The sequence below is a fragment of the Protopterus annectens genome, chromosome 1.part0, assembly GCF_019279795.1.
Source record: "Protopterus annectens isolate FY-2018-M chromosome 1.part0, PAN1.0, whole genome shotgun sequence".
Taxonomy (NCBI): domain Eukaryota; kingdom Metazoa; phylum Chordata; order Ceratodontiformes; family Protopteridae; genus Protopterus; species Protopterus annectens.
Window position 1 is genome coordinate 1,744,938,946 of NC_056725.1, and position 72,089 is coordinate 1,745,011,034.

At 38.4% G+C, this 72,089-nt stretch overlaps 1 protein-coding gene across 1 annotated transcript; it reads right to left on the minus strand.

The window, feature by feature from the left end:
* Positions 1-11,128: 11,128 nt before the first annotated feature.
* TTLL2 (tubulin tyrosine ligase like 2) lies at positions 11,129-57,854 on the minus strand. Its single transcript, XM_044074791.1, has 2 exons — positions 57,750-57,854; positions 11,129-13,211 (listed from the first exon to the last, which is right to left on the minus strand). Exon 2 carries the CDS (start codon positions 13,195-13,197, stop codon positions 11,383-11,385), a length of 1,815 nt encoding a protein of 604 aa, XP_043930726.1. The 5' UTR covers positions 13,198-13,211; positions 57,750-57,854; the 3' UTR covers positions 11,129-11,382.
* Between the last annotated feature and the right edge of the window lie 14,235 nt (positions 57,855-72,089).

Below are 72,089 nucleotides of genomic sequence, written 5' to 3' on the forward strand. Positions count from 1 at the left end.
GTTCTGTTCATCATTCACCAGGGGTACTTCATGGTGTGGAAGTGCCATCACCTTTTTATGAGTATTCTTTAGCCTCCTTGGGAACAGCTTCCCTTTTTCCCAGAAGTTCATCAAGACCTTTTGACACAGGGTACTATTCAAAAAGTACCTGTGTCCCAAAGGGGGAGGGGCTTTTACTTCAGAATGTTTCTGGTGCCCAGGAAAGAGGGTTCTTGGAGACCTATTCTAGAACTCTCTCATGTAAACAACTTTCTGAAGTTGCCCACCTTTCAAATATTGTCCCTTCAGACTCTGTTTCCTCTTTAATTCCCCTCAGGCCCTTATGATATCTCTGAATCTCAAGGATGCTTATCTTCATATTCCAATCCATCTTCCTTTCAGAAAGTTTTCACATTTCACTGTTGCTTCCTAGCATTTTCAGTTCTCTGCTTTGCCCTTTGGCCTTTCTACTGCCCCGAGGGTATTCACCAAATGCCTTGCTCCTGTCATTCCTTATTACAGGCTTCAAGTGATTCAAGTATTTCCTTACTTGGACAAACTTTTGATTCAGGCCTCCTCTCCAGACATCTTGTTGCTAAATCTTTAGTTTGTAATTTCTCTTCTTCAGTGCTTGGGGTTCACAACAAACTTCACAAAATCTTCTCTGAACCCTTCACAGAATCAAGTCTTTTTTGGTTGTAGGATTCAAGTGGTGCCTTTGGTGGCATCCATGCCTCCTCCAAAGGCCTTAACTCTCATTTCCTTCTTTCAAACTCTGATTCCTCTGGCATCTGTTAGAGCCAGGGATTTTCTTAGAGTTCTGGGTTTCATGGCATCAATCATTTCTATGCTTTCTCTGGTCAAACTCCACATGAGAAAGTTTCAGTGGTATCTGAAGTCAGCTTGGCTTCAACATGCACATCCTCTAGAATTTGTAGTTCCTCGTCTACCTTGTCTAAAAAAGGAACTTCTTTGGTGGATTCAGCAATTGTTTCTAAATCCAGGGTTACCTATTCATCCTCTTATTCCATCTCAGGAACTCTTCACAGATGCCTCAGATGTGGGATGGTGGGCAACTTTTGGTTCCCTAAAGGAAGAGGGTGTATGGTTTCCTCATCAACAGAAGAAGCACATCAGTGTCAAGGAAATGGGAGACTTTCTGCTGGCTCTTCAGACCTTTCATACTCTTTTCTCTCCAGGGCCTGTCTAGGTATTTACAGGCAATACCACAGGCAATACCACAGTGATGTGATATATAAACAAACAGGGAGAGTCAAGATCTTATTTCCTTTGCCAGTTGGCTCTCCTGGTTTGTCATCTATCTGTCCATTACTAAGTGACTCTTCAGGTGGTGTACATCCCTTCTGGTTAGAACATAGTGAAAGACAATCTAAGCAGGTCCTTAACTCAATCCCATGGATGGATGCTTCAGAGGGATGTGTCTCTGGACATTGTCCACCAATGCTATACTCCTCAAGTAGATCTCTGCCTCCCCTCTGAACAGGCAACTTCCTCGGTTTTGTGCCAGAGTCCCTGGTCTTCTAGTGTGGGTGGCGGACGCCCACTCTTTTTCTTGGAAGGAGATGTTTATTTATGCTTTCCCTCCCCTTCCTTTCATTCCAAAATTCTTGTGCAGAATTCAACAGGACACTCTCAAAATCTTGTTGGTGACTTCCTTTTAGCTGTGACAGCATTGCTTCCCTCTTCTACTACAACTAGCCAAGGGCAATCATCACAAGTTACTTCACAGGGTGGACCTACTCATACAAGACAAGGGATCTTTCACCCATTCCCAACTGTCCACTCTTCAAGTGACACTGTGGGTGATAGGGTTTTGATTCCTCATAGACCCCTTTTTTCAGAGGATCTGCTGAGGGTTTTTCAGGGGGCCAGGAAACCCACTACTAGGAAATCCTACTTATCCAAATGGAAGAGTTTTTTTTGTTTGGTGCCTGTTTAGTAGTCTGGACCCACTTACTGTGGATTTTCCTTTGCTTCTCTCTTATTTGTGTGAGTTGCTCAATACTAGTTTGGCCAGTTCTTCTATTAAGGTCCACTAATCAGCTATCACTGCTTGTCTGCTTTTATTTCCTCCTTTTGCCTCTAGAGTTGAGACTAAACAATTTCTAAAAGGTGCCCTTCATATAAGATCTCCTAGTTAGCCTGTTCCTCCTCTCTGGGATATTAATTTTATTTTGGAGAAGTTGACTCTGTCTCCTTTTAAGCCTGCTGCTTCAGCTTCCTTGCAAAATTGTTCTTGGAAAACAGTTCTTTTGTTCGCCATTACTTCTGCCAGATGGGTGTCTGAATGGGAATCCCTTATGGCTTGAGTTCTTTTTTTAATGTTTCATAAGAACAGGGTGTCCTTGCGTACTAATCCTTCTTTTATGCCCAAGTTGGTCAATGAGTCATCACTTAATCTGTTTATTAATTTGGCTGCCTTTTTCTCCCCTCTACAATTTGCCATTGAGAAGATACTACATACTATGGATGTGCATAGACAACTCAGATTTTATTAGGATAAGACTAAGTCTATTAGAAAATCTGATCAGTTGTTTGTTTCCTTTCATCCTAGGTCCCTAGGACTAGCTGTAACTAAGCAAACCATTTCTTCTTGGAGTTCAAAGACTATTTCTTTTTGTTATACTTTTCATTATAAGAGCCTTCCTTCTTCTGTAAAGGCTCATTCTACTAGAGCTGTAGCTTCTCTGGTGCTTTTTTCAAGGGGCTGGATATTACCTCTGCTTTAGAAGCAGCTGTCTTTTTCTTCTGTGCATACCTTTACCAAGAACACCATCAAAGAAACAAAGAAGTAACATAAAAAATGAAGCCACAATAAGGAAGCAGGAAATGGCTGTAAGATTCAAATAAATCCACTTTAATCCACTTTATTTGAATCTTACAGCTGTTTCCTGCTTATTGTTGCTTTGTTTTTTATATACATTTACCAAGCACTATAAGCTGAATGGTATCTCTAGAGCTAGAGCTGGTTTTGCTAGGGCCATTCTTCATGGTTTCACAGAGGGCTCTATTGCTCCTTCTGCCTTGCAAATTTCTTCTTATGCTTTGGCATTCTCCAATACATAACGAATACTGCAACATGTAAGGACATAGTACAGATGTGTAAAATCTTACCATAACAGTGGATGTCCTTGCCTTCACTGTTGCAGTATTCAATCCCTCCCTCCTTCACTCTAGTCCTTTGTCTTCCTGAATGTTCAAGTCACCTCCCGGGGTTCCTTAGCCTGGTTTTCCTACTGGGGTAATCAGTTCTGAGGATGGTATGTCCAGACGTTACTTTTATGCCCTACACAATACAAGGAGAGTATGTGTGAAATCTGACATACCATAAAAACTTAAGTAGGCGTTGCTATACCGGCCGACATCGGGCTTTCACTGCAGGGAAAACCCATATATAAGAAATATTACAGCAGTGAAGACAAGGACATCTACTGTTATGGTACGATTTCACACAGCTGTACTTTCATTTGGTTTACTCTGATGCCTGACCCAGAATAAATGATTCAGTGGAGTGTTATTCCTATTGGTACATTGCCTTTCCTCTGTCTTCAACATAGTGATTTTTGTAAGGAAAAATTTCAAACATTATTTTCAAAACTGTTTTGCATTTAGTTAGCCATAACTGACTATATGTCCATCCCCAGACTTTTACAGTTTGCCTTGAAGGTGTCTGTTTGGTTGACCAGCTACCCATCAGCAAATCAATAAAAAAGAAAGTATCATAGTATGGAAGGTTGCCATTATAATATTTCTACATAATGTTGAGCATGGCTAACTAATCACGTATTTTACTCCTGATCTCCAAGGTAGGGTACGGAACATCTGGCTTGCATGCACCTGAAGAGTAGTTTGTAATCCTACAGTGTTACTGTATAGGCACTGTGGCTTCAGACTGGCATGCACAACTGAATTGTGCTTGTTAGTTTTCTGGATCAATAATTAAAGCCAAAGACAAAAGTCAGCCTTCTAAGTTGTTTACAAAACACATGCGTACACACACATGCACAAAGAGTATTTTAAATTTAAGAACATTGTGTTCTCCTGGAAGAGGTTTACATGCTTCAACTTGACAGCCATCCGTGCATCCACAGGCATCTGAAAGGTAGGTCCCTAGGGGTGCAGTTTGCCTAGTTGTACTAAACCTAACAAAACTACGTCACAAGGCTTGGTACCCTGTTTTTGACATATATAATGCTTGTGAATGACCTGTAACAGCAATGATACAGGACTCAAACCCTGCAGTATAACAGTAATGCACTGATGTTATTACGCAGCAAGTGAATGCTGTATCAGTCAAACCCTGCAGTATAACAGTAACGTACTGATGTTATTATGCAGCTACTGAATGGTACAAGAACAATGTACTGAAGTTATTACACAGCTACTGAATGCTGAATCAGTCAAACCCTGCAGTATAGCAGTAATGTACTGATGTTATGTACTGATGTTATTACTCAGCTATTTAATGCTGAATCAGTCAAACCCTGCAGTATAACACTAATGCACTGATGTTAGTATGCAGCTACTGAATGGTATAAGAACAATATACTGATGTTATTAAACAGCTTCTGAGTGCTGACTCAGTCAAATCCTATAGTATAAGAACAATGCGCTGATGTTATTATGCAGCTACTGAATGCTGAATAGGTCAAAGCCTGCAGAATGAATAATGTACTGATGTTATTATGCAGCACTATATGCTGTAACACAGGCAAATCATGCAGATGAAAAGTAATGTATTGATGTTTTTACGAAGGTACTGAATGCTGCATCAGTCAAACCCTATAGTACGAATAAAGTGCTGATGTTATTATGCAGCTACTGAATGCTGAATCACAGGCAAATCCTGCAGTACAAGAGTAATGTACTGATGTTCATAGGTTCATAGGGCCATAGGTGTTCACTAGGCTAATGACCACAAGGGTCTTTTTAAGCCTAGCCATGCATCCCAAATCTCTGACAAGTTCTGATACCCTTGATAAGTGTAAGCAGGGACTTGGCAGATGAAACATTTACAAGCCAGGAGCTGGGAGATGAACCATTTACAGGTTGACTGTGTCCGTTAGAGACAAAGGTGCCAAACAAGGGATGAATTTCCTGCTCCCCATCCAATTGTCCAGGTTGCACATGAATTGGGTTAGGGAGAGACTCTGCTTCACATGGATGGGGAGCCTGTTCAAGAGATGGGCTAATCTCTGAGATACATACCTGTCTATCCAGCAGGTCCTATTTATATCACAGGCAAGGTTAAAGTCTTTAGATTGGGTAATTCTGGTGCTGTTTGTTTGGTGGGTCTGACAATGCTCTGTATGTCAGGCATAGCTCTCCCCTCAAAATCCTGAAGGAGAAAGAATACAGGGATAGAGCCTTGAGGTGGTCTGCATAGGAAATTTTAGTTAAGCACTGTATTCTTTTAGTGAAGAATCGCTGTGGACATTCCATTTGTTGGATATGCCTGGTTAGGTACACACCAAAGGGGACATTGTACTCAATGATAGATCTGATGAATGCCAAATACAGTAGAACATTGACTTCCTTGGACTTAGATGGCATACCTTTGTTTTTAAGTTGCACAACATAGAATGATTTCCTCACCACTGTAGACTCATGATGGCCAAAGCCTAGATTACTATCTATGCGTATCCCTAAGTCCCTGACTACTGGGTCAGCTCTAAGGGGTGTGTTGTCAATATGATAGTTACCAGGGGTGGATGACTTCGCAGAGGATATTATTATGCATTCCTTGGCATTTAGTTTTAGTCCATGATTCTGACACCAGTTATTTATCTGTGTCAGCCCTCCTAGAGAATATTTGTGTCAGTGCTGGATTCAATGACAGCTCCTAATTTGCTATCATCTGCAAATTTATTCAGCCAGAGACCACTGACATTGGCCTTGACTTCAGAGAAGAAAATGTCAAAAAGGATCGGTTCAAAGACTGACCCCTGAGGGATTCCACTTGTGGCTTGCCTCTTTGTAGAGGTGGACTCCCCAATTCTAACTTCCTTGCCACTTGGCTATCCACTGGGTGACATACAAGTTTGTACCTAACCTCTTGAGTTTGTCAATAATTCCCAAGAAGGGTATTGTGTCAAATGCCTTGGTCAGGTCAAGGTAAGCAGTGCGAACCATTTTGTCCTCATCCATTGCTTTGGTGACCTTCTCAAAGAAGTCCACCAGGTTGAGTAAGCATGATCTGCCCTTGACAAAGCCAAACTAGGTTGGATCCAGTGTCTGGATGTTTACTATATCACTGTTGATCATTTCCACAATAATTCCTTCCATGGCTTTACATATAAGACTAGTGGGACTTATGGGTCTGTAGTTTCCTGGGTCTGTAGATGACCCACCTCTGTGCAGATATTATTACACAGCTACTGAATGCTGATTCAGTTGAAGCATGCTGTATAAGATTAATGTACTGATGTTAGTATGCAGCTACTGAATGGTATAAGAACAATATACTGATGTTATTAAACAGCTTCTGAGTGCTGACTCAGTCAAACCCTGCAGTATAAGAGCAATGCACTGATGTTATTATGCAGCTACTGAATGCTGAATCACAGGCAAATCCTGCAGTATAAGAGTAATATACTGTTGCTATTACATAGCTACTGAATGTTGAATTTGCCAAGCCCTGCAGTATGATTAATGTGCTGATGGTATTACGCAGCTCCTGAATGCAGTAACACAGTCAAACCATGCAGTTCAAAAGTAATGTATTGATGTTGTTACACAGCTACTGAATGGTGAATCAGTTAAACCCTGCAGTCTAACTGTAATGTACTGATGTTATTATGCAGCTACTGAATGCTGTATCAGTCAAACCCTGTGTGAAGATAGGTAAAGGCTGCCAGCCTAGCAAGCCAGAATTTGTAGATAATTCTGTCATTTCTAAATATTAATGTAAGCCACAGGCTTGTTCTCTTAAATGTGAAAAGACTGTATTAAAAATGTAACAGTGCACTCTGCTGTAAGAAAGATGATAAGTCAAGCTTTGTGAAATTCTTTGATCTAAAACTCGGTGCTGAGATATCTAGAGGGAGGCATTCTGCCTGTTGTTTTGAGGTCAGAGTTAATGGCTAGAATTTACATGTATAATTTCTTTTTTTGCTCTGTCTTCCTGACCAGCTGCAAGATCAAAGGGGCTATTAACCTCTGACTTTCTGTTAGCCTGGGAACCAGAAAGAAATGATGTAATCTGAAATGAATCAGTGGTACTGTGTTATCAATTTAAGGTCAGAAAGAATGAGGGCATTTTAGAATTTGTCTTGAGAACATCCAACTCACCAGCACTCTGCCTGTGTTCTTTGTGTAAGATTACTTTAGAACTGTGTTTTCTCTTAGATATAGCTAGGAACTAGGAAGATTGGATAATTTATTTCTGTATCGATGTCAGAACCTTTCTACTGTATTATTTTAAGCATTTCTCTGTGATCTCTGAACTCTTGACTAGCACTGTGTAATAAGAAGCATTGTCTTGTTTTTTTATTATTTATTATTAAATATTTTTAAACCTTTCAACTGTGGCTGTTTTCGTGTAGAGATAATTTAAGCTCTAAGAGTACATTGCATGTATTTAGTGATAGTGTACAAAACCACTCCAATAAGCCTTGACTGTTCAGTTGCACTTACCAGTTGGATAATAATATTACACAGTATAATTGGACACCCTTTCATAAGGGCCTTTTGGTAGCTGATAAATATTAGTGGGTGGTGGCAAGTGGTACTACCGGCACAGCTGGATAACCTGTGCCAGCCTTCCACAGGAGTGTCTGTGTGGTTGTATATAACTCTTATCTCAAAGTGTATGTGTGTGTGTGTGTGTGTGTGTGTGTGTGTGTGTGTGTGTGTGTGTGTGTGTGTGTGTGTATGTGTGTGTGTGTGTAGCTACTTGGGCAGGGACACAAAGCACTGGTTGGACAGAGAGGGTGCTGGAGGTTTTAGCTTGCCCACTAGGCTGAGATCTGGACCCTATAGCTGTGCCAGTGAGGAGTCTTATTGGGGACCTGGAGAAAAAGAGAGAAACCAGCCCCAGACTGACTGTGATCTCTGTATGCTCTTAAGGGAAATTGTACTTTACTGTGTGTGTGTATTTATTATCCTTTCCCTATATGAACGTCCCTCACTGGTGTTGGTGGTGAGGATTGAAGCTCCTTGATTGCTGGGCCAGAGGATGGGCATCACACCCTGCAGTATAACAGTAATGTACTTATGTTATTACACAGCTACTGAATGCTGAATCAGTCAAACCCTGCAGTATAACTGTAATGTATTGACATTATTATGCACCTACTGAATGATTTATCAGTCAAACACTGCAAGTCAAGAATAATGTACTGATATTATCACACAGCTGACTTTTGAATCACAGTGCAGCTGTTGCTGGCCTTCCGCACTTACTAAGCTGTCCAGTTCCTATCAGATTTATCCCAGGCCTACCTAAAATAAAGCTGTGGTCTGTAGCACATAAGTGTGTTTAAAGTTTAGGAGGTCATACTCTGTATTCCCACTTATAGATATACTGCACTGAATGAGACCCTTTCAAGGAATCATTTTGTTTTTGAAGAAATCAAAAATAATATTTAAGAAACCAAAGCATCCAGCATCCAGAGATGAAGCTGCATCAGAAACACAGTTTTCTTTAAACATTTTGTCACACTCTTGGCTCCTATTTCACATTTTACTGTTGTTAACATTTTTCTTCCTGTTTGTATGTATGTATGCACACACACACACACACACACACACACACACACACACACACACACACACACACACACACACATATATATATATATATATATGTGTGTGTGTGTGTGTGTGTGTGCATTTATATATATATATATATATATATATATATATATATATATATATATATAAATATATATATATGGATTCACTTCAGAATTTCGATTTCCGAAAACTTCAAGTTTCATATGGTCAAGACCATATAATCAACGTTTTAGAGCTTTGAAACTCTATAATAAATCCAAAAGGATGACAAAACCATGTTCTTTAATGTTTTTGCAGGGGGGCAAGCCCCACCGCACCCCACACTATTCAAATATACCAACTCCAAGATCACACTACAGCGACGAAAAGGGAGAATTTCCCATTCCGCACTGTATGCAGATCTACGTTCAGAATTTTGACATTCTAAAACTTCGATCATATGATCTCAACCATATGAAATTCAAGGTTTTGGGAATTCAAAATTCCAAAGGGAACCCATATATGTGTGTGTGTGTGTGTGTGTGTGTGTGTGTGTGTGTGTGTGTGTGTGTGTGTGTGTGTGTGTGTGTGTGTGTTTGTGTTTTTGTGCACACATACATGTGTGCTGCCTGTCTGATTGTCTGTGGGTTTCTCAGTCTGTTCTCTATGTTACTGTTACTTTTACTGTTTGTATATAACAGTATCATCCTGGGTCTTTGCAGAAAAGGACAAACTTACTGAGATTATACGATTTATTGCTGTTTGATATATTTTGAGTAATGTGACCTCTTCCAGGGTATCTTTTTAAAAAAGGTCAAGGACACTGATATCCCATTTTTTGAGGAAAATGCTGGTTAATTCCAAATTTGGACTGCCTATATATAGGAAAGATTGGATTTTTTCACATAATTTGACAGTTTGGACCAGAGCACATGTTCACCTCATACCTTTATTTTTTCTCATATTTACTGCTTGCCTTATTGATTAGTCTGTATTTGTATCTGTTCTAATTTTGCAGAGAGAAAGATAGATATATAGATAGATAAATAGATAGATAGATAGATAGATAGATAGATAGATAGATAGAAAGAAAGAAAGAAAGAAAGAAAGAAAGAGGCACAAGAAAATTATAATGAAATCACCATAATTACTAGAAATTGCATTTAAAAATCAAGGGTATAATTCCTGAATTTCATCTCATGAAAAGGGAATTTAATTTTTTTTTGAAAAACATAAAACAAGGACCCTAAAACAATTTAATGACCTAACCACTGTAACATAAAGTAAACAAGGCGGATCATGTTTTTAAATGTTTTTGTACATTTCAATAAGTATCATATATTGTGTAGAATTTTGGCTTTGGGACAGGGCTGCTGAAACCCTTTCATATAAATTAACAATATCTCCCATCTGGGCATGGGTAATGTAGCATTCACCCAAAGCTGGTTTGGTTTGATTATGAGGGTGAAGTCTGAGTGATCAAACAAAGTCAACCATGGGTAAATCCTGCATTACCCCCAGTAATTAAACACAACCAACCAATAAGTATTTGTTATTGTTATACAATGACATTATTCAAGAAGGATTTTCTTACCTTTTGTTTAAGTAATGTCATTGTATGAAAGGACTTCCGTCCACCTTCACATGTTGTCTAACATGCATCTGACTGACGCACTGCATACAAGTACAGCATGTAAATGCCGATGTTTGCACAGTACATCAGTAAAATGCATTTTCTCAAACCTTTTGGTTTATAAGCCATACATGCAGATGTCTGCTTGCATATTCCTAGTATCCCTGTATTTTTTAACGTACTTTTCAATTATTATACAATATTCTGCTCTGAAGGGTGGTGTAGTGTTACATAGCAGGGTGGGATATTGCATATTTGGAAGGCAGTGCCTGACTTTAAGTTTTCCTCTTAGTCTCATGGAACAATTGATTGTAGCTTTTTTCAGGTGCTACCATTGCAAGTGTTTCATTTTGTGCACTTTAGTTTTTCAGTGAGACTTGTTCCCATGGGAAAAGGCTAAGTTTATAATGGATATGCTAACAGTTTGTCCAATCAATGTGCACCATTTTGAAGTTTAAGAGAATTTATTGTTTAGTCCAAATCTTTACATGGATCTTCCAAACTACTAATCTTGTAGTGAATTTTAACTCAGCAACCCACAAAACTGGTCATTAATGAACATTGCTACTATAGCACGTGTTTTCCATTTTCCATTGCAGAAGATTTTGATTCCTGCATTCAGAATGTATATTTGCATATTTAATACATGATAGAATGCATTTTCATGAAAAATGCAGGTCTTCTGACCATGATAGCTATAACGCTAATGGTCGTAGCTATAATAATGAGTATAGTAACTGCAGAAATAGTGACATCAGTGACATGTCAATCATTGGTGTTTTTATTTCAAACATGCTTTAGCTTTACTTAATGCAGTTCCTCAGTTATATAAACATCAGGGATGACATAAACCAGTTATTCTAAAATATAATCCAGACAATATACTTATAAATCAATCAAAGCTAGAGGCATTTTAAAGATGGTTATAATGCAGACACTGCCTGTACTTCAATTACACTGTAGTTCTGTTTAATGTGCAGTAAACAAATATTTGATTAACAGCAAAGCAGCAAGTCTGTATGTGCATATGTCCATTATTTTAAGGAGTTTGATTTGTAACACAACTTTTTAATTTCCTGCATTATATTTTTTATATCTGTGGGGCTCTGAGAAGCTTTCAGAGTGGCATTGTTAAAAGGAAATATAAGAATGAATTTGCCAGCATATAGCTTTGACGGACTGCTCATGGCAGAAGTTACATTTTGAAGCAGCGTTGCAGGCTGGTTCTTGAATATTTTATCTGGCAGGTTTTTTGATGCTTCTAATGGCCACTGAATGTAAGGCTTTTGTGTTTCTCCTGTGTGACAGGGAAGGTGTGACGATGATGGGAACCTGTCAATATCTATCTTTTCTTGTGACTGTACTTTTGATCCCTTTCTGGAATAACCAGCCAGTGAGTCATTTGCTCTGTCCTCCAGATTTGCTAGTTCTAGCACTTTCAGAGAACACAGTGGTACTACAGAACACATGTTACTGTGCCTGTTTATGTTTGAATGTCTCAATCTGTGTGGACCGTTTGCCTTCCTAGGAGGGTAGGATGGTGAAATGACATGTGCACGTGGCTTGGATTTCTCACAACGTTCTCCATTCTCTTCACTGATACAGTCTTCATGCTTCTTGCTTTGGGTGTACATCCTAGAGGAGTGTACGGTCATGCAGCTAGTTCTGAGAGAATGCTTGAGGGCTGTTGGCTTTCCCATTGTTTTTGGAAGAAGCAGTTGAGGATGGTCCAGTCTATTTGCTGCCCAGAGGGATACATTTCTTAGTGGCCAGGATATGTATGATGGATCCCTTATATAACCTTTTTGCCTAAGACTATCTGCAGCATTATAATTTAACAACTCCATGAGATCCTGCAACATTGATTCCTTTACACTGACATCAACTAAACAGTCTAAAGAAAGAGATGGACTGAAGTTTACTTCCAAGAGCCATGGTTTCATAGTCTCATCAATAAGGATATCAAACCCCAAGAGTTCAAAACAGTTTGCAGTGGGTGACAGAACTGAAGAAAGAGAGAGCATGGTCAAAGTCACAATATTATTGATTCTTTCCCATAAAAGTGACTCATCCACATTAAGATTATGTATATATTTGCGAAACTGATTTAAGGTCCATTTACATCCCAAGCCAATCCATTCTTTGTTTACAGTGTATGAAGATCCAAATTTATTAATACTTGTGTTGGTTAGGTGAGCATATTTATTATTTAGTGCATTCAAATCAAACTTTTCAGTTGCAAACCTTACTAGGCCGTCTTCATACATATAAACTTTAAGTGGAGAAAAACTAGTCACACAAACATAAAGGCGAAGGTCAAATTTGTACCCAGAAATAAGCAGAGGATTGGTAATATACCTTTGTACTATAGCAGGACAGTCATACACTAAGTGCTCAATGTCCTGAAAAATGAATATACCTCTGCCTCGGGACAAATCAACTGGCTTACAAATGAAGTAGTCTGATTTTTCTTCTTTACTCTGTCTCTGTTTTGTATAATAAGCGACAAATTTTGTATAATCATTAGGAAGAATAAATGTGACTGGACTAAAATCAAACAACGCTGGCCCATAAATCCCTCTCATGCGATTCAGATTTCTTGCCAGGCAATCCTTTCTTGTGATTCCCATAATTTTGGGGTGATGATTAAGTCTTTGCCATGGTTTAATGTTTTTGTATTCAGCATGGCCAAAGCCTGATGTCCGCCAGTACAAATTCCAATCTTCCTCTTCCTGCTCCTCATCATTATATTCCACCCATCCTTGTTCAAGGAGAACTTTGCGGATAACTGGAGGAGCATTCTCTTGAAGACGGAATATTAGTGGCTTCACAATTTCCTCTGATGTCATTACTTGAAAACACCCTGCTCAATAAAGAAAAGCAAAATTATTTACATCCATATCTGAATTCAAAATTCTTAAATTATGGGGATAAAAAGGCAAATTTAAAATACAGTAAAAAATGAATACGCTTAATGTAGACAATAAATCAGTTGTATAGTAATAGTACCTGATACTATGATGGTATATAAAAAGCACAAGGAGCTATAATTTATATACTCTCTGTACTAGTTTATACATGCCTCTCTCTCTCTCTCTATATATATATATATATATATATATATATGTGTGTGTGTGTGTGTGTGTGTGTGTGTGTGCAGTGTGCACTTTTGCATGTGTGTGCATGTGTGATGTGTGTGTATGTCAGTGTGTGTATATACATGCACAACTACATATTTTAGTGCATGTCATGATAATGCACAAGTACCTGAGTTTCACTAATTTACTTTTCAACTATTTCTGGAAGATGATAATCTCTTTTCTAATTGCTATTGTAACAGTGAACTGCAAATCTGAACTAAAAGAAAAGAAAGCAAAAGGAAAATATTTATGCTGCTTGCAATGAAACTCCCATTCAAGCATTCCTTTATTAAAGGACAGGAAAAATTATTACTTATCTGACAATCTCTCATTGTTTTCTTTGCATTTAATTGTGTTCATAAAAATATTTTGACGAGGATTAGTAAAAATACAAAAATATGCAGATATCAAAACATAGAACCACTCTTTTAGTTGTCAATAAGATCATCATTAAAATTCTTGGTGGTAATTTGTGGAATCTGGAAAACAGCAAGTAATGTGATTATCGCTAGATGTGTACTTATACAAAAATCAGCTCGACACTAGTTTGTGCCTTTTGCCATCAGTCTGGAATGAACAGACATGTTAAACATCAAATCATAGCAGAATGTATACAACTACAACAAAACCAATACAAGGAATCATTCAGGAAATATTTTCATAATTCTTACAGAATTTGTATACAATTCCATAATGATTTAATCCAGAATATATTATGATACTATTTCCAAATGCATTTGCAAAAATAAAAAGTAGGAAAACAAAAAGCTTTAGCTTGCTGCTTAAATTATTTTGCTATTGATACATGCAAGATATTTTGGTAGAGAAGTCCCCACTGTGCAATCTGTCACATTAAGTTTTCATCTGGGGATTAACAACTGAGAGTTTTCTTTATTTATTTTGCAGGAGCAGTTGTAACCTACAAGAAAAAATGTATTTGGAGATGTTTAGCATGTGTTTCTGTTAGCAGTTCTACATATAGGTTATGTGATAATAATAATAGTAGAAAGCCATCACAAATACCACTGGATTAAAATCTTTAAAATTTGGAGGAATTACTTTTAGATAAACCTGAGCATTCTGAAATCTTTAAAAATGATAGTAATAATATCTTCTCAGATTATTGTTTACTTTATTACCACAGTATAAACATATATTACATATACAGCCAAGAAACAGATTTAATCAGGTGAAATAGTTTGTATTTTATGAGCATATCATGAAAATGCTTATAATTGGTATATGCTTATATTTGCTTATTTGGTGTAGCTAACACAACCCATTTGGGTAAAAATATGAGGCCTAATTACTAAAAGAGGTTTGCATGAAACTTTGTTTCCCACCCCAGTATTCTATTTAAGAAATGAAATGACCATATATTAAGATTTGCCATAAGAGCTAAGCCAATGTCGCAAGCTAAAGGTTATATAAGAAGATTAAATGATATCTAAGTTAGCTGTTGTCACCTTGCTTCTCGGCTAGATGTAATTACTTCAGTACAAGCAGCACTGCTACAGTTTCACCTAGCACACAGCTCGCATTAATGTCACTTCTCAGTTCCCAAGTGATGCTATCTCCATAGACATTCTGAAGAGAACAAGAATTGTTTTTGATCAAACTGTTAAAAGACTGAGATAGGTAATGCAGTGATGGAAAGAAAGCTGCTAGGTTAGCTCAAGAAGGGAAAGGTGTTGACCTGAGTCTGCATTATTAAAGAGCAATAAATGGCAGAATTTGAATATCTTGGTAAGATGTCAGATAATTCACCTTTGCTCTAGATTCATGTAAGAGGATATGCTTTCTTCCATGAACTGTCACAAATTGGCATGGGGTGGTGCTGGTGAATAAATGGCTACATAAACAGGTCATAATAGAAGAAATCTGAGGAAGATTTCATGTTTTATTTTAATTGCATTTGCTTACTGGGGTAGAGCACTGATCTCCATGGACCTTTTCAGAATCACCTAAGGAGCTCCGTCTGGTTAAGTGACTTGCTGAGTCATACAGTTAGAGAATGGAGGCTGAGGGAATCAAACCCAGACCACTGCTCCACAGAAAATAGATTATTAACAGCTCCTTAATCTTCTACACCAACTGCCAGACAGTGGTGGAAGGATGACTGACTGAGATCATACTGGACTTTGCAAAGGATACTGAAGAAGCTGTTTTGGGCATTCATTCAGATGTGTAACATGTTGTTACAAACTGTGTGCCCCAGCTATGGGTAAATCTGCCAATTTTAAAACCATTACTCAGAGAGGTGGCATTTCAGAATTTTATTGCATGGTTAGTTTAAATTCAACAGCTGCACAGCTTATGGAGACAGTGTTGCTAAGATTACCTATAAACAAGTTAATGGATCTCTCTGAACATGGGTTAGATAGGTAAATTGACTCCAGTCTCACTATTTCATAAAATATACTGAAAAAATTAAACAAAAAATGAGTACTGTGTTTGCACAATACTATTCAATCACATTTTCATTTGCCACAGCTTTGAAGGACAAACTAGAGAAAGGACTTTTTGTACCAGTCCTTGAGTAAACACTGCCATTCATTACTTTAAAACAATATCTAACATCTGTACAGTTTGGTGCAAAACAACCAGCACATTCATATCATCCCTTGTGCTAGAATATCATTGCATGATATTGGCAAAAACAAAGTGGCTTCCTATAGCTGCAGGGTGTATGCTACTACACGAAACTACACTGAAAATAATTAAACAAAGTATAACCTCTCTATCCTTGCACACTATTGCTCTCTGTCTTGGATCTACTAGTATTATCCTTATTAAAACAAAAGTCTGACCACATTTTCTAGCTTGTGACAACAAAACTTTCTCATCTGTAATGCTAACATATGAATTCATTTCCAGCCTGTACAAAAAACTACAGATATTTATTTATTTAATTTACATTTGTTTACTCGGAAAGTTCGACTAGACAAAATGTCCTTTTGCAGCAGAGGCTTGGGGAGAAAAGCTCCACATTTCTAAATAACCGTAAGATACATATAGAACATATAGATATAAATATTGATTCAATCTCAGGTACAAGTACAAAATGAAAATACATGTTATACATTTCACTGATACAATCATATAGTCTAGATAAGATACAAAGAATAGCAGTACTGGGACTGTAGGTAGAAAACAAACAAGTTAAGTGTACATATGCTTAGTAGGGGGTATACAATTTAAATACAAAAATAAATTGTGTTCCTTTACGTGCCTTAAGACATCTATTTCCTAATAGAGTTTGTGTAAGAGCAGGTCCATGATTCTGTTAGGTGTGATTTGAGAAGTTTTTTGTTAGTAGCTGTTCTGATATTTAATGGCAAGGATCTCCAAGTTTTGGCTATCCAGTTGGAGTAAAGGGAAACTCCAGCTGCATTGTTAGGTTTGGATATATTTAGGAAGGATTTGTTGCTGGAACACAATATCCTGTTATTGGAGTAGTGTATTAGTAGATTTTGAAGTAATGATATTTTTCTAGCTGATTTAGTATTCAATAGCTGAAGGTGAGTTGATTATGAGCAAGTAGATTTGGTAGTCAAAGTCAGGATAGTTGTTTTAAAGCCAAACAATGATGGAATCGGAAATTTGTTATTGTGGCAATCTATGATTTTGTTATAGCAAGTTTTGACTTTTTTTAGGTCAGATTTCTTAATGTTTGTAAGAATTTGTGAGGTATATAGTAGCATAGAGATAAGATGGGTTCTTGCTATTGCGGCTTTTGAAGATTTGTTTAGAAAGTGTCGATTTCTGTACAGGGTTCCTAACTTTTTGTGAACTTCTTTATGTTCTGTTATGTGTGTATGTCGAGTTTTATATTATGGTCAATGAACACTCCAAGTAATTTTCTTTGGGAAACTGGAAAAATAATTGTATTGTGTAATGAGATATTGACTGGTGGGTGGGTAACTGCAGTATTTGTTGGATAGAAAAGCATGAGTTTTATTTTGGTAGGGTTAAGTATAAGTTGTGCATTGCTTAGCCAAGATTCCACAGCATTAAATGACTGTTGGGTGATTTTTTCGAGTTTTTGTAGTGTTGGGGTGGCACAAATCAGGGTGGAATCATCCGCATATTGAACTATGGAGGCAAGGGGGGGTGACAGTATGAAGATTGTTAGTAAAGATAATAAAAAGGAGAGGGCCGAGAGTAGATCCCTGTGGAATTCTCAAGTTTACAGGCAGTAATGAAGAGAGATTTTTGTTGCCATTTAACAGCTTGCTGGCATCCAGTTAGATATTGCTGGAACCAAGTAAGTGCAGAATGGCTAAGTTTAAGTTCTGAGAATGTAGTTAAGAGTTTAAAATGGGAGACGCTATCAAAATCTTTGGACAGATCAAGAAAAATGGAGGAAACTAAACTGCCATAATTGCGATGGTGGTTAATAATGGTAGTAAAGTTAACAAGGGCAGTGGTAGTGCAATGATTAGGATGAAAATCACGTTAGATAGAAGATTGTTGGTTATTAGATAGTTCAAAAGTTGTGAATGGATGCACTTCTCAAGTATTTTTGATAATGGTGATAGTACAGCTATTGGCCAGTAATTTGATAATTCTGTCGAGTTTCTACCTTTATGTAGTGGGATGATATATGATGGTTTCCAAATTTGAGGGACTTGTTCTAAGATGAATCATATGGATACTGAATAGAATATTGCTTCTGCAGAGTTTTTAGATATTCGGCAGGTAGATAGTCGGCAGCAAGTGTAGTAGGTTTAAGCCTTTTGAGATATTTTACTATGATGTTTATTGGGACAGATTGGAAAGAGAAGTTATTGGGATCAAGTGTGGGTACTATGTGAGTCTGGGTAGGGGAAGAACAATTATTGTTTGTGAGGGCTAGTATGGATTCAGTGAAGTATCTGTTAAACTGTGAGATTATAGTGTCTTTAGTATTAGTGAGTGTTGGGGAGGGGGTACTAGTTTGTACTGGCTGTAGAATTTTTTTGATGGGAGCCAAGACTTTTTGTGGGTTTCTTTGATTTTTTTATTAAAGACTGCTATAGTAATTTATGTTGTCCTGTCTAATATCTTTTTTAGCTTTATTATGTAGTTCTAGGGGTCCACTTTGTAATTTTGAAATACTGAAATCCTGAATTTCAGCATTTCGAGCTTACAAAGTCGAAGACTCACATTTCTGAAACCTGCAGAAGCGCGAAATTCAAAATACTGAAGTACCGATATTTTGAATTTCTGCTTCTGGTGGTCCGGAATGTGGATGTTTAGGTTTTATTTTGGTACATTTGTGTGTGTTAGTATGTTGGTTAGGGGTTTAGTGTGTATAAGTGTGTGTTGTGACTGTTGTGTGTGTTTGAGGGACTGTAAGATGTGTGTGAGTTTCGTTTGTGTTACTGTTTGTGCGATCTTGGAGTTAGAATATATAAGTAGGGGAGTGTGGGGAAGAAGCCCCCCTGCTTATATGTAGTTTAGATTAGTTTGATTGTGGGGGTGGTTGTGCATGTTTATGTGTGTGCTATATGTGTAGTGTGAGTAAGGGATTTTGAATTTCGCATTTGTGTGTTTTCGAGTTTGTGAATTTTGGTTGGGTTTTCGGCTTTGTGGTTTCGGAATACTGAAATTCGGGATTTCAGTATTTCGAAATTACAAAGTGGACCCAGTTCTAGACATATTTGTTTGTTAGTTATAATTTTGTTGTTGAGACATTTCTCTCATGTCTTATCTCTATTTTTTTAACAGAGATCTGGTTTCTTTGGTTAGCCAGGGGGCATAATTGGATTTTATCCTTATTGTTCTGGGAGGGGGGGGGGGCAAGATGTTTAGGATATTGAGGAAGGTTGAGTTAAAGTATTCAGCTGCAGTATCTAAAGGGGGGATAATTGTTCTTAAGTAATGTTATTATGTTAGGAGTCTAATGTAACTGTTGGCATAATTCAGGAATGTCTGATGTCTGTTTTAGTAATGTTTGATAAAAAAGCCTGAGTCCTCAAAAGAATGGGAGTTAAAGGAAGTCGATGGTGTCACAGACTACACACCTTTCAAAAATCATTGCTAAAGGGTGATAAAGAACACCTACTAGGACAACAGTAATCAGAAATTAGGCAACCTATCGCCAATAAGTATCTTGAAATATGTCACCCAGGAAATGTTTACAACAATGGAAGTAAACTCACCCATTCCTCCCTAGTTCCAAGTTAATGAAAATTGTAAATTAGTAAGTCCCCTTTCCGGTTATCCACCTTGGTGAAGGAAACAAGGTTTTGACTCCTTTAAGAGAAAGGAAAGGGACACCTGCAAGAGGAGAGAAGAAGTGAAGTGAGAGTAGAACGTGGAGTTTGAGAGTATACAGCTTCTGCTTAAGTCTGATGTCTTGTCCACGTGTCTTGGGAAAAGCTGGTCAAACTTTTGTTGGTTTATATCTTTTGTTGGTAGTTTTTGATTTGTGTTGGTGTTATTGGCTGTTTTGCTAACCTTTTAAACCTGTTCCTATTGTCACAAAGGCCGGGCTTCAATAAGTTCCTCCATCTACTCACTCTAATAGAAAGTCAGGGCTGGTCGTGGAAGGGGTGGCAGGGTTGCTGTCGTGTCCTGTGGGTACTAGTAGTAGAGTGGTGTGATAGTGAAGTTTTGTTTAATGGGAAGTATAACGTTATCCTGATAAGCCGTAATTAAGCTCCTAAGTCTCGACTTTTTTTTTTTTTTTTGTTGTTTTTTTTGTAAAGAAAATTTTTAATATTGTTATACGGGTACTCTGGATAGTCGATACTGTATACTTACAAAATTCAATCTCCGTTTAATCTCTTTGTCCTAATCAAATGTCCACGTTTTGTTAACATTAGTAATGTTTGTGTTATTGTTTGAATTTAACAAAAACCTCTCTTAAACCCTTTAATGCTAAGTCACAAATAAGTCTAAACCCTTATTGTTGTTCTTATGTCCTGTCAAGAAAAAAGTAGACCTTTGAGACCTTTGGGACAAGTTTCATCTGAATGCATGCAGTAGTCTCATAGTCTAAGCTGTTACTTTTGTTTTTGAGAATTTTACTGTCAAAGATCTTTAGAATTTTGACCAGTGACTCATTCTTTTGAAATAGTAAATCATGCTGATCAGCTATACTTTCCATAGGGTTAGAAAAACAAAGTTGTCAGTATTGTCATCCCCATTCAGAAAAATGAATGGAGCATTCACATTGTCAGTCTGGCCTGAAAAAGAGCCACAGCGTTAAAGATGCAGCACACGTAAAGAAGAGGTTGCAGGCCCAGTGGGCCAGGCAGAGTTAGTTGTATTGTTGTAACTGGAATGTTCTCACTACTGTTAATGTGTTAATGCACCTTTGGGCGAAAAAAACGCTTTGATAAATAAATTCGTTAAGACTACCTATTTGTTGTTGCTGGTACAAGGGCCCCGTGGTACGTTTTTGGATTCCATCTAAAGGGAGATCTTCGAGTGGTGCCCAGTTGCATTTTTTAAACTAGTTATAAAGTATTGGGGGATAAATGTTTTCTTATCTCAAATTTGGTGTAGTAGTTTATGTGGATTTATTCAGTGTTGAAAATATAAGTTGGAGTATGGTCACTGAGGCTGTCTAGGCGGCAGCCAGAGTGTAGGGATAAATTTGGCCTGTTTGTAAGGATCCAGTCTAGGACTGGATTTTTATTTGATGTTTTGTCGAGTACAAGTTTGGATTGTTTATGAAAAACCGTGTAGGTTTATGTGGTCAGAGGGATTTTGAGAGTTGCACGAGAGTCCGTCCACATTAAAGTCATCCATTACAATTGTTTTCTGAGGGAGGGATGTTGCTGTCCAATTTAGGATGTGTTCTAGAGTAGTCAGATTGTTCCCTGGTAGGATGTAGGCTCCCACTATGTTCTGATGTTTCTTTGGATTAATTGTTAGTTTAGTAAACAGTACTTCAGTGTTGTTAAAGTGTGGGATGGCTAGGTCTAGAGTTTCTAAATTGAGATTGTTTTTGAATGGAAAGGCGATACCACTACCTCTTTTCTGTTGTCTATCTAGCCTATGTATGTGGTATCCTGGGGAAAAGCATTTCTTTGTTAGAGATGTCTGGTTTTAGCCAGGTTTCTGTTATAAGGGCAAATAGACGTAGAGTTTATTTATCAGATTTGGGAAAGTACATAAAACTGATGCTGCTTGAATATTGTCCCTGGTGTTATACTCTTCAAATACCCTAATAACAAGGCAGTTAATTAATCAGCGTCCCGACCGTGACCTACATTGATTTTTTTGATGCTGTTAGTTTCTTTCTTCCAGCATTTTACAGTTCCCTCTTGCTTGAGCGGGTTCATCGAGCACAGTTAAAAGAAATTACAGATGAAATACTGGATATTTTTAGGAACAGTTGCTAGAGTTAGTGTAACTGATTTTTTGATGCTGTAACTTTTTTTCTTCCAGCACTTTACAGTTCCTGGTCACTTGAGTGGGTTCAACAAGTGCAGTTAAAAGAAATTACAGCTGAAATACTAGATATTTTCAGGGATAGTTGCTAGTTTCTCTTTGTCCTAAAGGAATATCTGATAGAACATGCTGTGTGGGTAAAACCTTAATTATCAAATCCATCTCATGTATTCTGTCACCTCAGCAGTCATTTGAATCTAAATGTGATGAATGCTAATTTCTATTTATATTTTCCCTTTCTTCTGTTATAACAAGTTGATGGCAGTTCTCTGTCCAAATTGATGGTAGTTAAGCTCTCTCTCTCTTTGTTGGTCTTCTTTTGAGGATGAAAGATATGACATCAATACATTATAGATTTCTGCATTTATCTCTGGTGATATATCAATAAAGCAGTCTCTGCATGGATCAAACACACGATAAAATTGCAATTCAATCTTTTTGTTCACTTTTTATTACAAACTGGCAACATTTTTATGTCTTTATAAAATTCCAAAGACATGCATCTGGAGCATTTCTCCCCGAGCCACCGCTGAAAACAGGCTCTGTGGAACCTAGTCGGACTTTTCCAGTCAACAAATGTTAAATAAATGAATAAATAAAATAAAACATAAAAATTCTCTGAGACTTCATTATATTATTGTGAATTAATTTGTAAAGAAATGAAAGTGCTTACCTAACTGTGTGATTTATGATAAAAGGTGTACAAAAATGGTCTTATCGTTTTGCTATTTGTCTGACCCCATGCAAACTATGTTTTATTGGTATATTTAACTGTGTAGCCATTGCAGTGTTTTAACAGCTATTAGAAATTTCTGTTTAGGTATTGTTGGTGGCACATATGAATATGATATTGTGCGGTACAATTTCTTTTGCATTTATTGTAATTAGGTCATGACTGAGAAAACAATCGTGTTTCATTCTACCAGCTTAAACTAAATAAAACTGAACTATTGAATGGTTATGGAAAAAGGGTGACAAAGAAGATAGAGTGTATCCTTACACTTTACAAGCATAAATAAAAACTGCAGTTCAGGGCTATGGTTATTCAGCTCAGACAAGAGAATTGCAGTTATACTTTACAAGCGTAAACAGAAACTGCAGGGCAGGGTTTGGTTACTCAGCTGAGACAAGAGAATTGTATAATGCTTTAACAGCGGTGACAGGAATTCAGTTCCCAGTATTTTTTTTTTCTAATTAGGCAGTAGATATGTCAAGAGCATTTCTGCTTAGGCTGACTGCTGAGTCCTGCAATGGTACTGTAGATGAGTCAATTTCTGGTGTTTTGCAAAGCATTTTTAACAAGTAAGTGTTTTTTTTATATTCATCAGGAGATTTTACTGACAGACATCTAAACTACAGCACATATGCAGGAAGTTAGTAGACAGCATGGTTAAATAAGACTGCATGTACTAGGAGCCCAATGGCATAGAGGTGGCTAATCATGGAACAAGACAGTCTGCTTGAGGTGACAGGTGATTTAACAAAGATAAGGTGGCCGATCAATGCATTGCTAAGTTGACAGAATTCAATAATTTGTTCTAGCGGCATTTATTAATGGTAGTAAACTACATTATTACAGTTTTTATCTGGGTTGGAACCCTGAAAAGTTCATGGTTTTGAACTTGACGGTGTTTAAAATGAACCTGCATATTCAACCTTTTTTGGAGATGTAGAAATTCTTTTCTTACTACTTTTACGCTGACTTGATTCCTGTTCAGTGGTAAGAAGATTAACAGCTGCTGAATGTGTTTTACTTGATGATTGGGGATTTAACATGGTATTTAGGAAATGACCATGATAGGAACCTGAGTATTAAAGACACGTGGGTAAAATGACATCCTAGGATAAGGAGAGGAGTGTAAGAGACAGACAAAGAGAGATGAGGTTTACGTGTTAATGACAGAAATAGGATTCTTCTGACTGCTTTTGTTACATAGTCCAACAACTGAATGTGGAATGTTTAGAGCAGGAAGGGTAAAAGGCATATCCAAGTGCATTGCAGGTGCCTACACAGAGGGGAAGAAAGCTGTTTTCCTTAAGGTGTCGAAGTAGCAGGTGAATTCCAGGAGACTTGCTCTGTACTGGTTCATAATCTAAAATTACAGAAGACCACTGCTGAACTCCATATCCACAAGACTGCATTCATGCAACAACATCATGAGAGCAATTACATTGTTACTCAATGGTATCTCATTTTCTGACCTGTCAGCTGATGTAATGACAAATGAGCTGTACTGAATTATCATCGTGGATGTAGCCAGGTATATACTAGGCATGCCAACATGTTCACATAAAAAATAATGGGTGGTATTCATAGCTGTTATGCATAGGTGTAAAAGTAATCTGCACTATTCATAAAGGACATTTACACTTGTGCATTAGCATCAACTAAACTTAAGTAAATGAATATTTAATGAGATTCTAATGAGAAGGGATGTAGAATCTGATATGCATATTTGCCCCATTCCTACCTGTTTGCAATTCGTAGTTGTTTTTGAATGTATAAAAACATCCAAAAATAACTATGCACCATCAGCATATGTATTATAAAAGACAAAATTGTGCCTTTACTGTCTACATTGTAATTGGTGAAGATGCTTGCTGTTGCTGCTAGCTTAGCTATTTCCCAGTGTGAGCTGCTTGTCCTGTCCAAGCCAAAACTGCAGACACCCATCTTGCTTGCTGGCCAAGAAGGAGAATATACAGGCAAAGAATAACTCACTATAATTGTAACAATCAGGAAATTCTTGATAGATTTAGAGTGGACAAGGACATATTAAGGACTTTATGAGCATGTATGGTATGGACCTCTTGTCCCTGTGGAATAAGGTATGTATAGCCCTCACTACACTTGCCATGGGGACCTTCCACAAGCAGACTAGGGACATGTTGAGTACTTCTCAGCCTTTTGCCTCAAGGATGCTTCAGCAGTTCCCCTATATACTCTTATCATTTGTGGATCAGTACATACATTTCCCAGTGTCACCTCAGGATCAATCCTAAACCATGTGTGTCTTTTATGGGGTGGCATATTTCCCTGAGATGCTTAGTGCAATTGCACCCACATTACCATTATAGCCCCATCAGGTCCACAAGGGGGCTGGTACTGCAACAGGAAGGACTACCATTCCATTAGCTGAAAGGTAGTGTGTAATGCATAGGGGTGCATCACCAATGTATCAGCCCAGCATCTTGGCAGTGCACACTATTCCCATCTCTGGCATACTAGCTCACTCTACTGCCTCTTTCTGACTGGTAGTATGCCCTATGGTCACCTTGTTCGTAAGTGGAAATTAATCATCTAATTAATTATTCTGAGTAAAATGTTTTGTTTATTACTAAGCCACCCTTCGAATTCATGGCTTTCTTCATATATTCAGCTAGTGTAAAATCAGCTTCCTAGTCTGATGACATGAGAAGTTTCCACTGGGGTGTGTAGTAAGCCCTTCCAAATAATTTTTCAAAAGGAGTCAATCCTTTTGCTGTAGGGACAGTTCTCATGCTCAACAGTGCCAGGAGTAAACAGTATATCCAATTTTTTCCTGTCTCAGCTATCAACTTTCTCAATTTGTTTTTTAATATACCATTATGCCTTTCAACTAGCCCTGCAGATTGTGGATGGTATGCACAATGATTTTTTAAAGAAATACCAAAATGCTTACTTAACTGCTGTATGGTTTGGTTTACAAAGTGTGTACCATTGTCACTGTAGATCCTTTCTGGAATGCCAAATCGAGGGATGATTTCTTTGACAAGTACTTTTGCCACCGTAGCTGCATCTGGATTTTTGGTTGGAAAGGCTTTCACCCACCTGGAAAACATATCTACAATGACAACAATACTTCTTATTTTCACATTTGTTCAATTCTATGAAATCCATACAGATAGTATGAAACGGATACGGTGGTGTAGGGAAACTCCCTTGCTTGGGCTTTAACGCCCCTTGTGCGTGATGTTTATTGCAAATCTGACACGTCAAACAAAATTTTTTAGAGTAGTTTGTAAATCAACACCTGGTTCACCAGCTGTACCATCCCCCCTGTTGAGACATGGCACTGCCCATGGCTCAACAAAGCTGCATATCTAAACAAATTAGATTGTAGTATCGGTTTCCCTTCTCTAGAGATGTACAGCCCCTTTTCAAGAATTGCTCCTCGTTTTACCCATCGTTGTTTTTCAGCTTGCGTAGTGAGTGTCTGCATTGTTTTTAACATTTCTAAGTCTAAAATCTCAGAGGGTTGTAATTCCTCATTTAAAAGAAATACTTCTGTGGCTGCTTGTTTTGCAGCTGTATCAGCTCTCGCATTACCTTTTGAAATCCTATCTTGTTGCTTGGTGTGAGCTGTGCATTTACAAATGGCTACTTTCTGAGGTAACTGAATAGATTCTAAAAGATCTAAAATAAACTGTGCATGACTGATAGGTTTGCCAGTAGATGTTATCATTCCCCGTTTTTTCCACTGTTGCGCAAAAACATGTACAGTAGAAAAAGCATACTGGCTATCAGTAAAAATGTTTACACATTTACCCTTTGCTAAGATACATGCCCATGTCAAGGCAATCAATTCTGCTGCCTGTGCAGATAAGTTGTGTGGTAAAGGTTTTGCTTCTCTAATCTCAGTGTCAGAAACTACTGCATATCCTACTAGGTTCTGTCCTGCAGGACCCCTTTTGCACGAACCATCCACGTAGTATGTCACCTCAGCATCATCCAAGGGGACATCCGTGAGATCTTTTCTAGGTAGTGTCTTTTGCTCAATCACCTGCAGGCAGCGTTGCGGTGTGCCGTCTGCAGGGGTTGGGAGCAGAGTGGAGGGGTTTAAAGTTGTGCATCGCTCAACTGTCATATGAGGTTGGCTCAACAATATAGTCATACAGGAAAGATGCCTAGCAGGGGAAAGATATGCCACCTTTTCTTGTAGTAATATAATCGTGACTGCATGAGGTACTCTCAAAGTGAGAGGGTGGAATAAGACTACTGAGGCCGAAGCCTGTACTGCTATTGCAGCTGCAACTACTGCTTGTACCCAGTGGGGTAAGGATCGTGCCACTGGGTCTAGTTGTGATGAATAGCAAGCAATGGGGCGTTGCTTATCCCCATGCTGCTGTGTTAATACTGATGTCATGTAACCCTGCTTACAATCTACAGTTTGGAAAAAAACGTTTATGATAGTTTGGCAATCCCAGAACTAATGAGGATGCTATTAACTGCTTCAGTTTGCAGAAAACAGATTCTGCTTCTGGTGTCCATTGCAATAAATCTTGTGCTGCCATAGGCTTCTTATATATAAGGTCAGTCAGAGGTGCAGATGCCAAAGCATAGTTTGGAATCCAGCTCCGGCAAAAATTAGTTGTACCCAGGAAGGACATCATTTCCTTCTTGGTAGTGGGTTTTGATGCTTGCAAAATTGCTATCTTTCTGTCCTCATCTAATGTTCTGCCTTCCTTGGATATTACATATCCCAGGTATTTAACTTGTTTTTTCCAAAGCTGCAGTTTACTTTTATTTACCTTATGTCCTTCACCGGCTAAGAATTGTAGAAGTGCTATGGTATCTTTTCTACAATCCTGCTGGGTGGGAGCTGCCAGCAAGATGTCATCAACATAAAGTAAAATCTGACTGCCTCTTGGTGGGGTGAATCCCATCAAGTTGCTTGTCATTTCTTGTGAGAATATTGTTGGACTTTCACAATATCCCCGTGGTAGTCATGTATATGTATACCTTTTCCCCTGAAATGTAAATGCAAGCAAATACTGGCTATCAGGGTGTATCGGTATCGAAAAGAATGCATTGCTGATGCCTACCACAGAAAAATACTTCTGTTGAGGTTTTAAATCATTCAACAGGGTGTGTGGGTCTGGCACCATGGGTGCCCTTGGTATTACTGCATCATTTACAGCTTGTAAATCTTGGACCATGCACCATTCTCCATTTGCTTTTTTGACTGGAAATAAGGGTGTGTTACATGGTGAATCGGGAGATTCTATTAGTATCCCTCCTTCAAGTAAGGTTGCTATAATAGGCTTTATCCCTGCCTCTGCATCTTTTCTTAAGGGATACTGTCTCTTTTGTGGTCTAAATGCTGACTTTGGCGTGATAGTAACTGGTCCTGCTGTATGAATAAGTCCTACATCTGATTTTCCGGTTGACCAGAGGGTCTCTGGTATATTTCGTAAGGCATTTTCTTCCTCCTTTAACAGGAGTGTCAATCAGCTGCCCTCACCAGACTGTAAGTGCACAGCTGGGTTGGTCTGAGTTATCCAATTCAACTTCTGTATTTGTATTCCCTGTTCTGATAGTTCTAGTTCTGTCTGTTTCTCCCATCTCGTGACTTTTTCTCCTAGGTCTGCCCATTCTATATTTCTGTTTTTGGTTAAGCTAACATATGGTAATCGATTAGATTTATAAAGTGCAAAGAACTCCTGGGGCAATGAACAGCTGGCTACACTGTTCCCTTCTGAGTCCCAGTACAGGTTACGCAATATCAGTCTATTTGCATGATTCTTAAACAATTCTTGCTCATATTCCTTATCAGGTCCTGGTGTATTACAATAATACAGGGTACAGTGCAACAGGTGTTGCTTATCAATGTCAAGGGAGGGGAACTTGCTGACAGCTACATTCATTAACTCTTCAGTTACAGTCCCTAGACCAGTCGTAACCAAGTCCTGGCTGTACCAATAAAACATTTCACCCTCCGATTGCAGTGCAAAGGTATCAGTTTGTCGCTGTGCTTCCATACCCTGCATGGCTGGGACTACTGCTATACCAAATAGCTGCATGAGGTCTCTGCCCAAGAGGTTTACTGGGCATTTTGCAGAAACAACAATTTTGCTTTTTTGTGTCAATCCTGAAACTGGATCAGCTATTGCAATGTTATGGGAGAGAGGCTCCCGATACAGCTGTCTATTAGCTGCTTTGACCAGTATGTAATCAGGTGTCTCTGTGTTTTCTGGTAGTTTGGAGGGATGTATCAGGGTTCGTGATGCCCCTGAGTCACACAAGAATTTGACTTTCCTCCCTTCTACCAAGAGTGTAACTTCTGGTTTTGTGTCTGCTAAATAGAGCTCCAAGCTCAATAAAGCTAGGTCTAATATTTCATCTTCTTCATTGTCACTAACTTCCTGCACTTCCTCTACTCCCTCTATCACATTCTCATTTGTCCCTTCTTCGCTAGCCCCTTCTACTTGTCTTCCGTTGTTACCTTCTTATTTTTCCTGCAATCCTTTGCCAAGTGTCCCTTTTTACCGCATTTAAAACATTCAACCCTTTTCTTTCGCCCTTCAATGTCCTCTGATCGTTGATCAGATTGTTTGTTTCCCTGTGCATTTTTCTTGCCATTTTTCCTGCTCCATCTTCTACAGAAAATATTTTAGCTTTCTTTTTCTTGTTGCTATTAAAATGCCTTTCAGCGTGCCTAGCATATTCAAGTAATGACTGTAACCTGCTTGTACGATGATCTACCATGTGTTTTGTAATAAAACTGCTTATAGGTGCAATACTGCCCTTTAAAAATGCATTCTTTAACTGCTGTTCATATTGGGAATCTTGTGTTTGATCTTCAGGAACCTGCATTCCACAGTGGTTATTAAAACACTCTAAAAGTCTGGCATAATACCTGTCAATAGTTTCACCTTCTTGTTGGATGCATTGATTAATGCAAGTCCAGTCTGCCCTAGGTTTCCATTTTTCAGAGATGCGGTCTGTCAGACCTTTTACTCTGGTGTCTAATTCTGCGCTGCTATGTGGGAGGGGTCTTTGTGCAGTGTCACGGAGATTCCAGTTCCCACTAATCATATGCCAATCTGGCCCTACAATTTGTCTAACTACTTTTTCTACCTCTTCTCCATTTAAGTTATAACTCAGCCTCATTCCTTGTAAATCTTCAGAGAATTTTCTAAAATTAACCTTTGGATGGGGGATTCCCTCAGTGGCTTTCCGGATGTCTTCCGGAGTCCAAGGTCTATACACTAAAATAGTTGGGTCCTGATTGTCCTGACCTGCCTGAGGGTTGGGTACTTCTATAAGTGGACATATTTCTTCTCCTTCACTTATAGATCGTGAATTCTTAACCATTTTCCATAACTCAATGCCTTCATTTGAGTTACCTGCCTTTGTTCGAGACCTGGTCTCGATGGGATCTCTAATATACGGTTTTATTTTCATAATGCCTCTATCTTCAGTGACCACAGGATATTGTTGGGGTGGACTAACCTGTTCACTTGCTTCATATTCCGGTAAGGGAGGCAGAGGTGCTGATGCTATTACTAAGTTATTGTCCTCCTTGTCTAAAAACATTAATTTTGAATTTTTGTTCTTTGGTCTATACACTAAAATAGTTGGGTCCTGATTGTCCTGACCTGCCTGAGGGTTGGGTACTTCTATAAGTGGACATATTTCTTCTCCTTCACTTATAGATCGTGAATTCTTAACCATTTTCCATAACTCAATGCCTTCATTTGAGTTACCTGCCTTTGTTCGAGACCTGGTCTCGATGGGATCTCTAATATACGGTTTTATTTTCATAATGCCTCTATCTTCAGTGACCACAGGATATTGTTGGGGTGGACTAACCTGTTCACTTGCTTCATATTCCGGTAAGGGAGGCAGAGGTGCTGATGCTATTACTAAGTTATTGTCCTCCTTGTCTAAAAACATTAATTTTGAATTTTTGTTCTTTTGTTCCCTACGGTTTACTTCCTCAATCCACCTGTGTGCCTGAGGAATTCCTAATTTACGTTGCATTTTTACCTGACCTTTGGAATCGATTTTGAGTTTTGACAAGTTTGATAAGCGAGGATTTTTCTAATTTCCTGTCTAATTCGTACTTATTAACTCATTTTGAATAATATTTAATATTGTCAGCGCGCTGCGACTGCATGTATTTTGCGTCTTCTGTTAACAGTGGATTTTGGGGTCTTTTTGTGCAATTATTACCCATTTTGTTCTAACCTTTTATCATTACGTAACTTTTCTTATTTTTTAACATGGTACCACGGATTTTGTTATAGTCTCTTCAGACTGACTGCCTACTTATTCTGTTTCTCCGGATCTATGACAAGACAGTAATCATTTTTGTCCCTGACTTGTAAGAAAAATACAGTCTAACAAAAACAATAGATATCTAGTCCCTGATCTAAAACAGAAAACAGAAAAAAGTAGATTCACCTTACCTGAGCCCATGTGATTGATCACCAATTCGCGGAGACCCATCCTTCAGTCACAGATCAGAAAGTGGCTGGCCTCTTTTGAACGACAATTCAGTCGGAGGGCTTTTCAGCTAAGAAGAACCAATTTAGTTTCTTCCCCATATGGTTTCAAACACCTGGCATGTCTGATCCGAGGTGAAGAGAGGGTTCCGGTCCAAAGGACCAATCTGTCAAAGGAAAAACCTTCAAAGACCAATTCACGTTAGGTTCAAGCAAGGCACCCTTTATTACTTGCAGCAAGGAGACAAAGCATGTATGCACAGGGTTTGTCTAAATGATTAATGACTAGTAGGTTATACTTATACAGTCCTCTTCCTGTCACATAGAAAATATTACATTCTATTGCTGACGTAGTTAGACACAGCTATCTGTATGTTCTACAGAAAATATTGTTAGACTTATTGCTGACCAAGTTAAAATATCTGTCATTCTGCAAAAACATTTTGAGAAAAACAACCTGGCCTTGGGATTATTATGTCAGTCCATTTCAGCATTTCAATTCTTCTATTGTACTGTTCTAATACATGTGTTACATTTTACCTATATTCAAGGTACATTTCTAGCTTCAGTACAAGTAAGGCTGACTATGGTTTAAACTTTCAAGCACCTATTGTTTTCTTTATCAATAGCTTCTAGCAGCTGCATGTTTTCTCGTGGCATAAGCAGAAATCAATATCCCTTTGTTAATTTTCATGACATTAGCAGAAATGAATTACTTCTTGTTATTTGCTGACATTAGCAGAAAATAGAATGCTTCTTGTTAAGTTTCTAATGTCTGTGCAGATTCATGCAGTGTGAACAGAATAAATGTATTAACCCTTTTAAATCTCAAATGCACTAAATGCACTAAGCATGCATATTACTATTACATATTTTTCTAACAATGGGTAAAGAGGAGGGGTCTAGTCCAATACTATAGCCTATAATTTTCAGGAAGTGTTTTCTCATTATAAAACACACACAGAATAATTAATGCATGCAGTAGTATGTGGCATACTGTCACTTTTTATCAGACAGTCCCTCTTATCCTTAAATAAAATTGTTTTATTTTCTACAAAAGAGTTATTTATACTATAAATATATATATATAATATATAATACACACACACACACACACACACACACACATATATATATATATATATATATATATATATATATTTTTTTTTTTTTTTTTTCCCACAGTTTACTCATGCACAACTGACTGCTCACTGAGATCTGTGCAGTGAGTGTAATTGGCATCAAAGTTTTGCTGAATGAGTTTTGTTTAGGGACATTAGTTAAGTATAAACATAAAAAAATGGTATTGCTTTACTTGATTTAATTACTGAAACAAACTGTGTGTATTTAAGATGTCCTGCTGGTCTATTTCATCTTGCATTTTCAATTGTTTGTATGTGGCACAGGAAAGGAAAATATATTACATGTCTTTGTTTCATGATGTAATTTTTCTCCATTTACAGTTCTGATAAAGAAGAAATATTTTTTATCTAGGAAGATACTGCACATTAGATTAGTTCCTTCTGTCATAGACACCAATCTTTGTGTCATCTGAAGTAATAGATATCATCATTTGTGCAGTGCTGAGGGTGAACTGGCAAAAGTGCTTGTGTTGCTGGCAGGATGACTGTTACTATGCAATTATTTTTTAGAATGTGTGTTACTCTATTGATAATGTATATTATAATCATTCTTCTCCTCCTGCAGCCCATTTTTATGGAATACTTTTTTAATTATCATTTGTATAAATATGAGAATTAACATTATTCAGTAAACACTGTTTGTGTCTTTCGGCTTTTCCCGGTTAGGGTGTCGCCACAGCGGAACTCCGGTCCGCTAATGATTGGCAGTAGATTTTTACATGCTGGCTTGCCAGGCCTAACACACAACCTTCAACGAAGGAATGCCCATTCATGCATGTCGCCACACAGAAGACGCTCTAACTGAGAATCGAACGGGCAACGTCTAACTGTGAGGCGGCAACGCTACCGCAGCACCACCACCGCAGTTATTATTCAGTAAACACTAATGATACCAAATGGTACTTTAGTGGTGTAATCAATGCACTCTGCAAATAATCCCATCTTTCTTTCCTTCCAACTTTTATTTTTGTTCGTTGTAGGCAGCACTATTACTCAAATTAATCACGTGCCGAAGAGAAGCCCTCTTGCTACTGAATTACATTGCACATAAGCATTGTTCTTCCCTCCCCTAATACTGCAGTTACTGCAAAGTTAATCCTCAGCAATCCAAGAAACACTCAACAAAAGCAACACCAAATACGACACATACAGCCACATTTAGTGGAGCCCAAAATACAAAGTCAATAAGGCAAGTGAACACATTACTCAGGACTTTAGTCATAGAAGATTCCATTGTATGACACACTGATACCTCACTCACCAGGCTGGACAAAGAAAAGATAAAAGTTAGTTGTCGATCTGGAGCCAGGATCTGCCAGGTTATGCATGCACTCAAGTCAATGCTCTACAGGTACTAGTATGATTCAGTCATAGTCCTTATAGGTGTGAATGACCTGAAATGGATCTCTCTAGACTACATAAACAGAAAAATTATAGATCTCTCAGACTTTATGTCTCAGGCTAGCATGTGTCTGGCATTGAGAAACATTCTACTTTCATCAAGGATGACATCATGGACGTTTGGATGGTGCAGTGGTGCAGCGGTAGTGATGTCGCCTCACAGCAAGAGGTTCCCCATTTTGATTCTCGGCTGGGGTGCCTTCTGAGCGTAGTCTGTATGTCCTTCCTGCATTTATGTGGGTTTCCTCTGGGTGCTCCGGTTTCCTCCCATGTTCAAAGACTTGCATCTGGAACATTTTTCCCTGGGCATCTGCTGAAAATTGGCGTTGTTCCAAGTCAGACTTACCCGGTTAATAAATGTTAAATAAATAAAATAAATAAATCACAATTATGAACAAAAGATGATTGACTTTAATAATTGGCTTAGTTTCTGGGGGATACAATATTTCTCAGTGTGGGAAGACATGGACAACAAACCACATTTCTGTGCGAAGGATGGTATGTACCTCTCCACTCTAGGCTTCTGAATACTGGCTAAAAATTTATCCTCTCATAGAACTGTTTTAGGCAATGCCAAACTGACAAATCTTCCAACATAGCAGAAACAACCCAAGGAGACCTTGTGGTGTTACTGCTCAATGCCAGAAACTTAAACAAGAAGCTCCTCTTCCCTCTAGCTCTCCTTACACTGGTGAATGTGGACATCTATGCATTTACCCAAACAGTTTAAAGCCACACAAAATACTCTGCTTGTGCAAGGTTTCAGCACCTTCCACACATTGAGACCATCAACTACACAGACAGGGTCTAGTCATAATCAACATCAAGAGCAAACATACCTCTAGATTGGCTAAATAGGATGATACAGTGGAGTTTCTTCATGTCCAGAGTACTACAGATAAAGTTCCGAAATATCCTATATAGTAGCCCCAGTAAAACTTGTAATGGTTAGGAACTATTCCAAAGCAAACTACTTTTTATTAAGTGATAGTTTGTCAAAATTAAAGGTCCCTCCAAACCCAGAGAACACAGCAAGCTATGCAGAATTGTTCAGAGACACTCAGGAAAACCATATAAATGGCTGCATAGAGGCTGCTGTACCTACAAGAAGTAACTCTTCAAACGAACCACCCTGGAGGAAAACTAAATTAAACAGAATATTCAAAAAAGGAAATAAAGTCATGGCTGAAATCAGGAAGTCTAACTCCCAAAAAGATAAGATCTTACTCCTCAAACTAAACAGTCAACTAAGAGGGCTAATCAAGATGAAGAAAGATGATTTTGAGGCCATGATAGCCACACAGGCAAAAGACAACCATAAGGCCTTCTTCAATTATGTCAGAAACCTCAAAGGCAGCACAAAACATTGTGCTGAACTGGGGGTTAATGGTACCAAGTTCGATGAGCTGGGTGGGATAGCGAATCTGCTGGCTGACAAATTCGGTTCCAACTTTATCCCCCATTCACCTACAGCTGCCCGCCAGGACATACCTTAAAAATAACTACTCCAGCTATGAATAGGAGGCAGGTCCTGGCTGCATTCACCAAGGCCAAACAACAGCCTCAGTGAGTCAATGGGACTCAGTAATATCCCAGGATGTCTTCAGAATAGCCTAAATATATATATGGACATATATGTTTATATGGAGTGATTGGGTTGTTAAATTTGAAATATATATCATTTTGTCTATACTTTGTGGACAGGGATTGGACATAGTTGATTCATGTTTGTATGGCTTTGTTATACCATCTTGTGTTTATTTTCATCATTTGTTTATAATTATCTTAAGACGTACACTCATTGTATCTACATTCATATTTATTATTGCATTTGTATTTACAATGCTTTATTACCTTTGTTATATATATGATTTTATAGGCTTTTGAAAGCAGTTATTTGGGTTCATGAATATGCATTAAATGGATAGGGGTTGGATTATACCATTGGTAAAGCATGACTGATGCAGGATATAAATATGTATGATGCTCAAGTCTGGGCATGTTTTTTTACTCACTGAAGAAGGCATATTGCCAAAACCGGTCTGAGGGTTGGATTTATGTTTGGGACATTCTTATGTTCCAGTTTCTCTGCAAAATAAAGCGTTGGACTATTTATGCTGGCCGTTTGTGTTTTTTCTACTAATGGTTTGGCCGTGCATGCTGTACGTGCGAGGCGTGGTGTTTTTCTTGTCTTGTTGGTTCTCGCTGTTGGTGTTTTAGTCTTTGCTATTGGTAGGAGAGGACTCCTCACTTGGTTTACTAAGTTTTTCTCACCAGTCGCTTTGCCATGGATATATCAACACTTCTTTTTCAATATTTGGGACGTTTTGGTGGTACTGGTCGGTTGGCGTTTTTGGATGGATACATGGGGAGTTTATAGCAGCGTCTTGAAGGTACTGGTGATATAATTACACTTCGTGGTATATTTGTTTCGGGCAGACTTTTCGGAAGACATATTTGGTAACTGGAATTCCCTTTTTGGAACTGATTTTGGCATTATTTTATTCGTGGACAATAATATTTGTGGGTCGCTAAAGATTTTCAACAGCCACGTTCTTTTTGGGCCTATATGGACTGTCGTGGAACTATCAACAACATATATATATGGGAGCCATCCATGGTTCGTTTTGGGGACCGGGACATTAATGATACATCATATACTGTATAGGATTTCCTTATCTGCATTTGTATATTAAATTCCTTTTTGGGTATACAGATGAATATAAACAGTTATGAGGTGTTGTTAGGAATTTTCTTATAATTTTACAGATATACATATATGTCAGGTGCTTAGTAGGTTGGTTTTGACTAACTACGGATCACCTCTTTATATTGATGTGCATTTTAGGGTCAATATAAATGGTTTAGACAGTTGTTTGGTACTATTGTGGACAATATTTTCGAAAGTTAGTCAAGGTTTTTTAATACCTATGTCAATATGGCCTTTTTTTATGGTCATTGAGATATTTAACTCTTGGAAGTCATTCTTGACTTCTGGACCGGGACATTTTGAGTGAATTGTGCACAATATTTAATGATTCTGAACGACATTTGCTTATATATTTTTTTTGACTCTTTGGGGTATACATCAGAATGTTAACAACATCTATAATGTGTTACAAGGAAGCTTCCTATAAATTCAATTGTTAAAGGTGTACCTAAGGGGGTTTATAGGTTCATGATTATCTATAAGGAATCCTACTTTTGGATCGATATGTGTCTAGGATTCAATACAGTATCAGTACAATATAATGTCATCATTTTTTCATTGAATTATTCATTAATCTATTCGATTGACTTATTACTTTTTATATAACAAACAAACCCGGAGTTGGTTATATACCATTGATGCAGGTTTGAATAACATTTGCTGATGTTTATTGAAAAGTTGGCTTGAATAAGTCATTCTCTAAACTGGGCCTTTACCACCATGGTCCATTAAAATATTATAATTGCCATAAGGCATTTGTATTTTGCCTATATGTCTTTCGGGAAATAGCTTTGTTATATCAATGCACATCTAAATAGGATCTTTAGTTCTCCTTGTGTTGGTCCTGCTCTGATTTATTGTTTAAGGAATAGCCTAACTGATTCCCAAATATATTTAATTGCATACACAAGGGGTATATAGGATCAGTGGGCACAACAGTGATTCGCTGGTATAAGGATTATTGATATCCAAATGGTCCTTTGGTCATGTGATATTTAATTTGGCCTATACATATTAACTATAGGCTATATGAATACACATCTGGTGTTAGTCCAGTGATATGTTATAACTAATTAGGTTCTTTGGCCAGGTGGCGAATATACTAACAATACGGTGTGGAAATCTGAACATACAGTATAAGGACCTGTCTTGATATCTATATCTGGTCAGTAGGTGTCACTAACCTTTGTGATCTATAATAGCTGGGCCTTTTTCTTGTCCCTATACCTTAGTTTATGCTTTTACTATGCTTTTTCTACTCTTTGATTAATATTTTCATCTTGGCTACTTTATATAAGCTATTTTTGGTGTTAATTATATTCTTTGGACAATTTAGTATGCCTTTATTAATATTATGGACCTGGACAACATTCTTGAGGGGTTGTTTGCTGATCGGGAGGATATCAAAGTATTTGGTCTGGATTCTATCCCAAGCAGCAACTCCAATGTTAGTAGTTTTAACATACAAGATGGATGTCAAACAGTGTTTTCAAATTTGGAAAAGGGCCTTAAAGGGCTACGGGCTAATATTTGGCATCTGAGGTTATTTTAGGCATATTTGCATAAAAATTTGGTTCCTAGAGGTCTTCGTATTAGACTTAGACCGATGGTCAGCAGATCTGAGCAGAGGTTGACCGAGGAATGGAATCAAGCAGTACAAGATGGATCTATGGCCTTTGTCAGGATACTGGCTTCCTATTATGAGAGTGCCATTGATAATAATATTTGAGAAGTTAGGAATCTAAGTATTGAATGTAAAAAATTTGAATCTTCTACTAATTATGAAAGTATGGTAACTAAATTGTCCAAAGAATTAAGAACATATGATAAAGTAACCAAGGACAGAAAGGCTAAAAAATTCAACAGGGATGTTTTGGACTACAGTAGAGGACGACCTTTTGAAATACAAAGATCAGTTAGATTCAAAGATGTTAGTTCAGGTATGAACAGGGGGGGGGGACAAGGAAAAGGCCCAGGTCCATTTTAAAACATAATGACAGGTCATATACCAGTACTTCAGGTGATGAATCCTCTCTTACCGATAGTGAAGGTACACCATCTGTAGAATCACCTGCCAAGAAACAAACCAATGCTGCCATCCCTTTAGAAGGGGTAACAAACATAGAGGGGGGCGTAAACATACCAACAGGTATAGGCACAGATTCAATAGATGGCTTGATCCAAGTTCTGTTGAAATAGGGGAAACAGAGTGTAACAGTGTTCTTAATCTTTCTCATACTGTGTTAACTGCGGATCAACAAAGACTTTAAATAAAGGTTTGGGATTTGTACCCAGTTTCTTTTGTGATCAATACCAAACTGCAGTAGATGTGTTGGATTTTTGTCGCTGCCTTAACTTAAAGATATTTTTTTCAGATCAAAATAGAGCTAATGTTGAAAGATCTACTGAATTTAGATTTCAGAAATCAACATTCCAGCCACCTATGAATAAATATGTAGCCACATTTCAACAAGCTGTGCTAAGGGATCTCCATTTCCCACCTTTTGAATCCCAGATTCTGCAAGAAAATATCAATTCTGCTGAAAAGAAGGCTCTGATGGAATTAAAAGAAAATAGCAAGATTGTTATACTCCAAGCAGACAAGGGTGGAGCGGTGGTCATTTTGGATATGGATTACCATATTCAGGAAGGCCTTCGTCAGTTATCTGACACTAGATGTTACATGTCTATGGGCATAGATCCCACACCTAAATTTAAAAAAGAAATTGATGCCTTTCTCAACAGAGCTGTTGAAGAGGGCATCATCTCCCGCAGTACAGCCCAATATTTAACAGTCACTGATCCATCCAAACAAATACTATACTTGCTTCCCAAAATACACAAATCTCTTACATCACCACCTGGTAGACCGATTGTTTCAGGTCAAGGCTCACTCACAGAACCACTATCAGCATTTCTAACTCAGCAGCTAAAACCTCTATTGAAATATGTGAGAGCAAGGATCCAAAATACCACACAATTCTTACAAATTATACAGGATACACAAATTGAATCACATTGGTTATTGTGCACACTGGATGTTAGATCCCTTTACACCAGTATACCACATTGGGCAGTCTTGCAAGCTTTACAATTTTCGTTAGAGAAAGCGGACTTATACCCACCAGGTTTTAATACACTAATCGTCTGTATGTCCGAACATGTACTGAATAAAAACATTCTTTATTTCCAAGGTGAATGTTATTGACAACTCCAGGGGACGGCTATGGGAGCATCTTTTGCACCCATTTATGCAGACCTATTCATGGCCTACCTGGAGGAATGCCTTATTTATAATCCATCACATAATATCTACATGGTGGAAATGGATATATGGCACAGGTACTTGGACGATTGCTGGATGGTGTGGCGTGCAGATTCAGGGTATCTACAGGAATTTATGGAATATGTTAACAGTAACATATGGGGAATCGAATTTACAGTTACATCCAACTTGAATCAGATTGACTTCCTTGATGTTACTGTCTATAGAAACATGGATAACACTCTTGGTAAGAAGATTCACTGTAAATACCCACAATATAATACGTTACTTCATGCATCTAGTATGCATCCACGCCACACCATCCGAAATATTCCCAAATCTCAATTTTTGAGGATCAAACGCATCAGCTCCTCTGTAAGTGATTATCAGGATGCTACTATTGATCTAACTAACATATTTTTAGAAAGGGGATATCGTCCATTTGATATTCTATCTGCCAGGAATTGGTCGGGTAAACAGCACAGAAGTCAATTACTGGAATACAGGGACCACTCACCCACTATGCATGATTCTACTTTGAGATTTGTTACCACATATGGTAGGAATCATCAGGTTATTAGGAATGTTCTAAATGATAATTGGAATATTCTATTGGCCAATTATTTTTTAAGAGAGAGGTTGGGTGACAAATGTCAATTTTCCTATAGAAGGGGTAGAACATTGGGTTATCTTTTTTCACATTATAAACATCAGGATAGTGGAGGAGCAAAATATAAACAACTCACCATTATGGGGGATGAGCTTTTGGGTACCTTTCAGTGTGGGCATTGTATATCGTGCAATCAGGTAAACAAAACCAAACAATTCACTAGCGCTAATACTAGTAAAGTTTATGATCTGAGAGTCTTTGGGAATTGTTCCAGCAGTTGGGTGATATACCTAGCGACATGTCAGTGCTCAGCCTTTTATGTGGGCAAAACTTCACGTTCACTTCATATTAGAATAGGGGAACACAGGAGTGACATATGGAACAAAAAGCCAACTAATGCATTTTTTCAACATACACTTAAACATCCTTCAGCCAGGTTCATGTTCACTGTCATTGACAGGATTATAGGTGATAGAAGCCATCAACAGGGATGGCAAAATACACTAAGCTTTAAAGAGAAATATTGGATTATTCATCTTGGAGCTTTGTTTTCCCCTGGTCTAAATGACCATTTATGATGAATATTATTTCATTCAGCTTTTTGTCCTATCGGTACAAGGCTATGAGAAGCTCCATTTAATTTTGATGTGACAATTTTGTTGTATTTATATTTGAATTATCACACTATATTTTTTTGTGACTACTAATGTTTTTTTTCATTTTTAAATATTGTACATATATATATGTACATATATGTTTATATGGAGTGATTAGGTTGTTAAATTTAAAATATATATAATTTTGTCTATACTTTGTGGACAGGGATTGGACATAGTTGATTCATGTTTGTATGGCTTTGTTATACCATCTTGTGTTTATTTTCATCATTTGTTTATAATTATCTTAAGACGTACACTCATTGTATCTACATTCATATTTGTTAATATTATTGCATTTGTATTTACAATGATTTATTACCTTTGTTATATATATGATTTTATAGGCTTTTGAAAGCAGTTCTTTGGGTTCATGAATATGCATTAAATGGATAGGGGTTGGATTATACCATTGGTAAAGCGCATGACTGATGCAGGATATAAATATGTATGATGCTCAAGTCTGGGCATGTTTTTTTACTCACTGAAGAAGGCATATTGCCGAAACCGGTCTGAGGGTTGGATTTATGTTTGGGACATTTTTATGTTCCAGTTTCTCTGCAAAATAAAGCATTGGACTATTTATGCTGGCCGTTTGTGTTTTTTGTAACACAGAAAATGACTGGTATCAATGCCATGGTTTAAAACCTAATGCCAAGAAATGCATAATAGTATCGTTTTAGAAGTTGGTCAACCCTGGAAAATACATCATCAATAAATCCCCCCAAGAATTGACCTGGTAGTCAGGAATTTGAGTACACATGTAGATAGTGAGCTAGCCTTTGACAAACATGTCTCCAAGGTAGTAAGGAAATCATTTTATGTCGCTCAGCTTATAACTAAGGGCATGGCATCTTGATCCAGGGAGATCATCATGCCACTGTATTTGGTCCTAATTGGACCCATTATTGAGTGTAATGCCTCTTTTAGCACGTATCTGGCTAGACACATGCAGCAACTGGAATGAATGCAAGGGTTCTCTACAAAAAGTATACAGGGTATAAGCACAGTGTCCTATGCAGATCATCTCAAAGCCCTTTCTATATACGTAAATGTTGCTTGTAACATAAATAAGGAATGTTGGAGAGACAGATACATATCCAGGTGAATTCTATTTCTCTGGAATAGGCTCCCCATCCATTTGAAGCAACAGCATCCCTCTCTAACCTTATTCAAGCATAACACAGACCCGTGGATCAGAAATTGGAAATTCACCCCTGGTCTGGTGCCATGTCTCTGCTGGACAGACACAGTCAGTAAATTATGTCCCAACTAACATACACCCCTTATGCAAACATCTAAGATTCAAAAACTCATGAGACTCTTTTGGGCTGCATGGCTAGGCTTATAAAGGCCTTTGTGTCCATTAGCCTAGTAAACACTTATTGACTTATATATACTCTACATGTGTATATATATATATATATATAAATATATATATATATATATATATATATATATATATATATCTATATATCTATATATCTATATATATATATATATATATATATGTGTGTGTGTGTGTGTGTGTTTGTAGATATTGCCTTTGACCTTAAAGACTTCTGATACTATATAAACATATATATATATATATATATATATATATATATATATATATTTGTATACATTGCCTTTGACCTTAAACAGTGACATTACTCTTCTGAATGCATGCTGTTGTACTGGAACATATCATGCTTTCCTTACCTGCAATGGTAACCCTGAGTTATGGTAGGTGAAGTTCAACTGTGTGGTACACAATGTCCCCTAAAGATAGGGCTGGTGGTGGTGGTGCCTGTGCTTGTGAGGTTCTGCTGCCATGTGAGCTTCATGCTGACTTGATGTAATAATGTGACCTATTTATTTATTTAAGTTTGATGACCGGAGAAGTTCACTGGGCCAAGAAGAGCCCGTTTTCAGTGGAGGCTCGGGAAGAAAAGCTCCACAATAATTACAAGTTGCATTTCACATGTTACAAAAGGACATACTTCATACAGTTGATTAAACATTTACAGATAAGCTCCATGATATTTGCAATTGGCTTGTCACAATGTTACGAAAATGAAAAGAAATAATTCAATACAGAAATTTTAACATTTACATAAAGTGAATATTTTTGTTATAAAGTCAATTGTAGGTTTAACATTTCAAAATATATGGCTACTAGCGATTAGTATGTTAGGAAAATATGCATGGAGAGGGTAATAGTATAAATGAGATTGGAGAGTATAGTACAATAGATATTAGAAAGAAAATTCGTTTTTGGTAGGGGAGGGATTGTTTTGGGTGGGATGACGTAATAGTAGAGGTAGTCTGATGAGTCAGTACAAGGTGGAATGGGGGGAGGGTTAAGTTGGAGAGTGGTAAGGCCATTGCCATTTGGAAGAAAGATGAGAGAGTAGCTGAGATTTAAAATTTGTATGGTTAGGTAGGTTGCTTAGGTGCGTGGGGAGAAAGTTCCACTGTTTAGCTAAGGAGATGCAGATGACCCCACAGCCACTGTTCTCACAGTACTATGTGACCAAGACCTTGACTGATAGGTTCTGCTACATGTAGACAAACTCTGATAAGGCCTGCTTGAATTCTGTTGTGTTATGTCCCCCCTACAGTTTCCTTTACTTTCCAGAGAAGCACTTGTAGTACAGCATGATATTCCCTCATGTGTCTGTACAGTACCCGATCCACGCCCCAATCCACCACTGACTCCTAATTGAGTGTAGTAGGTCCTAAGTAGTGTATGCATTGAGGAGGAGATGATTGCTTTGTGATCCACCATACTGCACATGAGTGAGAGCATGGCAGTAGCTTTATTTTCTACCATTTTTATATAGTGCTAAAGAGCCTTATGTACACCCTGCAGTACTCTGACCATTTTATCTGACTCTCTGTGGCAATGGACTGAGCCTGAAAAATGTCAAAGTGTATTTGCTGCTGGCCAGCAAAAGCTTTTCATGTTTTCTGGTTGTAGCTATGATATATGCCTTCACCTTGCACCCCTTAGCACAGGTTTTACTGTGGACACTGCTACCTCTGACCATGCCACCCCCAGAAGGTTGGGACACTGCTATTGAGGTGTATGGATTCTCTCCCTGTACAAACTGCATTATAATGTCCCATCTACTTGACTTTGTGATCCAGTGTCACGTTATGTAGTGTTATCTAACTGCTCTGGGGTGTGTGTCCCTTCCTTAGGCTGTCTCAGAAATATAATGAAGTTATCATCACCAACAGCCATTCTGCAGCTGACATCTTTCAGCTGAGCTGGTAAAGGTGAACTATTAACACTGGAATAACAGACTTTATTAATGAACTTAAGCTTCTTTGCGAGCTTTTCGTCAGTTTAAAATTCACCAACTTCCTCAGAAACACTGAAAGCATAAAAACGGAAACAACATCACTTAAAACACCACTCATTTAAATACCCTTTCATAATGATTAAAGCAATAAAACAAGTTAACGACGTATAAAAACGCTAGAAATATTTAGAAAAAACATTGGAATACCACTATATAAAAGTATGAAAAAACATGGAACATGATTCCATCGTACTGAATACAGTATATCTTACTTCTGCTTGAAATAAAAATATATAATTAAAAATCATTATAATTTATAATTATAATAATTATAATTTATAATGATTTATAATGATTTTTATGTTGTGTGTGCACACCTTTAAACTAATACTATGTTGTGTGTGCACACCCTTAAACTAATGCTTTGTTGAAGCATGTTTAAATTGTACAGTTTACAGGTCACATTAAAGGTGGGAAAAGTTTTGAAATGATTTATTGTGGTCTCATTTTTTTTTATCACAAAAATCTGGCATTTTAACAGGGGTGTGTACACTTTTTATATCCACTGTATGTGCAATTGCTTTATGTCTTACCTTTGCTCTGGCATGTCCTACCATATCGCTGACCCTTTTCTTGCACTGTGTCAACGTGCATTTCCTACCACCACAGCATTTATGTCCATAACTACCTGGTTCCACACCTTTGCTCTCTCAGCTTGCTCTGGTCCCCCTTTTCTGAAATTGCCTTTTCTCTGTCTTGACCTCTTCTGCTGTAGCATGTATTAACTTGGAACAACATATATGAGTAACACCAGTAAAACAAAAATTATACAAAAGTAAACACTGTCATCACTCCTGCAACGAAGGACATGGCATGAAAGCTTGCCTGAATCCCATATACACGCATTCCTTAAACTATGAGTGGAGTACCATGAGGAAATAAATCTTAATATCACTGACAGTCTGAGTGCATGATACCTAATAATTTGAATATATCAATACAGTGAAGCACAAATCAAGTGAGCAGTGACTCCCTCAGCTGTTGTACTGCTTACGTGTACATCATGATCCAGAAGTGAGAATAAAAATTCCAAGCATTTATGATGTCCACTGTCAACCTGTGTTATGCCACTAAATCTATACACAATTAAATGTCCAGTGACGACTCAGTACAGAGCCCCGGTGTTAAGTATCACTGTTATACTTCCTCAGCTTTAAGAAATGACACTTGAAATTACCAGCTCCTGCCATTATCAGTACCGTCTTTACTAACAGCATAAACAACTGCATATGTAATTTAGTTCAGTTTGGAAAAAGTACGTTTCCATGAATGTAGTTTTGCATTAAGTTGAATTTCCATAACTTGATAGAATTTTATAACTGTAAAATTGTTACTTTAAAAAGTTTGCACTTTACCCAAAGCAACTGGTGCCAAAGTCAAACGACTGCAGACAAATATGGTGGGTTAACATTTATTGAGGTAAATTCAGGTTGATTTACACTTTTCATATGGAAATGTCAGCCGCGTTGTTCTCTATAAACCATAGCATTATGTGCGAGTGTGTGTGCTGGCGAGTGTGTATGTATGTGTCTGTATGTGTGGGTGTGTGAGTGTGTGTATGTGTATTTCATTATATGAGCGTAGATAGTTTGGGGGTAATTGTGAACAAGCTCGACTGAGCAGCACTGGCCACAGGAATGTGCACAAGCTCTTAGCGTTTTCCAATTAAACTGAATTATTCCGTAGCATTTAAAAAGAAAAACGGAGAAAGTCAGCAGTTTAATGGGAGTGTGATGAAGCCTAATCCACAGCCATCCTGCAGAGTGTGACACACCTTAGCACTTCCTAACCCCAAAGTAGTTTAGTTAAAGCAATGAATCACCATCTGGATATTTTATTCATAAGTTTCAGTTTTAAAACAGTAATTAAGAAAGGATTACCTCAATTACTACGTCACATGTCATACTTCCATTCCATTTTAATGCATGATGGTAACGGAAATTATAGATTTCAGGTGAAAATATTATTTTGCATAATCAAGTACATGGCTATGCTTTTGACAAAGTAATGTTGTAATGAATGCCTTTGTTAGTCAAACCAAGGTCATCTACATATATTTATTAAAAAATATATATGTATGTATAGACATGCCACTCTAACAATGTAATTGGTAAAGTTAACTTGAGAAAAATATCACTTCCATGGGTAAAACTCCTACATGTCCACATAGGTTGGCTATAGTGATGTCACACTTCAGAGTGTGTGCATCCCAACCTCTGAACCACGTCTCTGTGGTTACATTCCTGTGCCCAGCTCCTCTTCATCTCCCTCCTTACCTAATCCTCTCTCTTGCACCCTCTAACCTATATCTAAACCCCACTAAAAATGTAGTATTCCTCCTGTCCCACCTCCTCCGTCAGAACTGTCTTGATGTGTCACCTTTTCTGTGTCCCTTGTGCTCTGTCTCACCATTGTCCATCAGTCCTATCTTCCCATTTCACACATTTTAATGAAACAATCAGGGGAGTCCACATAAGGACACCCCTAGAGGTATTATATAAAACCCCTGTATTATTTTGCCTTAAATGCATGCCATTAGTTCAAGTGTGTTTGCACACAGCTGTTCTCAGCCACAACTTTTGAATACATCCTAGATAAGCCAAAGCTATCCAGTTTAATGTACTAGTTCTCAAATATGTGCATCATAATTTCAAATATTTTAAGAACTTTCGTAAAGCAGGCATTCCCTCCAACAGGCCTTCACAGTGCCTTAGTCATCAAATATAACCTGAGCTCAGTATATTTGCATACATATATATATATATATATATATATATATATATATATATATATATATATATATATATATATGTATAGAGCCACACTGCTTGCAGATACCTGCTGTGCAACTAAGAAGCTTGGGACTGTGGAAACCAGCCATCATATTCATTTTGTGCAAACAGATGTGCTAGAACTTGACTTTTTTTTTAGAAGCCAGGCTAATTAAATAAGTTTATTACTTAAGACTGATGCTGTATTTTTCCCAGTAGTGAAATAATATAGCATACAGAAACATGCACTGACTTAAGTAGAAGATGGCCATATTATGGATGCTGGTGCATAATTAAAAAATTCTGGCTGCATCCCAAGTTTCCCCTCTATCAGAATACTGTAAATATTGAAGCAGTGTTAGTAGCTCAACAGGTTGCACACTCACCTTTGACCCTGGGAAGGTGAGAAGGCTGTGTATTCTACCCCTATACAAGCCAGATGTTTAGAATCCTGTTCAGTCCTGACACTGCAGTACCTGAATATGGAGAACAAGAGATGAACTCCAGAGAAGCAGGTTTTGGTTGAGATGCTAAATTGTGGTCTCATCTGTTTGAGTTGGTGGTACTTTAGCTAGATGTTGAAAAAATCATATGACACTTACTGAAAAGAGTAAGATATTTTATTAATGATCAAATAATGCCAACAAGAGAAATGTAAAATGAAAGCAAATCCAAAAGAAGAACCAAATAACCTAAGTCACAGGAGATAATAAAAAAAGAAGTTATGTACTTAACATATCGCTCCACCTGTGTTGTCCATTTTCATTCTTCCTCAACTGTTGGGTTCAGATCTGATCCTCAGATCCAACTCAGCCATTAGTAAAGTTCGTGCCAACCAAAAAGCTATTGAACTTCTCCCTTACCCATAATGCACCAACCCCTAACATACCTCTGATCATGTTTGCTGATTTTACCAGAAAAAATATCTATTAATATGCATCTATAAAGAGATATTTAAAACATGTATGTGTCCTATAGAGAAAACCATATCAGGAGCTCAATCAAAAGGACAATGGTGTCCTTATCAAATCTCATTCCTCCGAAAGTTAGTAAAAATAAAGGATGGGGGTTGGTGGCAGGAATTGAGGAAGAATGAAATTGGACAGCACAGATGGAATGTTATGGTATGTACATAGGATCATAGGAGGTTACTAGGCTAATGACCCTAGGGCCCTTACAAGCCTAGCCAAGTTTTACTCTTATTAGCACAATCAGCACTTATCAGGTCTATATTATATCATCGAACGCTTAAAAAAGCGAACGATGAATAATCAAATTCATGTAAGTGAAAGCCTGCAATCTCAAAAGCTTAAAACAGCGATTTTTTCTAAGGGAAATAAATCGCTGTTCCAAAAAAGAAAAAAAAAATTGAAAGAATACATAAAGTAGGGGGCTTTGCCCCCCACACCCCCGATGTGGGGGGTTGTGCTCCTCACACCCCCTACTTAAATATACCAACTCCAAGATCGCACTACAGTGCCAAAAATGGCAAAGTAATGGAAGCGGCCAAGCGAATTCTTTCCCTGGGAAAGAATTCACTTAAAAGTCGCTTCACTATTTTGCCTTTTCGTTGTTTTAAGTTTGACCAAGATGCATTCAATAGAATGCGTCTTCAGTCATCTAATAGGAACCCTGCTTATCACCCCTGTCCAAGAGGGACATAGGTGGAACTCCTGGGGTGAATTTACGGTGACTCATCTAATCATTCAGATCGTGTTTGAAGGGGGCCAATGAGGTGCTCTGCTTGACATGAAGCAGGAATCTGTTCCAAAGATGTGGTAACCTCTGGGAGACAAATCTTTCCTTCCAGCAGGTTCTATTAATGTCACATACCAGCTTAAGGCCATTAGAGCGAGTAACCCATGTACCATTTGACTTACGGATATGCAGCATTTCCAATAAAGCAGGGTCAAAGATTGCTTTATATGCAAGGCAGAGACCGCTTCTGAGTAGTCTATATGAAACAAAATAAAGTGACAGTGATTTCAGATGATCCTCATAGGACAGATTCTAAAGATCTTGAATTTTCCTTGTGAGGATCCTTTGTGGTCTCTCCAATTGTTACAGGTGCTTGGAATGATACATGCCAAAAGGGGCATTGTACTCAATTATTGGCCTGATGAAAGATTACAGGGAGGTTATAACTTCTTTTTTTCTGGAGGCAATGCCTTTACTTATGAGAAGAACAACACAGAATGCCCTATTTACCATTGTGGAGGCATGGCGATCAAAGGTAAGGTTGCTGTCAACCTGTGTGCACAGGTCTGCCACCACTGAGTGCATACTTACAATATTGCTATTGATGTGGTAGTTGGCAGGAACATCACTCTTACCGAAAGGGATGATAATACATTTTCTTTTGGACTGGGTTTAAGGCCATGACTTCAGCACCAATCATTCGTTTGTGTAAGACCCTCTTGTAGGATGTTGACATCATTTGGAGATTCTATGACCACTCCCAGTTTGCAGTCATCAGCAAACTTTGTCAGCCACAGACCTCTAGATTTAGCTAGAGGTTTCAGGACTGATCCATATGGAACACCACTGGTTACAGGTTTGCTGTCTGAGGTGAATTCCCCTATTTTAACTATATGGATTATTATTAGTGGCCAGTTAGCAACCCATCTAATGATATACAGGTTTATATCTAGCAGGGTGTGTTTGTCAATTATGCATGAGCGGGGGAATAGTGTCAAAGGCCTTGGCTAAGTCTAGGTAGGCTGTATGCACAATTTCCTCTCATCAAGGGCCTTTGTGACTATCTCGAAGAAGTCCACCAGGTTTAACAGGCATGATCTGCTTTTGACAAACCCAAATTGAGTACTGTCAAGTGTTTGAAGATTACCTATATCTTTGCTAATAAGGTCCATGATGATTCTCTCCATGGCCTTGCAGATAAGACTATTCAGGCTAATAGGTCTATAGTTCCTGGGATTAGTGGAAGCACCACCTTTGTTTAAGGGAATAACAGTGGCCTTTTTCCATTCAGCTGGGATGAAGCCAGTTCTTAGACTATGATTGAAAAGAGTACCCAATGGCTTTGCTAATTCTTGTCTGAGTCCATGCAGGATGCAGCCTGGAATGTTATCAGGTTCCACAGATGCTGGGTTTTTGACCTTAGAGAGGGCTTTCATGACCTTCTCTTTAGAGATACAAGGTAAAGGACAGGTGGTGGGGATGTCTTGGGGTAAGTGTGGCAGGGACAGGGGAGTTTTTTAGTTTAGCTGGTGCTAGGTGCAGATCAGGTGTGACAGTAACTTTGAATGAGACTGATTTATGGTCAGATCTTACCAGGGAAGACCTTACAATGGGAGTGCTACAGTGGTCCCCCCATATTGGTTATCACCACATTCAGGAATTTGGCACCCCTTGTGGGGTGTCAACTAGCTGGTCTAGGGCATTGGTGTTAATGAAGTCGAGGAACCTCCTGGCAAGTGAGTTTGCACACAAGTAATTTCCCCAATCAATGGATGGGCAGTTAAAGTTGCCCAAAACCATGGTGTTTGGATGTATCTTGATAGAGTCAAGTAGAATCAAATAGGCAGAGTGGGTTATCCTGATTCATAGAGGGGGTCCTATAGCTGGAAACATAACTTCTTTATCTGATGTTGTCAATTTTCATTCTATCCTCAAATGTTGTGACAGCGCCCCCAGCTACTTAAACCCCAGGTGGACCCTAAGGAAGGCTATTACTGAGCACAGTAGAACCAAAACATGTTCTACTCCTCAAGGCCAGATCTAATTTGTAATAAGTGATAAAGGTATGAGGACTTGCACAAGTTGCTGTGGCACAAATGTTGTCCATGGAAAATCTGGATAGAAATACTGAAGAAGTTGCCATGGGCCTAGATGAATAGGCTTTTGTTGTTAAGTTAAGATAAGATCCAATTTGTTATAGATAAAAAAATACAATCAGTCAGCCATCTGGCTAAAGTTACTTGTGCGGCTGGTTTGCCCAATTTTAAATCTCCAAAGGAAATAAACAATTGGTCTGTCTTTCTGATGTCTTTTGTCCTATGCAGATAAAAATGTAATTATCTGTGAACATCCAATAAAAGTAATATATATTTACCTTTGTTTGCAAATTTAGGAAGGAATACTGGCAAATTAATGGACTGATTGATACTGGATTCTGACACCACCTTAAGAAGAAAAGATATATTGGTTCATAATGTAACTCTGTCCTTATGAAAAATCAAGTAGGGCGGTTCAGAAGACAAGGCTTGAATTTTTGAAATTCTTTTCGCTGTGGTAATGGCTACTAAAAAGACTGTTTTCCAAGCAAGAAATTTAAGGTTACATTTAGCTGCTGGTTCAAAGGGGAAATGTATTAATGCTTGTAGTACCAAGTTCAGACCCCAAGGTATAGTAGTGTTTTTAATGGTGGTCTCAAAAGAAGAGTGCCTCTCAAGAATGCTTTGCACAGTTTAGCAGAGGCTACTAAAGAACCTTCAAATCCAATATGAAATTTAGATAGTGCTGCTAATTGAACCTTAATGGTAGAGGAGCTTGCCCCTTCTTTGAAAAGTAAAGCTAAAAATTCAAATATGTTATCTATCAGAGCTGAGAAAGGATCAGCATGATTTTGTTGTGTCCAGTAAAAAATCTTTTCCATTTACTTGAATAGAGTTTTCATGTTGAGGGTTTATGGGAAGATAAAAGGATATGGCAGACAGGTGAAGAGAGCATAGGCTGTCTGGCTATTAATGGATTTGCAGAAACCAAGCCAGGCTATGAGCCTGAGGTTTGAGATGGCTGGGTGAATCATTTCTATTGGATGAGACAGAAGGTCTGGAATCAGGTCCAGAATCCAAGGTTTGCAAAGTAGATGAGGCCATAGGAAGGGGAATGAAATATGTTGCATGTTCATAACTGTTCAGAACCCTGTTCTTCAACTGTTAGTATGCACCTTCTTTAGAAATAGCTAGTACAGGCCATAGCCCAAGGTAAGAGTACATATTTGCTGCATGCTCTTATAGCCAGAACTCTCATATTTATTTATATTATAATGATTTTGGATTCATATTTATTAATATATATTTCACATATTTGGTGTTCTCCATATTTCTTGGAGGCAGTGATACCCAATCCCTCTTCTCTTGTTTTCACCCTTACCACCCCCTGGCAACTTATAACATCCACAATAGACTGCAACAGGCAACCTTTATTTATTTATTTAGTTTTTTAATAAAATGTTTAGGACAAACCATCAATTCCATGGGCACTGGCATTATGTAGGGAAGGGAGCATTTTATCCACTTCCCATTTGGCAATAGGATTTACTGAAATGGTGCCCTCCTCAGCTGAATGGGACCATTATAATAAAGCAACCCAGTCAAGAAAACAAAGTCTACCTTCGGAATACATGTGGTCTGCAGCCATTCTATTACCTGATGCACAGAGACAAAAGCAGTCTGTGTGCCACCCCCACCCCCACCCCACCCCACCCCCATATCACAAAACCTGGACACCTGATAACAATCAGGTAGTAATGAAAAGGGAAACAGTACTTCCTGTTTACCACACCCAGTTTACTTCTGGAAAGTACATGGTTCTGCCTTGTTTCTAAAGAACATATTCCATAGCTGAATTTCCCAAGCTGCTTGGTTACCGAGAAAGGTCACTCCGGAGTCCTAGAGCCTTTTGTGACACTACTGATAAGTCACAAAAACACCTTTCTTACTACAGAGTTAAAGGGACCAAGCTCATTGTTTCACTTTATGTTTATTATTACAGAGTTAAAGGGACTGAGCTCACTGTTTCAGATTATGTTTGTTACAACATAGTTAAAGGGACCACACTCTCTCTTTCAGTTTATGCTTGTTACTACAAAGTTAAAGGGACCATGCTTGCTTGCTGTTTCAGTTTATCTTTGTTACTACTAAGTTAAAAGGACCACACTCGCTGTTTCAGTTTATGTTTGTTACTACAGAGTTAAAGGGACCACACTTGCTGTTTCAGTTTATGTTTGTTACTACAGAGTTAAAGGGACCACACTCACTGTTTCAGTTTATGTCTAAATATTAGCCACCAAGCTTCAGTAAAATCATGCAGAGCTGTTAACTTTATAGTGGAATGCTATTTGTGTTCATGATTTATATACAATATTATAATTATAGCAATGCTCATGCTGTTCTTGCATGCTTTCGTCATCCTTGTATGCCACTCCATTCTGATAGGTCTATTGTTGTGGCTCTATTTGGAATACTTTTTAGTCCCTGCTGGTACTGCTCTTGGGATTATGGCGTGGTGATTTTGAAAGTTCCATGGATATGGTAAATGCACCTGTCCTGTCACTCACACGCACACTACATTTGATCACTGAATGCATTCTCTTTAGTCCACATGCACTCTTGGATGCACTCATGGATTCACTCACTCACTCAGGCATTCATTTCTCATTCATGCATTCGTTTTATTCTACATTTGATCTTGCACTCACTCAGCTATACATTCATTCGACATTCACTCATGCTGACATTACACACTTGTTCTCCTACTGTCTGAATTTTATGTTGTCAGCACAAACATAGGTTGCCAGCCATAACAGCTAAATGTGCAAAACAGCTTCTATCCCCTCTCCCCACCACCACCATAGAAGTAAATATTTCAAAAATTCAGGATCTCTTCTAGAAATGTCATCCACAAAAATGAGTTAATACCAAATCAAAGGAGCTCCACCATAGCCCAACAAGCTAATTAATTGCCTGTATCAAAATGGTACTCATAAAAAGATACACAAAATACCCCTCTGGTAAGTGAGAACATTCAGAAGTACAGAAGATGAAAAGCATCTTGAAAGAACATGGCATGTAAAGTTTACATCACAGAAATATCACCCTTATAAATCTTCACCCACCTACCACCAACATAGGAAAAGACAAATACAGATCTGGACAAGTTTATTGAAATGCATATTCTTTCTCAATCTTTTGAATTTCCCAGTATGCCCTAACAAATTCAGATTAGTCCTTTACCGCTGGCCCATACCAGGAACATACATGTCACGCAGTTTCTCAGGCTGAAGTTAGCATAAGTTCAGTGGGTTATGTCATAGGGTCATACAGTATGAATAAGCCTCTCAGTTTCAGATTTTTTTTATTTTGCACAGTTTTATAAGCAGAAGAAGAGCCTGTCCAAACAGTACATTCTGAAATCAAAATGTGCCATACAATCTTTTTATCACATGATCAAATACAAACCAAATTCATATGCTCTTTTATGCATGCAGTGTTATGTAATGACTGAAATCTATGAACTTGAATAAACTTTGTGTAGAGATGAAGATTTAAGGACAGACATCAGAGTTCCTATCCTCTTCTACTGCTATTTATTTATGAATTGGCATTTGTTTACCAGATTAGTCTGACTGAGTTCAAAAAGACCCTTTTTCAGTGGATGCCCAGGGGGAGAAGCTTTAGTATTGTATGTGTTGCTCAGAATTACAATTCCAGTTGATCAAGGTGGCAGTCATTGTGACTTACCCACAGCCTCCATATGGACTGCTTTCTCTCCCTGTCTTCAACATACTTTCATACAAACAGCATGTGCATGCAGAGACAACAGCAATCTCCTTAATAACAGAATCAGACAGAGAACAGAGGAAGTGTCAGGCAGTTCTACTATTTGCTGTTCTTCTGATCTCCTGAGCTCCTTGAGTGCCATGAACACATCAGTGCCAGGAACATTCCTATAACTCAGTTTGTCAGGTGTGGGTTAGCATAAGCTTTGGGTTACAGCTTAGGGTCACATAGAATGAAGAAGCCCCTCAATTTCAGATTTTTTTTGAAACAGTTTTATAACACTTTCATTTAAGAATGTTGCCTTTAATTCTTTTCCTTTTAGTAAATGTTTTAAAACAGAATAATAAAAGAGCACCTTTTTAAAGTTCTACTGGTGTAACACTTCCCTCAGCCTTGTAGAGTCTTATTCTCTGTTTGCATTTGTCAAACAGAGCCTCTACAGCTTCTCATTGCTTAGGGTCTCACCATGTGTAAATTGGGACTTGTCAGTGACGCCCTCATTCTATCAGTTAGAAAGTGCAGGAGAGCCCACAGGAACCATAGAAAGAGGACTACAAGAGCTTCAGAGATCACTGACTAACTAGAAGAAAACTCAGTACGAGGCACAGACAGTCATGGAATGGCCTCAAACACTAGGGGCCTTGCTTTGTGGAATTATATACCCCTCACTTTCACAATGACAAGAAGGCCTCAGCTGGCCTGTGTAAAATATTAAACCTTTGTTTCTTACCAGAGAGAGCACTTTATGCAGATGCTGTCAAACACTGACCATTGTTTTTAAATGAGCAACACATACACCTTCCACACAGCAGCCAAACCCTTATGTTACATAGGAGTTTAACATATTCTTCCAAAAGAGTATATAAAGATTGTATCCAGGAAGGCAGAGCAGAACTGATAACAGTGTCAGTCATAAACTGATATCAGGTAATACTTAACTAGTTTAAAAGGTGTGATGGTTGAAACATCTTTCTAGAGCTTTACCCTTTTTAAATGTACTATGTTTAACTCAAAATATTTAAATGAGCCTCCAGTTTTAGAAATTAAAGACAGTTTCTCCACAAATGCAAATACAATTATGTACATTGAGAAATAAGAAATGCTTAGTTTTAAACAAAAGAATTTTGCAAAAAAAAAAAAAAAAAAAAATGACCATTGATTATAGAGGTAGACTTATCCAGGATTTATCATTGAAGGGTAAATGAATTATGTCTCTTGGCAGATAGAGGGATAATAACAGCAAAGGAAGTAACAAAGCACTCTTCACTTTGTGACCAAAACAGTGATAGTGAATTTCCCTTTTACATAACATACAAACCAACATATCAGTGTTGCATGCTAGTGTGCAGATTATATACTTTTTGTATTATTCTTGTGTTTTGCATTATGCCAGGTCATGACTGAAAAGTGCATTATACCAGACTGCCTATTCATTAGGCAAGCATTAAACACATACAATAAAATAAAACAGAATCATAAGGGGGAGCAAGCTCTCAAATTCCACTTACAGACCATTTCCAGCTACCTGCACTGAGTAAACACCTGCCGGGTCAAGACCCTAGACTGAAAACAACAGCAGCAGGCAGCAGGTGCAGTCCGAGGCACTGAAACAGAAACACCTGCTACCTGCAGCACACTAGTGACATTTACTTCAACCTGAGAGACAACAACAACACTCTCTACTAAGTCACCTCTCTGAAAACAGTTAATCCAAACAAACCAGGCTGAAATGTAACTCTGAAACTTCATCTCTTTCTGAATATAGCTTTCTATCACAATCTATTTTTAGACTAATCACCTTATAATTGTATTTCTTTTCCTCTCTGGTCACTCATATATTGTATCTCTCTCTTTGTCTACAACTATATTTCAGGTGATTTTGTTTACTTCAGTTTTTCTTTTGTTAAGTTTATTAATATCATGATATACTTGACTAGCACATCATGCATTTTAAATTTTACTATCCATTGTGTATTTTATTGAAAACTACATTCTCAGTCTTTTATTGTTAAACATTATCTCCTTTTGTAATTTTTTGTAAACTTTTTGTAAATTTTTTCATTGAAGCTTTTCTCCCTGGGCCTTCGCTAAAAAAGGGCCACTGGCCAAGTCGGACATTCCCAGTAAACAAATGTAAAAAAACAAATAAACACAAAAATAAAAATTTTTCAGCATTTTGTACACCACACGCAACAGACTAACATTCAGTATTCTCCTGCTCGTCCTTCATAATTGCCAGTTTGAGGCTATCCTCTCCCAGAAAGAGTAGTGAAAGTTCTACAACGTTGTGACCAGACGTTACCTCAGGTTTTCAATGGAAGCAGGTCATAAACCTAGTGAGACTAAACTAGTCAACAGACATAGGTGAGTAAGTAAATAAACAAGTGGTATTATAGTTATAAATATATATATATATATATATATATATATATATATATATATATATATATAAAATGTATTTATTATATTACTTATTGCTAAGTTGTATTATATAGTGAGCTTTGTTCCTTAAATAGTGTTAAAACATTATGTTGCTCTGAGTTGATATCACTGTAGCCAAATGAGCTACTGTGTTTTCAAAGTAGTGCCTGCCATCTTATTGCAGGTAGAAAAAAAAAATCAAAGCAAGCTATGTATTACTCTGAAACATGTTTTTCATGTCAACATTTCCAGCAGCAAATTAAATGAAAGAAATCCATAGCTTTAACAAAGTATAATCCAGTCTGAATCTAAATTATAGGTCATTAAGTCCAGTTGAATGGCTCACCAGTCCATTAGCGTACATCAAAATGCAGATATATGTTAAAATGTGATAAATACAATATTCTAGAGATAGTTAAAGAAAGTCCAACATTTTCTCTGTAATATGAGCTACTATTTTGGAGCAGGAGAAGAAGAAAGCATTTGTAAGTGTAGAACTTGATTAGATAGGTTCTCATTATCGGTAAACTCTTTAACTGTGAATGAAAAAATATTATATGTCTTTTCCTATAGATGTGTGATTCTTTACACCCTTACATAACATAGCACTGAAATTAATAATGCTGAGTAAAGTAGAGGAAGTAATTACCACATCTTTTTAAATAGTCTTTTAGAAGCTGAAAATGAATTTGGTATTTTTGTAATATTCTTTTGATAACCACATCACATAAAAACTGTCAAAAACATTTTTATACAGAGCTTGCATGTCCAGGAAAGAAGAAATAAAAACAGTAAGGGGAAGTATACATACAAAAAGTAACAAACTTCCAGTAGTATTATCGTTCTCTTTTCAGAATCACAGCAGTTCATCTGTATTGTATCTTGCACCGTTCTTAAATACCATGCGATAGCAAAGACTTCTGTAATATAACGCATATAATATTTATATACTATAAAATACTGTGTTGCCAAGTTAGTAGTCAGTGCTAACAATGATGTATGTAATTAACTGAAGGCGTTTCTCAGCCCATTTTGCCTGTTTCTTAATTGCTCCGTGCTTCACTGATTTTGTAAAGTCATTTGACACGTGTAAACAATAATAGTACTGAGAGCCACGGTTGCTAATGTACACAAAATAAAGAGAATATAAACCTTTGTATAGGATAGATTTAATTCTGAAAGTTCAATGAAAGAGATCAGTAACTATTTTAACATTAGATACTGTAAGTGGTTATGAAAAGTATTAACTCTTCTGGTGACAGGAAGGAATTTATTTTGTGTACAGAAAATGGCCAATGGATTAATGGCTTGTTAATCCCATGGCTATGAAGCTATTGAGTATGAAGTGTCAAAAAGGTCTTCAAAGTGTATTCAGGGGAGTGGATTGTTGTTGTGTGTTCATATCTGGGTAGGATTGCTTAAGTGGAACATTATTAGGAATCAAGTAAAGGTATATTACACTACTTCGTGCAACAAAAGAAATAAGAATTTAATGGATACTGCAACTATTCACAGAAGTAAGACTCATTCCTACAATGGATTAAGTAAGTGAAAAAGTAGTAACAGACAAAAAACAGCAACTAAGGCCTCCAAAAAACAGCAACAAGGCCTCCACAGTTAGATTAACTGGTCAAGTTCTTAAGATAAAAAAGAACAGTATATGGACTCATATCTGTCAACTATCCAGATTTTTGCAAAATGTCCAGATTTTTGGCTCATATTTTTAGTGTGTTCCTCATAATGACATACATTTGGGTTTCAGACTTCAGATCCTTCTGAAAATGTATGTTAAAACAAACCCTGTAACTAGCAACTTTCTAAGTTTATGAGAGCAATATCTAATATATGTCCCTGTTACGGACCTTTATCCCCCCTCCCATTTTGTCAGGCTTTCTGTATATCTCTCCTAACTCCTCTAGCCACTACCTATCTCCTTACATCATATGAACAACCAATCCACTACTCCCTCACCTTTCCCTACTCGCACACCTCTACAGCTATACTCCCTTTAATCTCTATTTCCACAAACCTAACTTATAAAGCTAGCTACCAACTACCCAAATACCACAGACTTGTACATATCAAATTCTACAACCTCAACATAAAAAAATCACTAGTCTGCCTCTATAAACCTCTCCTGACTAAACAACTATTACTTGTCTATGCTCTATTGGATGGTGACATTCATCCTAACCCTGGCCCTCACCATAACCATTCTACAGGAAACACTTACCAAAATATAACTAGTACCCTCTTAACTGCCAAACCTGGCAACACACTCTCAGTTGCTCATGTTAACATTCGTAGTATATGTAACAAATTTGCTCAAGTTCATGCCCTCTTAGATGTCCACCAATTTGACATTCTTTGCTTATCTGAAACATGGCTTAAACCTCACATTAAAGACAACGAAATTACCCCACCCAGATATAATATTATAAGACATGACCACCCAGTCAAAAAGGGAGGAGGAGTTGCTATCTTATATAAAGCTAACCTTCAAATCAGTACTATACATCCCAACCTACCCCTTGACAATAATACCGAAATTATCTGCTTAAAGCTTCCACTCAACAAAAGTAAAGCAATAAATATTATTTGTACATACCTTCCCCCAGGAAATAACATTATTACACTTGAAAATATCCTTAACTGGCTCTCCTCCAACCTCCCACAAGAAACAATTATCCTAGGTGACGTAAACATTGATTGGAATACCTGTAAAAGTATAAACCCCACCTCCCATATAAACTTATATGGCTTCTCACAACTTATCAATAGCCCTTCCAGAACCAATAAAATCAATATCCATGAAACTACCTTAGACTGGATACTTACAAATAACCCCCACCAAACCTATACATATGGTACCCTTCCGGATGATCTAAGTGACCATTCACTAACTTACATTATTAGACATAGAACAAACCTAACCCTTCCTAATACTGTCCTAACATTACGCTCAAAAAAGCAATTTAACTCCAAACTCTTTCTAGCTGAACTAAAACAATGTAGCTGGTCTCTACTAAACCTTCTTCCCCTTAATGAAGCAGTATAACACTTCAATTCCACATTCCTATCCATTCTAGACCGTTATGCACCTCTACGTACTATTAGAACCAAAGCTAAACCAGCCCCCTGGCTCTCCAATGACACCAGGCAAAAAATCACTCTTAGAAACAAATTTTGGGCAAAATGGTGCACTACTAAAAATCTGACTGACCGCCAAACCTTCAAAGAACTTAGAAACAGTACAAAAAAAGCCATTCTGTCAGACAAAAAGAACTATTTTCTCCTAACTCAACAAACCTTTAACAAGCAACCTAAACAATTCTGGACAAGTATTGATAATCTTCTTTCCCCAGGCCAATCTGTCACACCCAACCCACTAGGCTCCAACCCTGACAATCCCTCACAAACAGCTAATGCCTTTAACTCTTTCTTCACAAATGCTATCCAAACATTGGCTAGTCACCTATCTCCTGACACCTCAAACCTGCCCACATCTTCTTCTACTCCACCTCCTGCTTTTCATTTTGAACCTATTCCTACCTCCTTTATCTTCTCACTCCTTAATAAACTAAATCCTACCACCCCTTCTGCCGACAGACTCCCTGCAGAGTTCCTTCAAATAGCTGCCAAAGCTATAGCCTATCCCATCTCTATACTCTTAAACAGATCTATTACAGAAGGAACTGTTCCCTCTATCTGGAAAATATCTCATATTATTCCAGTCCACAAAGGTGGGAACTCCAATGACTTCTCTAACTATCGTCCTATAGCACTCCTATCCCCTCTTGCTAAAATATTGGAAAAACACATACATAAACAACTACTTAACCACCTTCTCCAAAACAGCCTACTTGCTTCTTGTCAGCATGGATTTAGACCTTCCCACAGCAACACCACTGCATTGCTCTCCTTTACTAACTCCATCAACTTTAACCACAATAAAAATATTCTATCATCTGCAGTCTTCATTGACTTGTTTAAAGCTTTTGACATGGTTAACCACCAACTTCTTCTGCACATTCTTACTTCTCTCTCACTTGATGCACCTTCCATTACTTGGTTCACATCATACTTAAATAACCGTCAACAGGCAGTTCTCTGGACAAACTTACTATCTGATCACCTTCCTATCTCTGTAGGAGTTCCTCAAGGCTCTATCCTAGGCCCCCTTCTATTTTCCATCTTTATCAATGACCTGCAAACAGCTATCCCTAACACCACCTGCATTCAATACGCAGATGACTCCACAATAATCTGTACATCTGTACAGCCACCTCTCAAACTGAACTCCAGTCTATTACCCAAAACACCTTTAACACTGTAGAACAATGATTCTCTCAACGATGCCTGCTCCTTAACCCTAAGAAAACTTAACTACTACTCTTCTCACCTACCCAAAAGTCCATTCCTTTACACTTGACTCTCACTTCCAACAACAGTACAGTTATCTCGCCTGATCTTACCACTAAGCTACTAGGAATAACTATAGACAATAATCTCAACTTTGATTCTCACATTAACAATACTATAAAATCAGTTAACAAAAAAATAGGATCACTATATAGAATCAAACCCTTAATCACTCCACTAGCAAGGACCACACTAGCTAGAACCCACCTAATCTCTACCCTACTCTATGCCTCACCAATATTCACCAATCTCTCTCAAAATAACCTCAATAAACTAGTAACATCCTATAATAACATTGCTAGATTTGCTACAGCATCTACTTTCAGGACCCATCACTGCCTGAACCTAAAAGAACTAGGATGGCTTGAACTCCCCAATCTACTCAAACTCCAACAGCTTACTATAGTGCACAAGACCCTATACCAACCTAGCAAAACCCCAATACTTTCCAGTCTCATTACACCTTACACTAACCTGAGACACCTGCGCTCTTCTAACAAACCTCTGATCCATACTACTAAAACTAACAATTTAGCAGGTGATTGCTTGTTCTCCAATGCTGTTGGAAAAATATGGAATAAGCTTCCACCTGAGATCTCATCTCTCACATCACTCCCTCTGTTTAAAAGGAATCTAAAACTTTATCTTAATAAACACTGGATTTGCTCCTGTACTAACCCAGACTAACCCTCTCCTCTTTTCTTTTTCTTATTTCTTTCTCACTTCTTCTCTAGTCTTTTTCTTCTTCATATCTCTAATACCTTTCCATTTTCACCTCAACACATTTTTTATCAATTTTTATGTTAAATTTCATTGTAATTAATAATATGTTTATGTCACAATAATACTTGTTTTGTAATTTTGTAATTAATATTGGAGCTTTTCTCCCCGGGCCTCTACTGAAAATGGACATATATCCAGCTAGACTAGCCCGATCAACAAATGTAAAATAAAAATAAATAATAAAAAACACAAAAACAAGAAGCAAGTATAATCCCAAAATGGAAACCAGTAAAGTACAAAAGCATTTTTGAAGCAGTGTCTAGATTTCTTACACTTAGAGGTTGGGAGGTATGTATATGGTCTAAAGTCCTACATATTGTAAATGTGATCTGTACCGTATAAACATAAATTGGCCAGGTCACACCATGCCAGAATATATGAATTGCAAACGTGTGCAGCGTTATCATATTTCATATGATTTTCTTGTTGCCCTGCTGAAAACAATTGACTCTAGCCACTGGAAAGTGACTTCTTAATCTCATCCTTGCATCTACTGGCACTGTTACTTAGATTTATTTATTTTTAACTGCTACTTGTACTTATCCTTTTGTTTTTATCTGCTTGGGTAAAGCTGTGTAACCAAGTGATGAGCCATCTATGATTTTGAAGGGTTTTATCTAAGTAAGACAAATGGCTGGGGATGAGTCCAAGGCAGGTAAGAGCATTTGGTGCTTCAGATTACACTGAATTTTGATTGGTTAATTTATTTCCTTGGCTAATGCTTATTGTTCACAGCAGAGAGCAGACCTTGCATTATGTTAATATGGCAAGGAACCTCACCATGGGCATTTCCTGTTTGGAATTATTTGTTGCCTTGGAAGTGAAAAAAGCAGCCAGGAAAGTACTGTTTACTGTTTTATAAATTGTACTTAATTGCATTGCTGTTTACTGATGCCGTGATTTTCATGTTGCAGTGCTGAAAATAATTCACCCTTGCCATTGTAAAGTGACTTCTTAATTTTCTTGCATCTACTGACACTATTGCTGTTGTTTGTATTAGTTTATTGTTTTATCTGCTTAGGTAAATCTGTGTGACCAATTGTTGGGCCATCCTGGATTATGAGGCATTTGATTTGAGACTGAAAGAAGTTGTTGGGGTCCAAGGCTGGTAAAAGCATTAAGAGATTTAGAATATACTGAATTTTGATTGGTTCTTTTGTTTTGTTGGATATTACTTACTGTGCAAAGTGCCACAACACTGGTAATTCCATAGCAGGTAGAGCATGCACAAGTTTTGTTCATTTAGACTACTGTTGGTAGGGCTCTTTTTCTATCTCCTGTGAGTTGATGACCTGGTTTTACCCAGTCCAAAAGACTTGCACATAGCTATGGCAGTCTTTTTTTAGCTGAACTTATCTTCAAAGACTGGTCAGCTGTTAAACTGTGATAGCAGCAACCTATGTAGCAACTTTATAATATAGTACATCTAATTTCTCCTAAATCTATCCATGACCCTTCTTCAATCCACAGGTAATACCACTAATAATTTTTCAACCTCCTGTAGCTCCTCACATATAATTGGCCAAATTGCCATCATGGAAAGGCAACTGGTACACATTCTATTGTCTGCCTTTTATGATATGGATTCCTATGACAGTGTAAGAACTGTCTCAAGCTCACTGATAATGAGCTTCTATTCACCCCAAAGGAATCTATTTCTGAGAGATGTAATTTACTTAACTAAACCGATGGTGCCCCTCTCAGCGAGTAACAACTCTCCTACACCCAACCACAGCTATGCGACATTCATGTAGTATAAACTTTAAACTCGCCAATGCTAATGCAGTTAAAAGAGCTCATCCTAAGCCTCCCAGATCTCCTAAATTTAGGCTTCAGCTAAATATTTCAAATTGGACCCCTGCATACTGCCTTACTGCCTTAAATCAACAGGCCCAAACCAATATACATTGTGTTCTCACACTACAGTTAACACAGCCACAAAAAGGGGTCATACCACCAGCTTTTAGAAGCCCTTATAACAGTTAGACCAAATGTGTACACCTGGAAATGTCCTGGTCATAGGTGACTGCACAGTTAGACACACAGATACTCTATAAACCAGGCTCTGCAAAGACAAAATGATAGTTGTCTCATTTCACATGTTTATGTAGTATTTTTATGATGCAAGAAAAAAAAACTGTTTTCTCTACTTCATGTTTTACTTGAATAGTATTTTCATTGCTTTGAGATTCAGAGTCCAAGATATTATGCACCTGTATGCTTATATGATTCTGTGAAGTGTGACTGATGCAGTAGAACTATTGTAAACGCAGCCACAAAAATGGGTCAGTAGATGGAAGAATATTAAAAAGTCATAGTTTAGAGTCAATTATTTTCATCAGTGCAACATGAAAATCAAAACATCTTTAAACAGTAAGTGCAATTAGGTATAGTTTATAAAACAGTAAACAGCATTTTTCTGGCTACTTTTTTCACTTCCATGAAGTAAACAGTTCCAAAAAGCAAATGCACATGATGAGGCTCCCTGTAGTGTTATCAAAATGCGATGTCTGCCCTCTTCTCTGCACAGTAATTATTATCCAAGAAAATAAAGGAGCCAATCAAAATTCAGTGTAATCTAAAGCAATAATCTAAAGTGCCAGGATCCATAAAGTTGTTATGGCCCTTACGTCCCTTCACCTCTTGTACATATGACAAGATCATTGCACACATGAGAATGAATGTCTTGAGATGTGCCTCCTTGGGTTACATGAACAGAGACATGATGGAGCTCTCTATATATATGCATCCGCATTGTGTGTGAAAGTAGAATTGACCATTATCCTACCATTACCTAGAATGATGCCTCAATTACAAACAAAAGCTAATGGACTTTAATTATTGGCTCAGCTACTGGTGTCATTTTGAGAGGCTCCAATATATATAACAGCATGTGAGAAGATAATTGATAATTCTGGATGCTTTGCTAGGGATGACCTTCATTTCTATCTTTATGACTTCTATATATTGACGAATGCTTTTTCTTCCCCTGTAGTGCTGGTTTAGGCAAGGTCAGTCTCCTCAAATTACTTACATAGCTAATCAAATTCAAAACAACATTACGTTGGAACTGCTCAATGCCAAAAGCCTCAATAATAAATTTGCTCTTCTTATAGACATCCCTCACCATCAAAAATAGATGTATGCAGTGTTACTAAAATATGGTTTCAAAACAGTGCAGGGATTCAATTCCTACCACTCCTTCAGATCTGGTGCCATGTTGGAGGATGAAGCTGGAAGGGGTATCTCTGTTTTTCTAAGAATCCATCTCACCTCCAGACTCATAATGCAGGATAATGGCCTTGAACTCCTCTACATCTTCTCGTGATAAACAAGCAAAATTCATTACAACAATTTTGCCAGCTACCATACCCTCTTTTATGCCCCTAACAAACCATTAAGATTATCTAAATAAGTTGGCATCCCTTACTATTAAACATAACATGATCCTGCTGGGTGATTTTAATTATCTTCCATTGTCAGACTTCTACCCCACAAATAACTACACACAAGGATTCCTAGACTTCTTTAATGCCAGCTCCTTGGAACATCTAGTCCAAACCCAAATTGAAGCACTCAAAAATACTGGACCTGGTTCTCAACCAAGTCCCTATATTCTCTGCATTGTGCTATAATGGCTACCTTGAGAGAAAGACCTGAGTTACCTCATAACTCTCTTTATTTACAGGGACTACACCAAGGCAAATATACTCATATAATTGATGACCTGATGAAATTAGTATAGATACCTCACTCAAATGACCCCACTTCCCATATAGCCTTATTTGCAGACAAGTTCTAGGCCCACCTCCAGGCTTCCATTGAGGTCTCAGTCCCTGTAAGGCATAAATATAGGGCCAAGTTTTAGAATAAACTCATGTGGTAGAACCCCCAGTATCAACAAACTATACTATAAGAGGAAGACACTTATAGCCCATAAAAAGTAAAACTTGCACCCTATCAGCTAAAGAACTTAGAAATATCAACAAATAGCTTAAGAACAAAATCAAATTCTCCAAAAGCAAGTACAAATTGAGAATTGCCAGCCACTCCAACAATAAGCTTAAAACTGCTTTCATCTGTGTCAGGACCCTCAGAAGTAGTAAACAACAATGGTGAGCTGCTACAAAATTAACACCACCTACTCATTCCTTGAGGACTAGCCAACATATTAGTTGACAAATTAATCTCAACATTTTCTCCCCTAGCTTTGTCCAATTATCTACAGTGCATTAGTATGCCTGTGCCACCTTCTGTGATCACCTCTGGACAAAGACAAAGTGCTCTCTCAAAGGTTAAGAACACTTGCACCAGGGCCCACATAATGTGCCAGGTTGTCTACTTGCCATTAAAAAACATTGCCTGACAAATTCATTACTGAGTCTATTCAAACTCAGTCTCTCCATAGGACTCATGCCAGAAGTATGGAGAAATGCTGGAATCATCTCATTGCATATCTAAGACTCCACTACTGTTCTGGGAAACTACAGACCCATAAGACTCACCAGCCTCATCTGCAAGGCCACTGAGCATTTTTATGGAACTCTTCAAAGACATTGGCAGCCTTCAAGCCCTGAACTTAATTAATTTGGGTTTGTTAAAGGCAGATTCTATCTCCTACACCTGGTGGACGTTTATAAACATGTCACCAAGGCTTTGGAATCAGGCACATTGCATACCTGAATGTGGTCAAGACCTTTGATAACATTCCATATTCTGGCATCAGTGATAAGTTAATCAAACTAAATGTACACACCTATGCTTCTCACTGTGTAGCAAACTGGCTCACCAACAGAACCCAGTCTTTTAGGGTTGGGAGCATGCTCTCAACCAATAAAAGAAGTTATGTCTTACCATAACGTTACATCTGTGTTGCTGATCTTTTTCCATTCATCACTGATGGGTTTGGTTCCAACCTCTTGGTACCGTGTCGGCCTAATACCAAGTTCGTGTACACCAAAAACTCTCGAGCTAAGCTGCTACCCACAATGCCCTTCTCCCTGTTAACTCAGATTGAGTTTGCATAAGACATATAGAAGTAAGCAGAGGCCATTTCTGTGCAAAAACCCTGAAAACACCACAAGGACCCATAAGATCCACCAGGAGCCTTTAGTGGGGGACAAAGGTTGGGATGTGAAGGATGGAAGAAGATCAACATTACAGATGGAACATTATGGTAAGACATAACGTCTTTAACTGATGTTGTTAATCTTCTTCCCATTCATCACTGATGGGATAGAATTCCAAGCTACCTGAGAAACCTGGGTGGCCCTTATGGAAGAAGATTCCTGAGCACCATTGAGCTGAAGGCCGCTCTTCCTCTGGAAAACATATCCAACTTGTAATGTTTGATGAAAGTGTGAGGTTTAGCCCAAATGGCTGCTGGGCAAATGTCGTCCATAGATGCTCTGGAGTGAAAAGCTACAGAGGTTGCTATAGCTCTAGTTGACTGTGCTTTGATATTGTGAGGTTTAGGCTCATTTGCACGTAAATATGAAAAAGAAATACAATCTCTGAGCCACTTTGATAAAGTGACTTTTGACACAGCATATCCCATTCTTGGACCAGAGAAGGAAATGAAAAATTGGTCTGTCTTGCAGATAGATTTAGTCCTGTCTAAGTAAAAACGTAGTTGCCTGTGCAGATCCAATGAGTGTAGGCAGTATTCTCCTTTATTGGAATAGTTCAGGAAAAATACTGGGAGCTCGATGGATTGGTTCACAGAAAAATCAGAAATCACTTTGGGGAGAAAAGAAGGATTAGTATGTAGTGATACTCTGTCTTTATGAAATATTAAGTACGGTCTCTTGATGCATAATGTCTGTAATTCTGAGATCCTAGCTGAAGTGACAGCTACCAAAAATAGAGGTTTCCATGATAGGAATATTGAGATCACATTTTGCAGCAGGTTCAAATGGGGTTGAGAGAGAGACTGAAGTACTAGGGAGAGATTCCATGCCTCTAATGGACACCTAATTGGAGGTCTGCTGTGAAACACTTTTTTTGCATAGGCAGATGGACATAATTGGAGTGCCCTCTCATCCGTTATGAAAATTGTAAATAGCTGCTAAATGGACTCATATGGTAGAAGCGGATGCTCCATTCTTAAAGAACTCAGATAGGTATTGAAGTATAACAGAGACCGGAGCTGAGAAGGGGTCTAGCATCCGCTCTTTAGACCAAAGAGCAAACCTTTTCCATTTATCTCTGTAAAGTTTTCTGGTGGATGGCTAATGGGAGGCCAGAATGATAAAATGAACAGGTGAGGAAAGGGTTTCCTGCCTGGCAACTAACAGAAGTGGAGAAACCAAGCTGTCAGCTTGAGAGTGGACACATTTGGGAGAGTCAACCCTTGGGGGTGAGAAGTTAACTCTGGACGAGTGCCCAGGATCCATGTAGGCTGTAACAGGTGAGGCCGGAGGAAGGGGAACCACACTTGACGAGGCCAGAATGGGGCAACGAGGATCACCTTGCATCTCAACCAAGTTGCTTTCTTTAAAAATAGAGGTATCAAGGGGAATTGGAGGATAAGCGTATAGGAGACCCGTGGGCCAATTGTGAGTCAGAGCATCTCTTAGGGACTCCCCCTCTGAAGGAAAGAGGGCAAAAAAGCTGCTGCATTTGTTGTTTGAAGAGGAGGCAAAAAGGTCACAGTAAGGCTGGGCCCATCAGCTGAAAATTTCTGCCATCACTTTGGGATTGAGAGACCACTCAAGTGGAAGGAGAATGCAACTGCTCAGTCTGTCCGCAATCACGTTGGAACTCCCCGGGATGTGCGTTGCTATAAGAAAGTGGTTGGAAGCTATTGCCCAATGCCAAATTCTCATGGCCTCTCAACACAGGGGGCAGGATTTGGTTCCTCCTTGTTTGTTTATGTACCAGACTACTGACATATTGTCTGACTGAATTGCAATCATTCTAGATGGAAGGAGAAGATGTAATTTCTGAAATGCTAACAGCACCGCTCTTAACTCCAGAACATTGATGCGCAGATTGGCCTCTAAGCTCAACAACGTGCCTTGGACTGTCTTTCCCTGAAAATGGCCCCCCCATCCTATCAGGGAAGTGTCCTTGGTCACAGTGGCATTGGGTTGAGGAGTCGGAAAAGGGTGACACCAAAGTTCTGCATCTGGCCTCATCCACCAGAAGAGATCTTGCTTGCAAAAGTTGGTTATGAAGATCTGTGAGTTTAGGGGGTGAAAATTTGCCAACCACTGGAACAATAGGAGCCATTGTAACAGTCCCATGTGTAACCTTGCCAGAGGGACTATTGGAATGGCTGCAGCCATGAACCCTGGAGCCTGGAGAACTTCCCTTGCTAACACCTTTCTTTGACAGAGTATCACACGTACTTGAAATCTTAATCTCTGAAACCTGTGAGCCGGTAGAGATGCCAGGCAGGTTCGAGTATTGAAAACTACCCTTATAAATTCCAGCTGTTGGGTAGGTTGTAAGTTGGATTTCTCCCAATGTACAGTGATGCCTAGGGACTCGGCTAGTGAAAGTGTGTAACGGAGGGCCATGGTCAGAAGACGCTTGGTGGGGTCGGAAAGGAGCCAATCATTTAAATATGGAAACACCTGGAATCCTTGAAGTCTCAGATGAGCTGTCACCACTGTTACAAATTTCATTAACACTCTGGGGGCCATTGAGAGACCAAATGGCAGGGCTCAGAACTGCTAATGACTGGCTCCTAGTCAGAAGTGAAGGAGACCCCTGGAACATTTGTCCATTTTGATGTGGTGATATGCATCCCGGAGGTCTATCAAGCACATCCAAACATCCTCCCTTAAAAATGGGAGAATGGATTGAATAGTGACCATGTGGAATTTGGTTTGTACCACTGATTTGTTTAAATGGCTGAGATACAGAATGGGTCTCCAGTCCCCGGTCTTTTTTGGCACTAAAAAGAATATTGAGTAAAACATGGATCGGCATTGGTCTGGAGGGACTGGTTGGATGACTCTTTTTTGACATAGCTTTCTTATCTCTAAAGCTGCTTCTTACCTTTGATTGGGTGGAACATCGGGAAGTTTTTTGTAGGTTTTGGATGGGATGATAGAGGGATGTAGTAGCCTCTGGAGATTATTCTCTGCACCCATCAATCATTTGAAATAGAGCACCAGGCAGTTTGGTGCAGAGAAAAATGACCCCCGACTGCTTCCAGAGGAAAGCAATTGGACAATGCTTCAGGAGTGTTGATAAGACCGCCCAAAGAAGAAATCCCTGGAGTATTGGTTTCAGGGACCCCCTCTGTCCGTAAAGGGGCATCTTCCACCATTGGAACCCCCTCTGCCTCTAGGTGAATCCTCGCCACGTGCATTATGGAAAGGACCTTGAGATTTCTTGTGCCATATTTTTCCACTCCTCTGGTTCCTGGAAAAAGAATGTTGGGGCTTGGAAAAACGTAGGCCAACAGCAGACAAAGTCTTTCCATCCTTCTCACACCTGACCAATATGTCCTTCACTTTAGAACCAAATAAGGAAGATGGTTCAATAGGGGTGTTCAAAAAGGAGGACTTGAAGGAGTCCACGAGGTCACAGATGTGCATCCAGGCATGACACCTCATGACTATGCCTGCACCCACAGCTCTAGCCACCCCTTCGGTTGCGTGGGAGAGCAGCCTCATGGACAAATTGGAAATAGATTCAAGGGTGGCAAGTTGAGAGGCAACCTTGTCCAATGCCCCATCAGAACCTTGACCCGTGGTTCCAGAAAGTTTGGTAATCAAATTTCTTTGGAGCCTCATGAAATGTGGCAAGTAGTTCAGGGACCTGACAGCAAATGTTGCTGAAGCAAAAACTCGCATCCCCAACCTGTCCACAGCCCAGGACTCTCTGTTGGGCAGGTGAACAGTAGGACTTTTTTCTACTAGAGCCTTTTTAGTGTCCGCCATAGCATCAACTGGCAAACCTCTGGACCAGTGGGGATGCTCTTCCGGGGGCGAAAGAATCTTATTGGGTCTCCAGGGAATGGCCTCAATAGAGTCAGGGTTCTGCCAAGCATGCTGCATGATGAGCTGGATTAACTCATCGGCAGGTGGGGTCACCCAAGAGGTAGAAGGCTGGGAGTGAAAAGCCTGCAGAAAGATGGACTCCTCCGAAGAATGGTTAGAGGACTTCCAGACACCCCTCTCATTTAATATTTCCAGGATGTCTCCAAAGGAGACATCATCAAGGGGTGACCATGGGGACCCCTCCCCATCACCATAGTCCATGTCCTCTGTCAAAGATTCTTCAGGAGAGTCACTGTGTTTCCTCTTGCATGCCTTCTTCTGAGGAGGTTCCTCAGTGGGAATATCTGAGAAAGACTTGGAAGGATGGGTACCCCAAATTGGGGTTTCCTGAGGCTTCTGCTCCTGGTGTCCCGGGGAGGTGGCTCATGGTAGCTGTAGCTCAGAGGGAGCAGGGTGAAGTTCCAATGTTGGAGGAGCACTTCCCGAAGCAAGCACCCTCTCCATCACCCAGAAAGCAGGCCCGCCCAAAGAGGAATGGGAGCCCGGAACCGAGAAAGACAACCTTGGAACTGGAGTCACACACCACTCCTTCGGACCCACTCCCAAGGATGGATTCTCAAGCAGGATTGGGGGATACATTTTCCCCGGATCCGAGGATGGAACCAATAAAACACTTGTAACCCTGCTCAGGACCGAGGACTCTGCCCCCCAACCATGAGTCTGAGGAAGGAACGGTTCCGATGGAACCGAAAATCAAAGTGGTGGACTCAAAACCTCAGTGACAGTCACTGTCGGCTCTGAGGAACTGGGTTCCACAAAGGACATCGGAGCAATGGGCTTCGGAACCGATGTATCCAAAGGAGGAATTTACATCAGAGTCCTGGGAGAGATAGATCCAAACCCCCAAAGGGGGGTGAGTCTTAGGAACATTTGTTATCCCTCTGGCCAACAGTTGATCCAACAGCCGCACCACATCAAATTCAGAAAGA

Excerpts from the sequence above, each read along its gene's own strand:
- TTLL2 (XM_044074791.1), bottom strand. The coding sequence starts at position 13,197 with ATGACATCAGAGGAAATTGTGAAGCCACTAATATTCCGTCTTCAAGAG.